The sequence below is a fragment of the Lactuca virosa genome, chromosome 2 (genome assembly GCF_052849685.1).
Source record: "Lactuca virosa cultivar CGN04683 chromosome 2, Lactuca_virosa_CGN04683_v6, whole genome shotgun sequence".
In the NCBI taxonomy this organism is placed as follows: Eukaryota; Viridiplantae; Streptophyta; class Magnoliopsida; order Asterales; family Asteraceae; genus Lactuca; species Lactuca virosa.
In genome coordinates, this window is record NC_136427.1 from 247,218,630 (window position 1) to 247,290,718 (window position 72,089).

At 38.8% G+C, this 72,089-nt stretch overlaps 1 protein-coding gene across 1 annotated transcript; it reads right to left on the reverse strand.

The window, feature by feature from the left end:
• Positions 1-2,400: 2,400 nt before the first annotated feature.
• Positions 2,401-29,108, reverse strand: LOC145156913 (zinc finger protein ZAT5-like). Its single transcript, XM_079076126.1, has 2 exons — positions 28,097-29,108; positions 2,401-2,750 (listed from the first exon to the last, which is right to left on the reverse strand). The coding sequence occupies exon 1, from the start codon at positions 29,046-29,048 to the stop codon at positions 28,140-28,142; it is 909 nt and encodes a 302-aa protein (XP_078932252.1). The 5' UTR covers positions 29,049-29,108; the 3' UTR covers positions 2,401-2,750; positions 28,097-28,139.
• Between the last annotated feature and the right edge of the window lie 42,981 nt (positions 29,109-72,089).

The following is a 72,089-nucleotide window of genomic DNA, read 5'->3' on the forward strand; positions in this document are numbered from 1 at the left end:
CCTGAATCACTAGCTCTCCCCCACTAGGAGTGGGAACCCTCACTAGCTGCTGCTCACAATCTATCACCGCCCCATTGGGGCTCAATCAATCCATACCTACTATAACCTTATTCCCTCGTAGGGGAATAGGAACCAAATCCATTGAGATCCGTTCATCGAATAACCGCAGTTTACATCCTTTATGAACTCTCGCAACCCTGACGGTCCTATCATCTACTATCTCAAAGTCAAGTGGGCAATCCAGCTCCCCCGGAGCTCTGCTAAATCGCTTGGTAAGAGCGAGCGACACAAATGATCGGGTAGCCCCCGAATCAAACAATACCATAGCTGAAATGTCGTTCACTAAGAACGACCCCGTCACCACGTCAGGAGCTGCTCGTGCCTCCTCTGCAGTAAGCTGAAAAGCCCTGCTCCACGCCGTAGGCGCCTCAGCCCGGCCCTGGCGGCCATCTGTAATCCTTAAGGTGGCAGGAGAAGGTGCTGCCACATTCCCTGCTGTTGTTAACTCAGGCACTGGGACCGCTTGTGTCCCCTCTGATTGCACTGAAAGCAAATCCGGTCTGATGCTGGTGTGGTGGTGGTAGTAGCTATACAATCTCGGCTCAAGTGACCCGCTCGGCCGCACTTGTAGCAGCCCGAACTCCCTGCCTTGAACGCCCCCTCGTGCATCCTGCCGCATTTGCCACAACGACCGTAGCTCTACTGGCTCCGAGATCTGTGATCTGATACCTTGGGCTTCTTGCCCGAACCTCCTGACTAAACTCCCTCTGGCTTCCTCTTCCTCTCCATCTCTAAATCCAACTCTCTCTCTCTCTCTCTCTCTCTCTCTCTCTCTCGCCCTCGCTATCATATCCTCCAGCGTCTTGTAGTTGGATCGGCTCACAAACTGGCGGATATCACTCTGCAACATCTCATGGTATCGGGCCTTTTTCATCTCCTCGTCCGCCACATACTGCGGAATGAGGAGGGCCCTCTCCCTAAACTTGGCGGTAATCTCCGCCACATTCTCTGTCGTCTGCTGGTGGTCCTGAAACTCCCTAGCAAGCTGTTGCACCTCAATAACAGGTGCGAACTCGGCTCTGAACCTGGTCGTAAAATCACTCCAGGTCATAGCATCCAACACAGTGTCATCTCCAATGGCTCTCCCGACCTCCTCCCACCAATCTCGTGCCTTGTCCTTCAGAAGACAGGATGCTAATCTGACCTTGTCCCCCTCGGGACATTTGGTAGTACAGAACGCGTTGGCGACATCTGCCAACCATCTGGTACTCGCAATGGGGTCCCTATCCCCATGGTATTCGGGAGCTCCACAAGCTCTGAACTCCCTGAAAGTCAATGTGCGCGATCCCATCATGGCTGCTATCTCAGTACGGAACGCGCTCAGCTTCTCATCCAGAAGCTCTAAGATACCCTCCTTGACTAATCCAAAGATCACGAGAGTCTAGTCTAGTATGCTGCATGTGACCTCCGAGGAGATGAACTCCCTGGTCTGCTCATCTAACTGCCCGGCTCCAGAGCCTGAGCCCGATCCCTCTCCTGCGCCTGAACTACCATCTGCTGGTCTAGGGCGTAAAACCACCATTCTGAAAACACATCATATCAAACGTCAGAATACTAATATAACTGGAGGGATCACATACACTACAAGTTCCCTGGTCTTATCTCAGCCTTCCTTGATTCGAGTACGGATCCTCTGATTTCAGTAGTACGGGCCCATACTACCTTCCACATCTATCCGTAATTTCCTTAAGTACTGCCTCGACTCCACCAAGTCCCTTCTACTACTACTGCTGATCTCATGCTAATCTCATCCTAAGCTTGCCCTAGGGTAATCACCAACCCACTCTCTGCCATCAGCTGCATAAGAAGTCCCTGCATTCTTCCCCTAACTAGCTCACGAATACTATTACATATTACTCAGACTAGATAATTCTTGGAATGAGAGATCCTACCCTACAACGGTTGGACTCAAACAAGAGCTGCGAAATAGAGCTAGACCTCACCTTCTGAAATTATTTAGTCCTTGCAATATGTAACTTAACATATTCGTTTACTAGTTAGTGAAAGACAACTAGAACTCCCAAAAGCACAAAGCAAGCAGCATTCGGGCATTGAGTACACATAATCAAGCATCCACTACTCTGGCTACCATACTGACTAATCTGTACTAGCATGCAGTTCTCATCAAGCTGAAACACATATAACATGCACATAAGGCATCCTTCCTAGATCCTTAGTCCTAATCTAGCATGCTGCTCTAATAAAGCTGATAACATAGCATAAACTTGTATGGGTAATTTGGGAGTACTTACTTGAGCTTGGCTGATTGCATGCACCACACCCTTTTCTCTTTTCGAAGTTCTTTTCTATTTTCAAAAATTCTTTTCTTTCCTCAAAATCTTTCTTACAAAAATTGATTTTCCTTTTGAAAATTTCTATATCAATTCCTTAGTTTGAGTTCAGACACACCCGAAAGCATGCCTGAATCCCTCAAACCAAGGCTCTGATACCAACTTGAAACATCCTAAAAATACAACCCAAAAATTTCGTTTTTAAAACGTTATTAAGACCATAATCTCATCACCAAAATATAAAATCATAAACCATGTGTTTCAGAATCTTATAATATCTCACATATCAAATCTCATGTCAAATATCATATCAAAATATCAGAGTAAAACTCCCAGGCTGAAGAAGGTGGTGTGTGCCATGTGATCATCCTGAGCTCTTCCCTTTGCTACCGGAAGTACCTGAAACCAAAACTGAAACTGTAAGCACGAAGCTTAGTGAGCTCCCCCAAACTACCGCATACCATACGAAGCACATATAACAAATAACATAACTCGGGGACTACCCCCAACTGCATCGGGACGAATCCCGACATCGGCTTACCCGACATCGGACTCCTGCCCGGCATCGGGCTCACCCCGGCATCCGTTCGCATCGGGCATCGGGCTCACCCCGGCATCGGGCTTACCCCGACACATACACAGCATAACTTATATCATAAACATATAACATAATCACATAATCTGCATCAGGCTTGCCCCAACATCAGACCGAACCCCGGAACAATTAACATATAACACATAAACTAGCTTACATCGGGCTTGCCCCGAAATGCATAATACATGGCATAATAACTGACATACATCGGGCTTTCCCGGCATCGGGCTTACCCCGAAACATATAACACATAAACATGCATGAATCACAAAGACATCAGGCATACATAACTACTTCTCCGGACCGCCCTGGCATCAGACCGAGGTTCAGAATTATATAAGTTGCATCGGGCTAACCCCGACATCGGGCTCACCCCGGTATACTCTACAACTTAACGGGCCGGCATTATGGCCGTAGACCCGTTCCTACAGGAAGGAAACTCACCTCGTGTGACTGACTGCTGCAACCCTGGGTGGGGAATCTCTGTCTGCTGCTCCGGCGACTCTCCGGCTATAAAATTCCATAAAGTTAGTTAGTCAAAAAAACTGATAACTACTCTTAGGGTAAAATGACCATTTTACCCCTGGCTAAAGTCAACATCCTGGTCAACATCAACACCTAGTTGACCTGACTCGCCGAGTTGGTTCGTCAACTCGTCGAGTCCCTATTCTTTCATCTGTTCCCAACCCCGACTCTACTCGTCGAGTCTAGCAAGAACTCGACGAGTTCCCCTTCAAACATAACATCAGGACTATCTTCATATGGCTCGCCGAGCTCGTCCTTGAACTCGTCGTGTCCATCTTCATCGTATGAGTGTGACAAGTCTGTGACTCGCCGAGTTGTATGAACAACTCGTCGAGTTCGTCTTCATAGGTTGGGAGATTGCCTTGGACTCGCCGAGTATGTTCATACACTCGTCGAGTCCCATAGTTTCCAGGTCCATGACTACGTCTATTTTCGTTGGGTCCTTCTTCTGGACTCAACTAGATCCCTTCTAAACTCAACTGGGTTCCTGTGAAACGCAACAGGTTGCGGAACCAAACCACCGACTCGCCGAGTCCCAAGAACGACTCACCGAGTCGACTAACGTCCATGACCATAACTCAATTTCTGATGTACAACTCTCATCCAAAAGGTAGATCTGGGCTCCGTAAGTAGATATAACACGTAAAGTCATGAACTTTACGTACATGCATGGGACTTTTATGCTCAAAGGACCAAAAATGGGGTTTATTTCATATATGGGGATCATGGCCATAATGATGGCACCTTTATGCCATGAGGACCCTCCAAGGTTCCAGATCTGAAGTTATATTAACTTGGGACGTCCAATACCCAAGGATCAAGCTTCTTGGACCCAAAACTCCATAAAAATGACCACAAGGAGATCTAAGAAACTACAAGTCAAGTATGAAGCTTGATTACCAGAAAGTGAGGAGAAAATGTTGTTGTTCTTGGATCTACAATCTTCTCTTGAAGTCCTCCTTCTTCCTCTTCTTCACACAAACTTCAAACCACACAAGGTTACTCAAAAATGGCACTCAAACACTCACAAGGCTCAAGGTGGCGAGTTAGGGTTTTCTGGACGTTGAGGGAGTGATAAGGGAGGCCACATGGGTGTTATGTTTCTTTAAATAGGGGGACAAACCCTAAAATTAGGGTTTCCATCAGACAGTTCCTACTCGCCGAGTCGGACTTCCGACTCGTCGAGTAGGTCACTTAATCCCCCGACCCGGAGTCGATCCTACTTGACGAGTTGAGCCTCCAACTCGTCGAGTCCAAGGGTAAAATATGAGGTTTGACTTGAATTAAATGCGTACCTGAGGCCGAGTGTTACAAAGTTAAATGGTTTCGACATCGTGCTGGGAATGGATTGGCTTAGCGCCAATGATGCCGAAATACTGTGCAAGAAGAAGGTTTTAAAACTAAACCCGCCAGGGAAAGAGTCATTTATGGTGTATGGGGACAAACGCAGAGTGAATTCTGGGATTATTTCTCTAATGAAAGCCAGAAAGTAGGGGTGAGCATAATAACCGGGTACCCGCTTTCGGAACCGAAACCGCCTTATGTGGTTCCGGTTCCGGTTCTTAAAGTTTAGGAACCGCCTTATGCGGTTCCGGTTCCGGTTCTTAAAGTTTAGGAACCGCCTTAAGCGATTCCGGTTCCGGTTCTTATTGTTTTGGAACCGTTACCCAATGGGTACCCGTCGGAACCGGTTTGTGTGTGTGTATATATGTATATATAATTCAAGTACTCAATAATAGTTTATATGTTGACCTATGCATGAATCATATTTTAGGTTGTTTTATATTTAACAAAGGATTGTATTTATTTTTTGTTAATACCTTCATTTCTGAACATTGTTTAGTGAAAAAATATAACATTAGCCTTTATCGTAACATTTCTTTATCATTTTTGTGATACCTACTTTGAATGATAATGACGCTCACATTTTTTAAAACTTAGATATGAAGTTGTTTTACTTTTAATTCTTTATAGTGGAAATGGAAGAATGCAATAGAAATCGTGAATAAGACTTGAAAATATGAGATAACACAAATATAGGAAAGTAAAAGGGGTAGCTGAGAACTGAAAGTGTAGGATATAATATCCCATATCGCTTGACGCAACAATGCTTGAATATTGTTTAACTTATAAAAGGAGAAGGCGGCTTATTTATTTCCCACTACAACAATAGGCTTGAACTGAAAACTTTACATGGGTTGGAGTATTTAAGTCTGTTGTTAACATAAACGAGTTTTAAAATTTTCAAAACAATGAGTGTGAGGTCTCAAAATGAGGTCATAAGTTAAGAATCTCACTGCCTTTAGCTTAAAATAGTTTAAAAGTTTTTAGCAAGTGGGTACCCGGAACCGGAACCGGTTCCAGCGGTTTTGGGAGCGGTTCTAAAATTTTAGGAACTGATGTAACCGGTTCCGGTTTCGATTCCAACATCCAAGGAACCGGCAGTTCCGGTTCCAATAAATTTGTCCGGGTACCCGCCTATGCTCACCCCTAGTTTTGGTCACGGTGTGGTGGTCTCGAGATTTGACTTAAACCCGATCGTTGACTTTTTGACCAGTTTTACTTTTTGGTTAAACTTTGATACAATTGAGTGTTTAGCTAAGGACTAGTTCTAGTTTGGCTTTAGGTAGCTTGATTTAGTTGTTTTCTGTTGCTGAGGTTGCTGTTGAGCATATGATATTTAGTTCAGGTGAGTTTTCTCACTATGTTACCTATATCATATGTTATATGTAAGCTGTTGATAGCTCAGGGTTGCTGATAACCCAATTTGATATATGTGAGTTGCTAATAGCTTGAGGTTGTTGATAACCCAATTTGATGTATGTGAGTTGTTGACAGTTGGTGTAATGCCCCGATTCTCAGGTATTGATTTTGTTATAAGATTTTATTGATTTCAAGGTCTACTCGACGAGTTGGTTGCCCTGACTCGTCGAGTAGCAGCGGGTTGGTCTACGTGTTTAAGTGACCTACTCGCCGAGTCCAAGGAGGGACTCGGCGAGTAGGAGCTGGAGGATGAAACCTTAATTTTCGGGGTTTTTCACATTATTTAAAGGATCATTGGCCTCCTCAGCCTCCCCTTACAGCCTATTGATTTTCCATAAACCCTAATTTGTGTGAGTGTGCTCCATTTGTGTGTTTTAAGCCTTGGAAGAGGATTTTGGTGAGAGAAGCTTGGAGAACAAGTGAATAGAAGCAAGGAACATGTGGGAAGCATAGATCTACCTCAGTTGGCATCCCTTGGAAGGTATTAAGCCGTTATCTTAACCTCATTTCATTCTAGATCTCTTTTGGGTGGATTTTATGGCTTTTCTAGCATATTAAGAAGCCTTTCTTGTGTTTGAGCTAAGATCTGAAGTTGCAACTTCAGATCTGGACTCTCTTGGGTCTCCAAGTCCATAAAGCTTCCAGCTTTTGCAAGAATGAGACTCTCCTAAGGTGTAAAACTCCATTGCAAGCTTGGATTTGTCATTTAGAGTCTCTAGAGCCTTGCATGCACGTAAAGTTTGCAACTTTACGTGATAAACATGCCTTGGGGATTTGGATCTGCAATATGGAACCTTAGCATGGCTTAAAAAGCATTTGTTTGGATGAAGGGCTGAAGGGACATGACGAGTTGCATGGTCCACTCGGCGAGTCCGATGAAGATTGTCGTAGACTCGGCGAGTCAGTAGAGTGACTCGGCGAGTCAGCTAGGGTTTTCCCAACCTTTGGACACGCGTGGACTTGGCAAGTTGCAAGGGTAAATCGACGAGTTGGCCAAGGAGTTCATGGCCACCAACATTAGGAACTCGACGAGTCGAAGAGTTATGAAAGGAACTCGGCGAGTGGCTGGTTGTACTCGACGAGTTCAGATCAACATGGACTGTTGACTTTGACAGTTGACTTTGACTTTGACCAAGGGTTGACTATTAGACTTCTGGGGCATTTGGGGAATTTATGAACATGGTTTTATGTTAACTATAGGTGGTGGAGTTCGTGTCGATGATCCGAGAGGTTGAGCTTATCTTTCGAGTCGAGAGTTGCGAGGTGAGTTATCCTCACTATATCAATAGGGTCTAAGGCACCAAGGCCGGCCCTTTGTGGATTCGTATCCGGATTATGGCATGATATGTTTATTGATTACATCCTGGTAGTTAGGATGGTGATATGCTTATGCTTAGTGACCTGATTAGCACAGTGTCCTGATTATAGGATGATGCTATGCTAGTGACCGGTTAGGTCTGTACCCCGATTATTAGGATGTTGCAATGATTAGTGATCCGCTAGATCGGTTTGACTGTTATATGATATGAGCTAGCGTATGATATTTATGTGCACATGTTTGTCGATTGGGGGTTGGGTTGAGGCGGTCCTGCTTTATGTTGTAGGCCAACATACCCGGTGAGCGGTCCGGATAGGCTGTAGGCCCTGCAAGGCGGTCCAGTCATGCCGTAGGCTCGGGAGTGGTCCAGATAGGCTGTAGGTCCTGCGAGGTGGTCCAGTCGGGCTGAAGACTCGTTATGAGGTTGGTATTTTGGGGGTAACTCACTAAGCTTTCGGGCTTACAGTTTCAGTTTATTGTTTCAGGTACATCAGGGGATCGCGGCAAGGCAAAGGCATGATTGTACAGCTCCTCATGTTTTGTTTATGTTTCTAGGAAAAACTCTGATATTATACATTTTGAAAACAAGTTTGTAATGACTTAATGGTTTTGAAATGTTTTCAAAAGTTGAAATTTTGCATGATTTTATGGGTGTTACAAGTTGGTATCAGAGCCTTGGTTTGAGTGAATTGGATGAAAACTTGTGTGAGTCCAGTCTCAAACCAAGGAAGGATTTTCAAAATAATTTTAAAATGGTTTTCAAAATGAGAAAAAGGAGGATGCAAGGTGTACGATCAGCCGGAGCCAGTAAGTAGACCCCAAAATACCGTAGGGTTATTTGATATTGTGATATGTTAGAACAACATGCTAGTACTAGGCTAGGGATCTTCAGGAATCGCATGATAGAATTGCCTGATTACATGATGCCTGCTAGCCTAGGGTTTTCCATCATTACTGTGGTTGTTTAGTGTATGCATCACGGTTCTACATAATTAAGATCTTATAGCCTGAGAATGTTTGATTTAGCCTTATGTTCTGTTCTTGTTGATTGGTGGCTTAGGGTAGGATTGGATATTCGAAAGTCTATAGGGTCCAGCATTATGAATGACTAGCATACACTAGTGCTGCAGGGTTGGTGAAAGTTCCATGGATGGGTGGGTCGTGTGAGGCCGGGAGTCCAGTTATGAGATATTTAACATTCCTTTAGGAGTGAGGATTGAGTGCTCGCTATGTTTATGTGTATATATATATATATATATATATATATATATATATATATATATATATATATATATATATATATATGTATATATATATATATATATATATATATATATATATATGTATATATATTGTTAGGGTGTTGTGGTGATACTTGAGACAAATATAAGTAGGTGTGGAAGGTAGTATGGGCCCGTACTACTGAAAGCACATGACCCATACGCGTAGCAAGGAAGTCACAACCCCTAGGGTTTTGTCGGGAGTTGGTTCCCAGTTATTTATGCGGATTGTCTGATATCTTCCTGTTATACTTTTAGTATGGCGGTTACGAGACGCTTTGTGACTGGATCCGGGTCAGGATCAGGAGACGGAGACGGAGCCCAGGAGGGGCCAACACCACCTGAGCCTGTGGTGCAGATGGTACAGAGGAGCTGGATGCCAGGATTTGAGAGATCCTGCATGATGAGGTTGCTGCTATGTTCCGTGCACAGCTACCAGAAATGTTTGGGTCTATTAAGACCGTTATGGTTGAGTACTTCGACGAGCATTACGCAGCCCTTGCAGAGACGGCTACCACTGCAGCTGCATTGACTGTAACAGCGGCAGGAGGAGGTGGAGCCAGTCGGGGCTTCCAGTACCAAGACTTCGATAACACGAAGCCCCCGACATTCAATGGTACCCAGGATCCGATTAGAGCCATGAGGTGGTTATTTGACGTGGAGGGCTGTTTCTTCACGTGTTCATGTCCTACTGACCAGAAGGTCAGGTGTGCCCTGAACATGATGAGGCTCGGGGCCAAGGACTGGTGGAGGTTGACTACAGGGTCGTACACTGATGAGCAGAGAGTTGCTGTTACTTGGGAGCAGTTCAGGGATATGTTCCGCGCCCGATACATTCCACGGGTCGAGCAGGAACATTTGGCTCAGAAGTTTTTGAGTTTGAGACAGGATGGGGAGTCGGTGACAGAGATCACCCGCATGTTCACAGAGAGAGCGATGTTTTGCCTGGAGTTTGCTTCCGAGCAGGCTCAGATGACTCGTTATCTGAGCATGCTCAAGACGGACATCCTTCAGTTTGTTGCCACACATCGATGTGATACTCTACTGGACCTACAGGAGGCTACTAGGCGGCGTGAGTTGGAGATTGAGCAGCAGTTGAGGGAGTAGCGTCAGGCCCCGGTACAGTCTCAGCCGGTGCTGAAGCGGTCTAAGACTGCTGATTCTAGGATCGAGAGTCAGCAGAGCCGCACTTGTGGAAAGTGCGGCAAGGGTCATTCTGGAGTTTGTCGAGCAGGTAGTGTGTGCCATAAGTGTCGCAAGGAGGGGCACTATGTTAGGGACTGTTGCCAGCCCGCCCCTGCATCGGATATGATGATATGCTACCATTGTCATCAGGTTGGTCATGTGAAGACCAACTGTCCACAGCTTGTAGCCAGGCCGGCGCAGGTTCCAGCGCCAGCTACATTCAGGATTGCGGATGAGAGGCCAGTTAAGGCAGACCCTCCGAAGGCTCAGGGGCGTGCCTTCCATTTTACAGCCGAGGAGGCCAGGGCAGCACCGGATGTGGTTGCTGGTATGTTTCTATCCTTTATCTCATTTATTATATTTGTTTTATGCTTATCCGTTGTACCTATGATTAGGTACGTTTTTAGTGAACTCCTTGCCTGCATTGGTTTTATTTGACTCGGGGGCGAGTTGGTCATTCGTATCTCAAACATTTAGCAGGGAGTTCGATGTGCCAGTAGGCGAGCTAGAGTGTCCGTTGCGAGTCTCTATCGCCAACGAACACGAAGTTTCTGCTTCTTCTGTCTATCGAGGATGCGAGTTGGAGATCTTCGGAGTGTCCTTTCCAATAGATTTGATACCGATTCCCATGGGGGAGGTGTGCGTGATCGTGGGGATAGATTGGCTTAGTCGATTTGGTGCCATGATAGATTGCGAGGGCCAGTGGGTGGTAGTTCGAACCCCAAGTGGGGGAGAACTGATTGTATATGGTGAGGACACCAGAGTGGGATCAGGGTTTTGTTCAGCTGCCAGGGCTCGACAGTATATTCAGCACGGGTGTGCGGGTTATCTAGCGTATGTGGTGGATATGCGGGTCAGAGATCAGGCTTCAGTCTCAGAGGTTCCAGTGGTTACGGAGTTTGCCGACGTGTTCCCTGAGGAGTTTCCAGGGATACCTCCGGAGAGGCAGATCGAGTTCCGGATCGACCAGGTGTCGGGTGCGGCTCCTATCGCCAAGGCGCCGTATCGGTTGGCGCCACCCGAGATGCAGGAGCTGTCTTCACAGCTGCAGGAACTGTTGGGCAAGCAGTTCATTCGACCTAGCAGTTCTCCATGGGGAGCACCGATCCTCTTCGTCAGGAAGAAGGACGGTTCACACCGGATGTGCATTGATTATAGGGAGTTGAACAAGTTGACAGTGAAGAACCGTTATCCACTCCCGAGGATAGATGATCTCTTTGATCAGTTGCAGGGTGCATCTTGGTTCTCCAAGATTGACTTGAGGTCGGGGTATCATCAGGTCCGGGTCAGATAGGAGGACATGGAGAAGACCGCGCTTCGGACTCGTTATGGTCATTACGAGATCGTGGTGATGCCTTTTGGGCTCACCAACACGCCAGCAGTATTCATGGACTTGATGAATCGGATCTGCAGACCGATGCTTGATCACTCGGTCATCGTGTTCATAGATGATATCTTGGTGTATTCCAAGACCCGAGAGCAGCACGAGGAGCACCTCAGGGAGTTGTTGGGGGTTCTGAGACGAGAACGGTTGTATGCCAAGTTCTCGAAGTGTGAGTTTTGGTTGCGAGAGGTTCAGTTTCTCGGACATCTCGTTAACCAGGAGGGGATTTTGGTCGACCCAGCCAAAATCAAGGCAGTCATGCAGTGGGAGGTGCCGAGGTATCCTTCGGACATCAGGAGTTTTCTGGGATTAGCAGGGTACTACCGGACATTCAATCGGGATTTCTCTAAGATTACAGTACCCCTCACTCGTCCGACGAGGAAGGGGATGGATTTTCGGTGGGGCCCTGAGCAGCAGAGGGCGTTTGAGACCCTCCGTCAGCGATTATGCGAGGCTCCAGTCTTGACACTCCCGGAGGGAGTTGAGGATTTTGTGGTGTTATGTGATGCATCCATCACAAGTTTGGGGGCAGTCCTCATGCAGAGAGGACGAGTGATAGCCAACGCATCGCGGCAGCTGAAGCCGCATGAGACGAGATATCCTACTCATGATTTAGAGCTGGGAGCGGTGGTGTTTGCTCTCAAGATATGGAGACATTACCTATATGGGGTCCGTTGTACCATATACATGGATCACAAGAGCTTGAGACACATCATGGATCAGCCGAACCTGAACATGAGGCAGCGCATGTGGCTGGATGTAGTCAAGGACTATGATTGCGAGATCCTTTACCACCCCGGTAAAGCGAATGTGGTGGCGGACGCTTTGAGCCGCAAGTTCGTTGGGTCTTCTACCCCAGCGATATGTATGAGGATAGCGGTGGATTCTCTGCTTGTGAGTTTGATCATAGATGCTCAGGTCGAGGGCATGCGACCAGAGAACTGGAAATTGGAGAGGATCAAGGGTGAGAACACCCGGTTTGTGCAGGATAGTCGGGGATTATTAACCCGATGCGGTCGGGTATGGGTTCCGATGTCTTGTGGGGTCAGACAGACAGTCATGGAGGAGGCTCATAAGTCTCACTTCTCTGTTCAACCGGGGGCCACCAAGATGTACCGAGACCTGAGTTTGAGTTACTGGTGGCCATGTATGAAGCGAGAAATTGCTTGCTATGTCGAGAGGTGCTTGACCTGTAGGATGGTCAAGGCCGAGCATCAGAGGCGGCATGGTATGCTGCAGCCCCTAGAGATTCCCATGTAGAAATGGGAACATATCACGATGGACTTCATTACCAAGTTGTCGAGGAAGGCGAAGGGATTTGATGCTATATGGGTCATCGAAGATGGATTGACCAAGAGTGCCCATTTCTTGGCTATACGGGAGAGTTCATCGGTCGAGAAGTTGGCCGACGTGTATGTTCGCGAGATTGTAGCTCGCCATGGGGTTCCGGTCTCCATTGTTTCCGACCGAGATGTTAGATTTACCTCCCGTTTCTGGCAGAAGTTCCACGAAGAACTGGGCATGCGGCTGCATTTTAGCACAACATTTCATCCGCAGACCGACGGTCAGAGCGAGCGGACCATTCAGACCCTCGAGGATATGTTGAGGGCGTGTGTCATAGACTTCGGTGGGAGCTGGGATTCCCACCTACCCCTTGCAGAGTTCGCCTACAACAACAGCTATCATTCCAGCATTGGCGCCCCGCCTTTCAAGCTGTTGTATGGGCGGAAATGTCGCACCCCGGTTTGTTGGGGTGAAGTCGGACATAGGGTGATGGGGCGGACGGAGGTAGTCTTGCAGACTACCGAGAAGATTCAGCAGATTAGGCAGCGACTGCAGACCGTTCAAAGTCGGCAGAAGAGTTACGCCGACAGATGCCAAACTGAGTTAGAATTCCAGGTTGGGGACATGGTACTCCTGAAGGTTTTTGATATTCCATAAACCCTAATTCGTATGAGTGTGCTCCATTTGTGTGTTTTAAGCCTTGGAAGAGGATTTTGGTGAGAGAAGCTTGGAGAACAAGTGAATAGAAGCAAGGAACATGTGGGAAACATAGATCTACCTCAGTTGGCATCCCTTGGAAGGTATTAAGCCATTATCTTAACCTCATTTCATTCTAGATCTCTTTTGGGTGGATTTTAGGGCTTTTCTAGCATATTAAGAAGCCTTTCTTGTGTTTGAGATAAGATCTGAAGTTGCAACTTCATATCTGGACTCTCTTGGGTCTCCAAGTCCACAAAGCTTCCAGCTTTTGCAAGAATGAGACTCTCCTAAGGTGTAAAACTCCATTGCAAGCTTGGATTTGTCATTTAGAGTCTCTATAGCCTTGCATGCACGTAAAGTTTGAAAATTTACGTGATAAACATGCCTTGGGGATTTGGATCTGCAATATGGAACCTTAGCATGGCTTAAAAAGCATTGGTTTGGATGAAGGACTGAAGGGGCTCGGCGAGTTGCATGGTCCACTCGGCGAGTCCGATGAAGATTGTCATAGACTCAGCGAGTCAGTAGAGTGACTCGGCGAGTCAGCTAGGGTTTTCCTAACCTTTGGACACGCGTGGACTTGGCGAGTTGCAAGGGTAACTCGACGAGTTGGCCAAGGAGTTCACGGCCACCAACATTAGGAACTCGACGAGTCACTCAAGTAACTCGGCGAGTCGACGAGTTAAGGAACTCAGCGAGTGGCTAGTTGTACTCGACGAGTTCAGGTCAACATGGATTGTTGACTTTGACAGTTGACTTTGACTTTTACCAAGGGTTGACTATTGGACTTCTGAGGCATTTTGGGAATTTATGAACATGGTTTTATGGTAACTATAGGTGGTGGAGTTCGTGTCGGTGATCCGAGAGGTTGAGCTTATCTTTCGAGTTGACAGTTACGAGGTGAGTTATCCGCACTATATCAATAGGGTCTAAGGCCCCAAGGCCGGCCCTTTGTGGATTTGTATCCGGATTATGGCATGATATGTTTATTGATTACATCCTGGTAGTTAGGATGGTGATATGCTTATGCTTAGTGACCTGGTTAAGTCAGTGTCCTGATTATAGGACGATGCTACGCTAGTGGCCGGTTAGGTATGTACCTCGATTACTGGGATGTTGCTATGATTAGTGATCTGCTAGATCGGTTTGACTGTTATATGATATGAGCTAGCGTATGATATTTATGTGCACATGTTTTTCGATTGGGGGTTCGGTTGAGGCGGTCCTACTTTGTGTTGTACGCCAACTTACCCGGTGAGCGGTCCGGATAGGCTGTAGGCCCTGCGAGGCGGTCCAGTCATGTCGTAGGCTCGGGAGCGGTCCAGATAGGTTGTAGGCCCTGCGAGGCGGTCCAGTCAGGCTGAAGGCTCGTTATGAATGTTGTTCTGTAATTATTGATACAATATGATTATAGTTATATGAGGTTGGTATTTTGGGGGTAACTCACTAAGCTTTCGGGCTTACAGTTTCAGTTTATTGTTTCAGGTACATCAGGGGATCGCGGCAAGGCAAATGCGTGATCGTATAGCTCCTCATGTTTTGTTGATGTTTCTGGGAAAAACTCTGATATTATACATTTTGAAAACAAGTTTGTAATGACTTAATGGTTTTGAAATGTTTTCAAAAGTTCAAATTTGGCATACTTTTATGGGTGTTACAGTTGGGGTTGCTGATAACCCAAAATGTTGTATTTTTTAGTTACTGATAACTCAGGGCTGCTGATAGTCCATATGGTTGCTGATAACCCATAGTTGTTATATATGTTTTGTTGTGATTTGTTGTATGTGATACTTTGGGGAACTCACTAAGCTTTGTGATTACAATTATGGATTAAATGTTTTTCAGGTACTTTTTCAGTTTGTGGGGATGCGAAGGTGTGACTGTACACACACATCGATAATTTTTTTCATTGGAGATTCTACGATACTTTCTTATAACTCTGATTTATGGATTTCAATTTATGAAAAAATTGTTTTTCTTTGAATGTGATGTTATGAAAATGAGTGTTTATTCCAGTTTTAAAAACTAAAAATTTATTCTAAAAAGTAGGACGTTAAAATTATAAGGCTTACTTATTGGCCTAAGGCTTATCTTAGTGACATGTCTTACAATCTAATGATATATTTTATCCCATACTTAAGCGTGCAATCCTTCATATCTTTCTTATCATTATGGTCTCTTAGTACCAGCTTACACATTAGCTTAATGTCAAAATGCTTTTCTAAATAGAGATCTTACGGAAGATGTCTTCATGAAGATACAACCGAATTATGGGCATACCTTTTATTTGGATCACATTTGGTGGCTTTAAAAGGTTGTCTATAGATTTAAACAAGCCCATTGTGTTTGGTATTAACATTTTGTTTTCTACTTCTCTTCTCTTGTAGCACCTGGTTCCTGGTATGTATTTTATTTCAGTGATTTTGCATTTTTGGCCTGGGACTCGGCGAGTTGAAGGCTCAACTCGCCGAGTAGAAGCGGGATGAGACGTGGGATTTAAGTGATGGACTCGTCGAGTCGGGTCCCGGACTCGACGAGTAGGCTCTGACTGGACAAAATCCTAATCTGAGGGTTTGCACCCTATTTAAACAACCTTATACAGCCTCCATCGCCCCTTTATGCTCCCAGAAACCCTCCATAGCAAATCCTAAGTGTTTTGGTGCAAGATCTAAGGATTTTGAGTGATTTTTGTGGGTTTTGACCACAAGGAAGAAGGAGGAGCATAGAAGGATCAAGAGGAGACTGAAGGATTCGAGTGTGGTTCATCATTTGCAGTCTTTAAAAGGTATAAAGTTTGTACCTTGCTTGCTTGTTTGTTAGATCCCTTTTTGGGGAAGATTTAGGGCTTTTTAAGCCATATGAGGTAGCCAACCATGATTGCAAACATGGTTGGGGGTCAAGACTTCGGATCTAGCACTTGGGGAGAGTCACAAGGCATATTTGGGTTGCTTTTGCACCCAAGGAAGGCCCCATGCAACAAAAGAGCCATTTTAGAGCCTTTTTGGCTCAAAAGTCCCATGCATGCACGTAAAGTTCGTAACTTTACGTGCTAGATCGAGCTTAAGGGCTTGGATCTATTTTTGGTCAAGCGTTGTACATCAGAAATCGAGGATTTAGGGTGTGGACGTTATCGACTCGGCGAGTCCGTTCTTGGGACTCGACGAGTCCAAGGCTTTGAGTCCCATATCTGTTGAGGGTCAAAGAACTCAGTTGGGTGTTAGAAGGGTTGTAGCAGGACAGAAAGAGTAACCCAACGCATTGGACTTAGTTTTAGACCTGGAGTTCATGGGACTTGATGAGTGCTAGAACAGACTCGGCGAGTCCAAGGAAATCTTCTTATGTTTGAAGATGAACTCGACGAGTTGTTCATAGAACTCGGCGAGTCCAGGTCAGGACTTGTTCATCAGTTGAAGGTTAACTCGACGAGTTGTTCATACAACTCGGTGAGTCGGATGAAGGTTCATTGATGTTCGTAAAGAAGAGGAACTCGTCGAGTCGTTGCCAAACTCGACGAGTCGAGTCGTGGATAAGGACGAGTAAAGGGAAGGGACTCGACGAGTTGACGGCCCAACTCGGCGAGTCGGGTCAACTGGAAGTTGACTTTGACTTGGACTTTATTGGGGGTAAAATAGTCATTTTACCCTAAGAGTAGATATCAGATTCTGACTGAGTGTTTTGTGGGGATTGTAGCCGGAGGATTTCCGGAGCAGCAGTGGACAGAGGTTTCCCGCACAGATTATCAGCAGCTACTTGTACGAGGTGATTTACCTTCCAGTAGGGGTGGGTCTAAGGCCACAATGTCGGCCCACCAAAGAGGAGTATTTAGAAGATGATTGTCTTTGTGATAATTATCTTGGTCTGGTTACATGCTTTGGTCATGAGTTTTATCTGTATGATATGTTATGTGTATAACAGGGATTAGTTTCCCTGACAGCGGTCCTTAGGACCGAAGGGTAGGTCAGTACCCGGATATGCCTGACTGTATGTTTATATCTTGTTGTTGTATGCTACTGGTAGGGGTGGAATAGTCCCCAGTTACCGGTTGAAAGATACCGATGACGGTTACCGGTTGAAAGATACCGACGATGAATACCGGTTGAAAGATACCGATGATGATTACCGGTTGAAAGATACCGATGATGATTAACGGTTGAAAGATATTGACGATGATTACCGGTTGAAAGATACCGACGATATTGTATGATATGTGGTATGATGGGGGGAACTCACTAAGCCTTGTGCTTACAGTTTTAGTTTTGGTTTCAGGTACCTCTTCGTCTAAGGGGAAGGAGCCGGCAGTGTAGCAGCGCATCACACACACACACGATTTCCGCATGGACTTTTCTGGGATTGTACTCTGATATGTTATTATTTTATGACTTGGGTTTTCAGACATGATACATTGTTTTATGAGATGATGTGTTTTCACAGTATTTTCTTATGAATGTTTTTATGAGTCAATTAATTAAAAAGAAATTTTTGGACTTGAAAATTGGGTCGTTACAAGTTGGTATCAGAGCCCTGGTTTGAGGGATTCGGACACACCCTCGGGAGTGTCTGGACTCAAACCGAGGGATTTAAAAGATTTTTACAAAGAAAATGGTTTTTCTAAAATCTGAGTCAAAGGGTTTTGAGAAAGAACAAGGTGTGTGATGCGTGCGACCAGCCAAGCTCAAGTAAGTTTTCCCCAAGATACCCATACTTGTTATAATAAGTTATATGATATATGATTATGAGAACTGCATGCTAGATTAGGGCTAAGGATCTAGGAGGATGCCTTGTATGCCTGATATATGATTCTGAGAATTGCATGCTAGTTAGGGCTAAGGGTCTAGGGAGGATGCCTTATATGCCTGTTGTATGAGCTGTATGCTAGGACTGGTTAGCTAGCAGTAGGATGACCTGTGTAAGTTATGCCTGATTTGGTTACCCAATGCACGAATGTTGCTTGCTTTAAGCTATGGGGGTTCTGGCCATCTTGAACTAGCTAAGGAACGGATATGTAACAGTATCTGCAAGTTAGTTAGGGGGAAATGGTGGGGACCCCTAGTGCAGCTGATGGCGGAGGGTAGGTTAGAGAGTGCCCCAGGAAAGCCTGGGATGAGACTAGATGGAAAGGGGATAATGGTTAAGGGACCTGGTGAAGTCGAGACAGTACTTGAGGAAAGTACGGATAGATGTGGAAGGTAGTATGGGCCCGTACTACTGGAAGCAGAGGATCGTACTCGAATCAAGGAAGGTTGAGACAGAACCGGGAACCTTGGGGAGTGTGTTAGACCTCTCGAGAGTATGTATGATTCTGACATTTACGCGTGTATTTTTCAGCATGGTGACCACGCGACATGGAACAGGAGGTTCCGGATCAATATCAGGATCAGGCTCGGGTGTAGGATCCGAGCAAGTTGATGACGGGCTGCGCGAGTTCATCGCGTCTGAGATTACGAGAGGCATTCTTGAGTCGACCCCGGTCATTTTCGGGTCGATCAAGGAAGGGATTATTGAGTTGATGGAGGATCGCCTCAGAGCGTTCAGGAGTGACATGGCGGCCAGACAGTCAGGATCACGCACACTGTCCTTTAAGGACTTCAGAGGGAGTGGTACGCCGGATTTCCACCGGGTGAAAGACCCCATCACTGCCAGGAGATGGATCGCAGACATCGAGTCTGCGCAGTTGACGAGCTTCTGCCCGGAAGGGTCGAAGGTCCACTTTGCTGCGGGATGTTTGAGGGATAGAGCTAGAGACTGGTGGGAGTCGATTGGTGACTCATTGGGAGCCCCAGCCGTCGAGGCTATGACGTGGTCAAATTTTGTGACCAGATTCAGGGCCGAGTTTGCACCAGCTGTGGAGCTCCAGCAGCTGGCCAGGGAGTTCTTGGATATGAGACAAACTACGGAGACTGTGGCAGAGATCACCGCCAAGTTCCGGGAGAGGGCATTGTTGGTGCCCCAGTATGTGGGTGATGAGGATATGAAGAGCACCCGCTACCATGACATGCTACGAGCTGACATCCGGGAGCATGTCAGTTTCTCAGCTTGCCCTACCCTGGATTCCATGATTGCCAGGGCTAGGGAAAGGGAGATTGATCTGGATCACATCCGAAAGAGGAAGGCAGCGGAGGGGCTGACGACGGGGGCTTCGGGGAAGAAGCCCAAGGGATCCGATGGTAGGCCGAAAGGCCAGTCAGGGTGGGACCGCTGTGGGAAATGTGGTCGGTCACACGAGGGAGCTTGTCGTACTAGGCCGGGTTCAGGTTGCTATAAGTGTGGCAAGGTTGGGCATTTTGGCAGAGATTGTACTGCCCTACTCCTGCGATTCAGATATCAGACCTGATTTGCTTTCATTGCAATCAGAAGGGCCATAAAAAGGCCAATTGCCCTAGATTGACAGCAGCAGCCACACCGGCAGTGGCGCCGACTCCAGCGACAGCACGGGTTGTGGATGGCTGGAAGGCCAAGATGGAGGCTCCAGTGGTTCGGAGCCGAGCATTTCAGCTGACAGCCGAGGAGGCACGCACTGCACCTGATGTGGTGACGGGTATGATTTCTTATTTATGTCACTATGATTTTGATATATTATGTGCCTTGCTTAGGATCGTTCCATGTGAACGGTATCCCATTTCAGGTGTTGTTTGATTCGGGTGCCACTCGATAGTTTGTCTCTCTTGCGCTTAGCAAGAAGTTTCCGGAGTCTTCGGGCATGTTGGATTGCCTCTAGAGGTCGAGATTGCGGACGACCGGTCGGTACGAGCGTCAGAGGTCTACCGGGATTGTGTTTTGAGGCTGTTCGAGGAACGTTACCTGGTGGACTTGGTTCCCATACCTTTGCGGGGGAACAAGGTTATTATTGGAATGGATTGGTTGAGCCCCAATGGGGCAGTGATTGACTGCGCGCAGCAGTCAGTACGGATTAGGACCCCTAGTGGGGGAGAGCTGGTGGTTCAGGGCGAAAGGCCACAGCGAGGACTAGCTTTATGTTCGGCAGCGAGGGCTAGGCGCTACCTCCAGCAGGGTTGTGCAGGTTATGTCGCCTATGTTATGGATACTCGGGAGGCGGGTAGGGTGACGGTGGGCGATGTGCCCGTGGTACGAGAGTTTGCGGACGTATTCCCCAAGGAGTTGCCTGGGATACCTCCGGAGCGACAGGTGGAGTTCAGGATCGACCTAGTCCCTGGTGCGGCTCCGATAGCCAAGGCGCCGTATCGGTTGGCTCCTCCTGAGATGCAGGAGTTGTCTACACAGCTGCAGGAGCTGTTGGACAAGGGATTCATTAGACCGAGTAGTTCTCCCTGGGGAGCCCCGATTATGTTTGTGAAGAAGAAGGACGGGTCGCATCGGATGTGTATAGATTATCGGGAGTTGAATAAGGTAACGATGAAGAACCGTTACCCACTCCCGAGGATTGATGACCTCTTTGACCAGCTACAGGGATCATCTTGGTTCTCCAAGATTGATTTGCGTTCAGGGTATCATCAGATGAGGGTCAGAGAGGAGGACGTGCAGAAGACTGCGTTTCGGACGCGCTATGGCCACTATGAGTTTGTGGTGATGCCTTTCGGGCTCACCAATGCTCCTGCCGTGTTCATGGACCTCATGAACCACGTGTGTAGACCGATGCTGGATCGGTCTGTGATAGTTTTCATCGATGACATTTTGGTCTATTCCAAGACGCGGGAGGAGCACGAGGAGCATCTGCGTGAGGTTTTGGAGACTTTGAGAAGGGAGAACTTGTATGCTAAGTTCTCCAAGTGTGAGTTCTGGTTGCGCGAGGTGCAGTTTCTTGGGCACCTTGTCAACCATAATGGGATTTCGGTAGATCCGGCCAAAGTGGAGGCCGTGATGAGATGGGAGGTTCCGAGGTCTCCATCTGAGATTCGGAGCTTTCTGGGATTGGCAGGCTACTATCGGAGATTCATTCAGGACTTCTCCAAGATAGTCGTGCCCCTGACCAGGCTGACGAGGAAAGCCGTGGTCTTTTGCTGGGGGCCTAAGCAACAGGCCGCATTCGAGACATTGAGGCAGATATTGTGCGAGGCGCCAATCTTAGCCCTGCCAGAGGGCATGGAGGATTTTGTTGTATAGTGTGATGCGTCCATCTCAGGTTGGGCGCAGTATTGATGCAGAGAGGGCATGTCATTGCTTATGCTTCGAGGCAGCTGAAGCCTCACGAGGCGAACTACCCGACGCATGATTTAGAGCTGGGGGCTGTTGTGTTTGCCCTCAAGATTTGGCATCATTACCTCTATGGGGTCCGTTGTACCATCTACACGGACCATAAGAGTTTGAGGTACCTCATAGATCAGCCGAATCTAAACATGAGGCAGCGTTGGTGGTTGGACGTGGTGAAGGATTACGATTGCGAGATCCTTTACCACCCGGGAAAGGCCAATGTGGTGGCCGACGTGCTTAGCCGCAAGGCAGCGCCGATCAGGGATATCTGTCTGAGGATGACAATGGTGACTCCGCTTTTGGAGCGGATTCGGGAGGCCCAGCAGGAGGCCATGAAGGAGGAACACCGGAAGAGCGAGCAGATTGTGGGACAGGTTTCCTCCTTCGACTATGACAGTAGAGGATTACTGACACTACACCGTAGGGTGTGGGTGCCGTACCACGGGGGTGTGCGTCAGGTTCTGATGGAGGAGGCGCACAAATCTCGATTCTCCATTCATCCCGGGGCGACGAAGATGTATTGGGATCTTCGTCCGGACTATTGGTGGCCCTGCATGAAGCGGGATGTAGCATGGTACGTGGAGCGGTGTTTGACCTGCAGGAAGGTCAAGGCCGAGCACCAGAGGCCACACGGCAAGATGCAGCCGTTGGATATCCCGGTGTGGAAATGGGAACACATTACGATGGATTTCATTACCAAGCTTCCCAAGACTGCACGGGAAGTGGATTCGATTTGGGTAATCGTGGATCGGTTGACCAAGAGTGCCCATTTCATACCGATCCAGGAGAACATTTCGGCCGAAAAGTTGGCCGACATCTATATCCGAGAGGTGGTAGCTCGGCACGGAGTGCCAGTTTCAGTGATTTCCGACAGGGATGTGCGGTTCACTTCCCGGTTTTGGAAGAAGTTTCATGACGAGCTGGGTACTCGTCTGCATTTTAGCACCGCCTTTCACCCGCAGACGGATGGTCAGAGCGAGCGGACCATCCAGACATTAGAGGATATGCTGTGGGCATGTGTTTTAGACTTCGGAGGTAGCTGGGATACCTACCTTCCGTTGGCCGAGTTCTCGTATAATAATAGCTATCATGCGAGTATTGACCGTCCTCCCTTCGAGATGTTATACGGGAGGAAGTGCAGAACCCCGATATGTTGGGGTGAGGTTGGCTAGAGGGTCATGGGGAGCACCGAAGTGGTGCTCAAGACGACAGAGAGGATTCAGCAAGTTCGGAGCAGACTTCAGACTACTCAGATTCGGCAGAAAAGTTATGCCGACAAGCGCCGATCGGACCTGGAGTTTCAGGTCGGGGATATGGTTCTCCTGAAGGTGTCGCCATGGAAGGGCGTCATCCGATTCAGGAAGCGGGGCAAGTTGGGTCCCAGGTATATTGGACCCTTCAGGGTTACAGCCCGGGTGGGCAAGGTGGTATATAGGTTGGATCTGCCAGCCGAACTCAGTCAGATTCATAGCACTTTTCACGTCTCCCAGTTACGGAAATGTTTGGTGGACGACTCGGCAGTGGTACCATTAGAGGATATTCAGTTCGATGACAGTCTGGATTACATTGAGCGGCCTGTAGCGATTCTCGACCGGAAGTCGAAGGATCTGAGGAACAAGAGGGTGGAGCTCGTGAAGGTGCAATGGCAGCATCGGAAGGGCTCGGAATGGACCTGGGAGCCGGTAGATGAGATGATGGAGCATTACCCAGAGCTATTCCAGGATCGAGCAGCAGACTTCGAGGACGAAGTCTAAAATAAGTGGGGGAGATTTGTAGCACCTGGTTCCTGGTATGTATTTTATTTCAGTGATTTTGCATTTTTGGCCTGGGACTCGGTGAGTTGAAGGCCCAACTCGCCGAGTAGAAGCGGGATGAGACGCGGGATTTAAGTGATGGACTCGTCGAGTCGGGTCCCGGACTCGACGAGTAGGCTCTGACTGGACAAAACCCTAATCTGAGGGTTTGCACCATATTTAAACAACCTTATACAGCCTCCATCGCCCCTTTATGCTCCCAAAAACCCTCCATAGCAAATCCTAAGTGTTTTGGTGCAAGATCTAAGGCTTTTGAGTGATTTTTGTGGGTTTTGACCACAAGGAAGAAGGAGGAGCATAGAAGGATCAAGAGGAGACTGAAGGATTCAAGTTTGGTTCATCATTTGCAGTCTTTGAAAGGTATAACGTATGTACCTTGCTTGCTTGTTTGTTAGATCCCTTTTTGGGGAAGATTTAGGGCTTTTTAAGCCATATGAGGTAGCCAACCATGATTGCAAACATGGTTAGGGGTCCAGACTTCGGATCTAGCACTTGAGGAGAGTCACAAGGCAGATTTGGGTTGCTTTTGCACCCAAGGAAGGCCCCATGCAACAAAAGAGCCATTTTAGAGCCTTTTTGGCTCAAAAGTCCCATGCATGCACGTAAAGTTCGTAACTTTACGTGCTAGATCGAGCTTAAGGGCTTGGATCTATCTTTTGGTCAAGCGTTGTACATCAGAAATCGAGAATTTAGGGTGTGGACGTTATCGACTCGGCGAGTCCGTTCTTGGGACTCGACAAGTCCAGGGCTTTGAGTCTCATATCTGTTGAGGGTCAAAGAACTCAGTTGGTGTTAGAAGGGTTGTAGCAGGACAGAAAGAGTGACCCAACGCATTGGACTTAGTTTCAGACCTGGATTTCATGAGACTCGACGAGTGCTAGAACAGACTCGGCGTGTCCAAGGCAATCTTCTTATGTTTGAAGATGAACTCGACGAGTTGTTCATAGAACTCGGCGAGTCCAGGTCAGGACTTGTTCATCAGTTGAAGGTTAACTCGACGAGTTGTTCATACGACTCGGCGAGTCGGATGAAGGTTCATTGATGTTCGTAAAGAAGGGGAACTCGTCGAGTCGTTGCCAAACTCGACGAGTCGAGTCGTGGATAAGGACGAGTAAAGGGAAGGGACTCGACGAGTTGACGGCCCAACTCGGCGAGTCGGGTCAACTGGAAGTTGACTTTGACTTGGACTTTATTGGGGGTAAAATAGTCATTTTACCCTAAGAGTAGATATCAGATTCTGACTGAGTGTTTTGTGGGGATTGTAGTCGGAGGATTTCAGGAGCAGCAGCGGACAGAGGTTTCCCGCACAGATTATCAGCAGCTACTTGTACGAGATGAGTTACCTTCCAGTAGGGGTGGGTCTAAGGCCACAATGTCGGCCCACCAAAGAGGAGTATTTAGAAGATGATTGTCTTTATGATAATTATCTTGGTCTGGTTACGTGCTTTGGTCATGAGTTTTATCTGTATAATATGTTACGTGTATAACAGGGATTAGTTTCCCTGACAGCGGTCCTTAGGACCGAAGGGTAGGTCAGTAACCGGATATACCTGACTGTATGTTTATATCTTGTTGTTGTATGCTAGTGGTAGGGGGTGGAATAGTCCCCAGTTACCGGTTGAAAGATACCGATGACGGTTACCGGTTGAAAGATACCGACGATGAATACCGGTTGAAAGATACGGATGATGATTACAGGTTGAAAGATACCGATGATGATTACCGGTTGAAAGATACCGACGATGATTACCGGTTGAAAGATACCGACGATATTGTATGATATATGGTATGATGGGGGAACTCGCTAAGCTTTGTGCTTACAGTTTTAGTTTTGGTTTCAGGTACCTCTTCGTCTAAGGGGAAGGAGCCGACAGTGTAGCAGCGCATCACACACACACACACGATTTCCGCATGGAGTTTTCTGGGATTGTACTCTGATATGTTATTATTTTATGAGTTGGGTTTTCAGACATGATACATTGTTTTATGAGATGATGTGTTTTCACAGTATTTTCTTATGAATGTTTTTATGAGTCAATTAATTAAAAAGAAATTTTTGGACTTGAAAATTGGGTCGTTACATCTCTAGGATTTGTTAGCAGCAAATATGATACCTCCCTCGTCACTTACATCTAGGCCTAAATACTAAATGTATACTCCTTTAAGTCAATGATTATATTTATTGTCTCCTCTTTAACTCTCTCGTTGTTTGTCATCGCTAGGTTATCCATTGAATTTTCCATGATTAATCTTAGTTTTCTTTCTTTTTTGGACATTCTCTATCATTTTCAAATAACATTTTCTTGTGACATTCTCACGCGTGCTAATATGTTCATGTGTAATCCATGTAGCACTCATGCCGACACTAAATGAAAACTATCACTTAAACTTGTTCTTGATCTGACTCTTTATCGTAGCTTCGTTGGGGCTCTCTAGTACCTTACTTTTATCCATCTTTATATAGCTTGTGCCTTCCATCAAGCCTACCTTTATATGTACGGCCCATAATAATCCTTATGCATGCGTTAAAACATATCATTATCTATCTTCAAAATTCCCTCTCCCATAGCCTTTAACTTTTTTCGTGTATAGTGAACAGATTAGTCTTGTACACTAACACAGACTTAGCGAGATATCCATAAACTTATCATTCCATTTCAGGTTAATTTTTATTTCTAAGTGATAATCTTGTCTCTTTTTCAGCTAAACGATAACATGTTGTGTTTCATTCGAGTGTCGAAGTTGATTACTACATAATGGCTAATGTCATTGAGGCCGCTTGGCTTCACAACCTTCTTCTTGAACTCTAGTGTCCCTTATCTCATGTTATTGTTGTCTTTTATGATAATGTATCATTTACCTTGATTCAAAATTATGTAAAAATATCGAAGCACAAAACATGTTGAAATAAATATACACTTTGTAAGGAGCATGTTGCTCTCGGTTATATCTATGTGCTACATGTTCCATCTTCCCACAAGTTTGATGACATCTTTACGAAGTTTTTACCCTCACATTTATATTTTGTGCATCTTTAGTCATTATTTAAACTAGGGAAAATGACACAAATGCCCTACGAACTTTCTAAGGTTTACCCGTTGAGTCCCTAAAGTTTTTTTCGGGCTTTATGGGTCCCTAAACTAAGATATGACCTACTCTTTTGGTCCCTGTCAACCTGTAATAACCGGTTCAGTGACCTTTTAGACCAAAAAAACTCACATTGTGCCCATATAAAGCCAAAAAAATAAGTTTGGGGATCAATTTGTACCAAAAAAACTCTCATTTTCTTCCAAAACCGATTCACACTCAATTCGTACCCTCCCAAGAAATCGATCGTTGCTCTTCTTTCCGTCTTCACGCTCGATCGTCACACACACTCACCGAAGATCACAACCCTCTTCCCCTTCTAATCGATTCTCGATCACAACCCCCTTCCATTATTTGCTTTGATCCGATTTCAGCTCTTCAAGGAATTGACCCCCTTCTTCCTTCTTCTCTGTTCAAAATCGCACAAACTACCTCTCCTTCTCTCTCCGAGTTGATGGTTTGAAGGATGTGATGTTGAGAAGGATGTGTGGGTTTGATGAGGTTCACAGAGAAAACGAGAGTTAATCTTTTTTTTCTTCAATTGAGTGTGAATCGGCTTTCGAAGAAAAAGAGTTTTTTGGTACGAATTGATCTCCAAACTTATTTTTTTAGTTTTATAGGGGCATAATGTGAGTTTTTGGTTTAAAAGGTCACTGAACCGGCTATTACAGGTTGACAGGGACTAAAAGAGCAGGTCATATCCTAGTTTAGGGACCCATAAAACCCAACAAAAACTTTAGGGATTCAACGGGTAAACCCTAGAAAGTCTGTATGGCATTTGTGTTATTTTCCTTTTAAACTAATGCAACACACCACAAATCCTTGTGGGGGTTATCATTTTTTCTCTACAAAGCTCCATTGTTTACTATCTAATAAAGTTGTATTTCAATGAATATATGATATTTTAAAATCAAAATGAAGCTTGATTAAGTTTTTTTTATGTTAAATTAGGCCCAAACCATGCCAAAGTTTGCTTGTATTTGTGTGGTGCAAAACCAAAAATAGACGAACCTAATCCACCACTTTTGGATGTGGCGCTCCTTGTGCTAAACCCTACTCATTCACATCTTGTCTTTCTCAACACACTTGCTCGACTCCATGCTTCACACAACTTGGACAGTTAATCGTGCTAAATCAAGAAAGTTAGTCTATATGCTTTTTAGTTTAGCCTAATAAAACAAGTAAATTAGGCTTTTGGACACTAAAATAGCAACTCATCCATGTGTCCACGCCATTTCAAGACTTTAGAATCGTGTAAAGTATAGATACTTGTCAACTATATATAAAAGTTTGGTTAAAATTGGTTTTGAAACCGACTTTTGTCTTTATTTTTAAATATTGTAAGAAATGAAAAGATGCCGATTTTATGTATGACTCGCTTTTTGGTGAATGAAATAGAAAGACAAGGCATGACATGCATTACATTATGGGTTCAACACTGTACCACTTACTCAAAGTATTCTACACTCACTACACCATTTCAAGTTTTCAACGACAAAAATATTATAGGTATATTTGATAAGTAAATGAGTTCTTTAATTAAATAAAATTGTATGTTTAATTCTTCACATTAATCAATTTTTAACAAACTATAATTATATCTGTAAAAATAAAATTGTAACTGTAAAAATGTTTTTGGATTAACCTCAATATGGAAGTATAGAGCTCTTCGATCGTTTGCTTCTTGTTCAGTAATGGCAATCTACCAGAGCTGTGACGGAGAAGACAAGAGGTTGTTTTGGAGAATTTGCAGTGTACTGAAAGTTTGAATGGACGTCGTCAACGACCTCCGGTGCGGGAAGGTTTAGATCTAAGGATAGCACCGGCGCCGCCGGCGACCTCTTAGGGGAATGATTAACCCTCGTAGTCGTATCGTCCATATTCGATGATACAGCGATTTGACTGTTTGAAACCGGAGGTGGCCGGTGTCTTCTCATGTGACCGCCGAGAGCTTGTCCTGATAAGAACTCCGATCCACATATGGAGCATTCATGAACTTTTCCCTTACTGTTCTTGTATCCTGTTAATGACCGAGGAGATTTGTTGTGGTTTGTAATAATTTTGCTTTCAACTTCTGGTTGATCTTCTGCGGTTGATTCCGTTTTAACGGAAACGGATTTCCGATCTTCAACGCTAAGTTTAGGTTTCTTGTGGCTGGCTCTGTGTCCACCTAGGGCTTGGAACGATGGAAAAGTACGGTTACAGGTTTTACACTCGTAGTAATTTTGGAAATCGGATTTTGCTCCGGCGGTGGTAGTTGCGGCCATCTCCGTTAACTTCCGATTCTTCAATTTCTCGTTCTTCTGACAATGGAGATCTGATTTATTTTCCTTGGCCGGAGAAACACTGTGAGCCAACATAATCAAGCAATTCGCCATATCCTCTTCTTCTTCTTCGTCTGATGACATCGTCGGTGAACTACCAGTTGTGTAGTAACTGAACATACAACCATCACCGCCGTTATAGGAGCTAGAAGTTGTCTCAGGCGCCATACCAAGAGAGGAACAAGGCCTCTGGTGCTCCGTGCGCTTTCCTGTGATGATTTGGTGGGCTCGATCACGACTTGTCTTCGCCGTGGATTTTTGCATAAAGTTCATTCGCCTGGTGACTGGTGTGGTGTCTGAAGGTTTTAGAGAGAGAAGGTTGGTAGTGGTTATGAAAAGAGTGAATTGAATGAGTGAGGGCATTAGTTCTGTATATGTAACTTGCTGAAAAGTTTAACGTGAAAGGTGGTGATTTTTGGTAAAAATAATTTGACATATATTATGAGTCTATCATTAATTATAGGCAAACTGTAAGGAAAGAAGGTTGTTTTCTTTTCAGTAAATAAAAATTGCAGCAAATTTTTATTATAGAGATTTATGTTATAAAATGAGGTCACTTCAAGATTCAAACTTATATAATTATAACCGATATTTTTAAATTTTGTTTCTACATAAAAATAAATTATATATATATATATATATATATATATATATATATATATATATATATATATATATATATATATATATATATATATATATATATATATATATATAGAATCAGCAATTTACTCGTTATTTCAATCTTTTTGTGACAAGAAGTTTTGATCGATGCCTACAAATAACTGTTTGTGTATATTAGTTTTGTCAAATTAAATATAAATAAATGTTATGTAATCTATAGTTTAATATTCTAATCCTATCAAAATGAGTATTTTATACCTACTTTTATATTTATGGTTGATTATAATGTTTGTCCACATTTCACCTTTTATGGGATCCTTCCCCCGACCCTTGTTGCACACGGATGCTTTGTGCATCAAACTGCTATTACTGAATTTCAAATTAGTACTCCCAAACACCTCTTCAATTATAACAATCTTTTTTTTTCTATGATTGGTACATAATAATATAAAATAATTTCAAGTATTTTAAAATTTATTTTATATTTTTCTTAAACTATTTTTAATTTATAATAAATTACAATTTTCGTCCATATGGTTTGTCCCAATCTGTAGTGTTAGTCCAAATTTTGTTTTTTGTTTTTTTTTTTGTGTTATTATTATTAATATTTATTTTGGCATGGCTTATCTATGTGGTTTCAAAAAAATTGTGTTGATCATTAAGGTTGTTACAGTCTAACATACACTTTTAAATGCCTATAAAAAGACTTTGTTCCCTCGAAATAAATTTGATAAAAAATTATGTACTTCAGGGACCATTACAACCACCGTAACGCTACCACATTGCAGCCACCACAATGCTGCTACCACATTACAACCACCCTTTCTTCATTTTTATGATAGACACACATCTTTCCAAGCTTCTTCTCATTCAATTCTGAATCCAACAGACATGTGCTATATCCGCCATCTCATCTCCGGTGACGACCTCTTTCAAGTTTTAATCTTCTAAGTTCTGATTTCAAGTTTTAGTTTCTTAGTTTTGATTTCGAGTTTTAATTCCTGATTTCAAGTATTTTAACTTCATGACATCATGGTGGTTGAGCTCCAACCAAGATGAAATAAGAGGAGAATATGTTGATTATATTTCTATCAAAACCTATCCATCTGAGAATGGAATGCCAGAGACATATCACATCTCTGAAACCAACCATAAGCAGTGGTGTGGTATTGCATTTGTTGGGATTGATTTTGTTAACATTCAAATCCATAAAATATATGAAAAAGTACCACCTTGCAAACCATTAAAGCTTGAGTTTAGTAGCAATCTTGAAACATTAGCAGACGACGTTTTTCTTATTCCTTCGGATACCATGGACAAAGGTAGTATTCCCTTCGAATGAATGTTATATGGCCATTTTGTGGAAAAAAAGACTACCCTTTGGGCTTAAATCCATTCAAATATTGTTTTGTCCCTAAGTTACCTAAACTATAAATAGGACCATTTGGGCTAGGATTTTTGTGATTATTCTTTCCTATAAGTATATGAACGGATTTTCCTTCTCCTCCTCTCTCCTCAATTGTCTTCTAGTTCTAGGGTTTGGGTGTAAGTCATTAAAGGCATCATCATTTTGGTGCTAGCTTTCCAAGCTCTTCAAAGGAATGATTGAAGTAATTTGTTTACTACAACAAATCAAATGTATGTGTCACACCCCGACCACTGGCGGAAACGTGGGGGTTGCGACATTTACACTTGGATCATAGTTAACAAACATACATTGATCAGTACAAGACTTGAATAACATTACATGCATTCATTGATTTGAATGCAATGATTACATTGATTCAAACTTTGGGAATCTGAGTTTATAGAACAAGTTCAACAAGGTGCAATTTAAAAAAAAAAACAAAAACAAAAAGGCTTGAACAAGTTAGCTAACAATGACAAGATAGGTTATTCCAACTCACGAGGCTTGAAATCCATAAACGCAAAAATATGTCGGTGAGCCCTACAGGTTTTGACTCTCTGTCTTGTTAAAAGAGGATTTTTGTATAAAAGTGAACCGTTATCAGATTATAAAAATGTTACTTTTATAATTCATAGTGGTAAAACAATCAATGAGGAGCGCCACCTTGACTTAAGTGTAAATGTACTTGTAATCCCATACAAGTATAGATGCTGATTCACTTATGAAGTATAAGTTAAAGTCAACATAAGTTTTGTGTTGTGTATTTTAAGTGTTTATTTTATTTAAATAAAACATTACACTTAATCCTGATCTAAGAGTAAATCCTTATACTACATACAATTCCATTCTAACTTGTATTAACATTTTTGAAAAGAAATTCAGGATTTGTGGAGTTTATAACTGAGCTATGGTTTTACCTATCAGAAGCATAATAGCCTCTTTAGTGCTTATTGTCCTAACGGAGCTTCGACTTTGTGATAAAAAGAGCAAGATAAAAACAAGAAATTGTCCCAACGACGCATTCATCGACGTTGTGATAAAAAGATAAAAACAATATGGTGCCGTCTGTTCCGTCTGACGAAGGCTGTAGCTAGCAACCAATAGACGGGGGTGTCAGCCCGTATAGATCTATACACACACATTCTTCGCCCACACAGGATTAACGGTTATTACAGAGGACTTTTCACTAAGTTGGTGATTCTTAGTGTTGATGAATGAGAAAATTCCACAATAATACCTAGTTTCAGTAACAATTCTCAACAGTTTTATGTTTGGAAAAACTTTTGGTTGAAAGTTTAAAAAACGTGTAAATATACAAAAAAATTTATATCCAAATTTTAACTACAATTCCCAATTGTTTATGTTCGGAAACTTTTGGTTGTAAAGCTTAATAAACAGGCAAAGCTGAAAAAGTTTTCATATAAAAAATTTGGCAACACGACTGCGTTTTGATTAAAACTAGATTTCAGCCTAAGTAAAACCAACCAAAATCTTAACAATCTAAATATGTGCAACTATTATAGTAAACATACATGCGAAAAGAACATGCAATCATATTTGTAAATCTCGTTTGACACATGTGTATAAAATGTGTTTATATATAAACTATAATAATTTTATGTAACAAAGTGACATAAAACTATACAAGTATATATATGTATAATTTGATTAAAAATGGTAACCGTAAAATGTTTGTGAATCGTAACATAAACTTAAACTCAAGGTTTGCGTGTACTCCCCCCCCCCCCCGGGAAGATTTGAAAGATAAAAGGGGCCATAAAACTCACTTTCGTCACATGAAGTTATTTGGTTCGAGGAAGATTCGTGAAGTTTCTAGTACCACCGAATCTTGAGATTTGATTGCCTTTTGGGAGGTCTTAACACATAAATATATAGATTAACAATAAGTTAGATTTTTGTTAAGTTTTGATTTACTAAGAATAAGTAAATTTTATGACAAAAAGAAAGGTAGAAAACAAAAGTTTACCTTGTTTATTTCTTGGGTCTAAAAGTGGGTGACCAAAAGAGTTGAAACACAAGACTTTTGGTGAATAAAAGGTATCTTTTTCTTGGGTCTTATGGTGCTCTAATTCACTAGCTAATTAGGGTGTTTTGGGGTGAATTTACCAAGAAAAAAGGAAGTGTAAAGGGCTGAGAAGGTGGCTGAAAACCGAGGGGCTGAAGCCCTCTTTCTAGCTTCGGTCTTGGTGGTTCACAAGGAGAGGAAGAGTGTAGAATTTGGGCTACAAAGAAAAAGCGGAAAAGGAAGAGGGAGACATCGATATTTATAGGGGAGGATGAGGAGGTGGAAGTAAGGATAATATATAATATTTGCAAGTAACAAGTCTAGTTTCATGGGGATGAGATCTAGTTACTTGGAGATAGTTTAGTTACTTAGAGATAGAAGTTGGTTAAAATATATTTTAAGAAAGAGTAGGGAGCAAGTAATATTTGTAAATAAGGTTGCAAAAAGGTCTCAATACAGTAGTAGTTGCGACCGGTTGTAACTGGATGTGAACGGTCGCAATGAGTTGCATTGTTTTGGATGTGCAAGTGATGCTGAATGCAAAAGTGATGCTGAGTGCAAATGTAATGACGAATGCGAAGAGAAACTTGGATGCGAAAGGAACTTTCCAGTCCTGGGATTTAGGATGCGAATGTGAGTTCTCGAAAGTTTAAGAGTCGCCTTGGAAGGATAGCGCCTCAGAATGGGATGATCAGTGCGAATGGATGTGAACAAATGTGAACGGTCGCAATGGATCACACTCTGTTGATTATTGATGTGAACAGGCTGATGAGTGTGAATGGCCCATCGGATGCGAAAGTGATACTGACTGCAAAAAGGGTGTTGGTTGCGATCGGATGCGACTGACTGCGAACGATCGCAATCCTTCACAGTCACTAGTGGATTCGATGCGAATGTGAACCACTTTCGAACGATAGTTGGATGCGAACGATAGATGGATGAAAAAGGAGATCAAAGTGCAAATCAAATGCGACTGGATGCGAATCTCGGGCTTGGATGTGATTCTCGCAATGGGTTGAAATTGCAATGCAAACCATAGAACCCATTGGACTCTCATTGGTTGAAAATACTCATATTGTTTAGACTCAATATATGGCGTAGTAAGATCGTTCCTATTTTTTCCAATTGTTACAGTATGTAACCCTAATTCTTAGATTATTTTTAGATTATATTAGGGTTAATCTAGTTTTGTTGTTCATAGTATGTTTCATTCAAAGTGTACGACATAGATCCTTTAGGTTGCATGTGCCCTTAAGTTTTAAGTGAAATTACGCAAGCACATTAGTTCTGTAACCTATAAAACCCATCAAAATCTTCCATCATTATGTTTGAGGCTCTCTCGCACCAAAGAAAGAAAAACATTGGTGATGATGAACTTGAGTTGATCCCTCCTAATGTTCATTCCAGTGACCTTATACCTGACCGACCCAAGAAAGCGGACTTGCTCCTTACAAAGCATTTATGACATCGACTTGGTAGACCAGGGGATGAGTGGTGTTGCGCCTCTACTTGGATCTACTTTACATTGCATATCTTGTATTTTCTTTGTTTCTCTATATCTTTGGGCTCTATCCCTTAGCTTTAGTTTGTTTCCTCAAGTATGTTTCCTCACTTGTTGGGCGATTGTATTTTCTTAGTTTCCTATTAATAATATTTTCCGATGAGTTCTTTTGATATTTCTCTTATCCACAAACATGAAATGATATGTTATTAAACGAAATAAGCTAACATAGTTGAAACCGTAATAACTCCCTTCCACAACCCTAAAATTGATGCATATATATATATATATATATATATATATATATATATATATATATATATATATATATATATATATATATATTGTCCCTTTAGTAGTCGACAATTTTGAGCCAAGAATTCAACTTTGATATGTTGGATAGTCTAACATATTTTGTTCCGAGCTCTGTATTGATAGTTGTAGAGGAAATCTATTTATTTTTAATATTAATCAATATCAAAGGTTCCTTCAATCAAGGCAATTGTCCAAACACTTATTGTTGTATTTATTTATCTATTATAATTCTAATTGGATTTGTTCTCAGGGACTAAAAATAATTAAAACTGTTTTTTCTTGTATTATGGTTCATTTAATAACTGTTTGTTGAATCAATCAATCCCAAATAAACCAAAATAACATTTAACTAGATGGTTTTATGTAGTTCAATTAGTAAATGGATATATAAGAATGGACAAGTAAGTTTAGGGAAGAACATTATATGTCATGTACCTTAACTTACGATCATAATAAATAAGGTTTTGAATTAAACTCATATAAGTGACATGTACTAAATATGTTAGGTGGAAGACCTTTGGATAATTTTTAACACATATCATTTGTGCTAACATATATGATACAAATATTCCGCCACTTTTTGGCGCCCCTGAGGGGCTTGTTGCTAGAGGCATCCCAAAGGGGCTTGTTGCTAGAGGCATCCCTTCAAATGAGATTTCTAAACTCTACAACCGCTCCGGTCGTTTTCCTCCATTCTTTCTTGTATGGGCAAATATTTTGTCTCGAGAGACAATCCCGTTGCACTTAAACTATTAGTATTCAAAAGATTTACTACTGAATTATCACAATTTTTAGTGGTATCGAGATGGAATTTATGATTTTAAGCCCTTTGGTACAACTTTTTAACAATATTTCATGACATGTTGATGTAGAATAAACACGGATCGGAAATGATCAGACTCAAATGAAACAAATAACAACAAGAACAATCTATAATCTTTAAAATTTTCACATATTCCTTCATAAACTTTATAAAATCTTAAAAAATGTCTCAAACTCTCAGACGGCTAGCCACTTTATAATAATCTATAAATTCTAAAATAACTCATAATTAAGATATAAATCATTTAATGTAAGAAACAATATAAAACTTAAAGATTTAACCCAATTAGGAGATAATTCATAATAAAATTAATAAGTCTTCAAATTATCTTTGAAATTTCCTGCATCATTCTCCCACGCTTGAAAATGACTTGTCCTCAAGTCTTTGTCTCGAATGCCTCTCATCGAAGGTTTCCAAAAGGAAAATAACTTCTACATTTCAAAACAAACACAATTGTAGATAATAGAAAAGAACTCATGATCAGAGGTATATATATATATATATATATATATATATATATATATATATATATATATCCCATATAAAATAATTTGAGTGTAGACACATTTTGTTTCATACTTTTAGTTCTAAGCATTAAAAAAGTATACTGCCACAATGCAAGATAATAGATTCCGCAAGGGAGATCGCCACTATGCAAGACAAAGGATTCACACAGGTGATCACCATTATGTGAGATAGAATTGTGGGATCCTCGTGACAATGAACGATAGAGTGTACCGTATGAGGCAAAAACATCGGTACACAAATGGTGCCAATGAACAAAACTGGGATCTGCAATGTAATATGAGACTGTAACGTAGCTCTGACCTTGGCTACGACATCACCTACAAAAATCGGTTAGCCATATTCTCGAGTCAGAACCTGAGAATACACTCTGATGATAAAGTTAGTGTTGTAGGAATGAATAATCAGGAACCAAAGAAAAAGAGTTTATGTGTTATGGGTGTCTAAAATGTAACATGTTTGGTGTCTTCCTCACTATATTTACAAGTGATGAATACCTATTAGATCAAGATAAGGATTCTTTAGAATCTTCTACAGATTCCTTAGAATTTGGGACAAACCTTGTTTAAGTTATATATATATATATATATATATATATATATATATATATATATATATATATATATATATATATATATATATATATATAATGTATATATTTAATACACATATATATGGATAAATATGTAATATACTTATTTTTATATACATGTGTGTATATATATATATATATATATATATATATATATATATATATATATATATATATATATATATATATATATTATAAAACATATTAGTCATATCTTGAATTTTAAGAGGTATAAGTTACAAAGATTTTTATGCAAATCAATTATGTGTAAATAATTCATTAACACTTGTCAAAACTTTGAAGATTTGAATTAAAGAAAGTAATTAAGAAATTCAATTTGGATCAAAAATGAAAATTTTAAAATATTAAGTTCATGTATATAAATTAATTTACATTTGTTAAACTAAATACCAATCTTAATTAATTTACATCAATAATATAAATAGAGAATATAAACATAAGGTATAAACATAAATATTTTATTTAAAAGTGATAAGATTTATTACATAATAGCTAATAATAAAATCTAATATATATATATATATATATATATATATATATATATATATATATATATATATACTTTGTATAAAATATATGATTTTCAACACCAACTTCTTCAACGGTTTAGCCTTCATCCATGATCCCGTAGACGGGTTACGTATTATAAACGGAATTAATGCTACAAAATGGGCTGCTCTCATCTTCAAACTCATTGTCCCAAAAGATTCATTCATATTCAGATAAACTCGACAGATATACCTCAAATCCTATGCATTTGGGATTCTCAACCATCAAATTAACGCTCCTGAATTGATTATCGGTGTATCCTCTTTCACGATGATCTTGCCTTGGTCTAGAAAAATGATTAAGCTTCTTGTAGCCGTCCTCCCAGACTCTCGGTTTTAATTTCGTCTCTTCTCCCGTTATCTTGATTCAACATCTCAAGTTCTTGCGCTCGTCGATGCAAGTATTTGATCATATTTTTTTTCGATCTATCTACTTATCTTGTGGGTCTCTACGTCAGTCGCTCCATCGTCACGCCCGACATTGCGATGGTTTCTAGCTATTCAAGATCTTCATCGACCAACAATATCGGGTGAGCTCTGATACCAAATGATGCAAAATAAATATGGATCAAAAATAAGGAGACTTAACGGTAACAAAGAACAACAAGAACACTCTATGTTCTTTAGAATTTTCATAAATTCATTGTAAACTTTATTAAATCTCAACCCTAAAATAACTTCTAATTAGAATAGGAATCGTCTAATTTAAAAACAATATAAATTCTAAAGATTTTATCCAATTATAATATAATTATTAATCTAGATAAATTTTAACAAAATCAAATTTTAAAATAAAATAAAATAAATAAATAAAAATCTTTAAGTTATATCTTTTAAATCATGTAATAAAAAATAAAAATAAAAATCATGCATGTTGCACTCTACACTTCAAAATATTTAACCATCGATGTTTGGTAGTATAGAGTATTGACTTTTGGCAAAGTCGGAATTCAAATATCCAACAACTAATCCGCTAATACAGGAAAATAATTACCTCAACAAAAGGTATGTTAAATACAAGGAAATAAATTATCCAAAGAATTTGTTTATTTTGGGGAAATAATTTGTTTATTTTAAAACGTAACATATTGAAATTTGAAGATTTTAAAGTTTAAACAAAGACATAAAGATAATTATGACCCGCTACAAATATGAAATAGAAGAATCAACAGTGTTTTAAGTTCTATTGAATCATTGAAATGCAATAGAAAATTATAGAAGGAAAAAAAATTAAACACAACAACAAAATTCTTGTTTTGAAAGAGAAAAAGATATTAATTCCTTTCAAACCTTTTAAAATGCGAAAATGTCTCTTTAAATAACAATCTAAGTACTGTCAACCAGTGTGCTCACTCCGGGGAGCCGACGTTTGAAACAATTAACAAAACTTAATCAAACTGCATAAATATCAATCTATTCCTGTTAAATTCTAATTTTAGACAATTTAGTTTCTCTGAACATAACAACTTTACTTTGCATTTCGTTGCTACAAAAATTAAGACAACTTACCCAAAATGGAAGAAATCAAAAGCAGAATGTTATTTTCTATTTGAAAATAAAATACTAAGAATTACAAAAAAAAAAAAAAAAAAAAAAAAAATGTTGCTAAGTTATACAATGTTTCCCGAAAATTATCGTATGCTTATTCAACTAGCTTAGAAATGCCTGTGAATGATGTTAGCTAGTGCACTTAAGGAGGTGTAATTTATTTAGGTCAAAGGAGTAGTAGTGGAGCAAGTGTTTGAAGAATTCTTTTAGTAGGCAAACCAAGAGTGTGATGTGTAGGAGAACCACTCACTTATGGAAGCAAGTAGCTAATTCTAACAAATGCCCATCAAACATTAAATGACATAAACCCTACCGCTTTAAACACACCCAATTAACTCCCTATTTGCAATAGCAACACCCTCTATGAGGTTGAAAGGAATTCATAGTCATATTCAAACCTGGCAATTAGATCATGATCAAATTGGAGTCAAACTAGCCACACATATACATAACAAGATTGAGAAAGGATTGGTCCATAATCAAAGATGATTCAAAAGGCAGATCATGAAAGATTATCTGAACATGCTTAAATGGATTTATGCAAAATGACACATACTAGCATATTCTACCATTGCAAAACAAGTGGTCAAAAGGTTTTAAAGTTATAGTTCCATAACACCATATATATAATTTTCTTACCAAATCTAGAAAGCAACATTTCACTTATAAAGTATGCCTTAAGATGTCTACTTGGATCCATCTAACATTAAAAGCATGTATTTGGGAATCACTTAGAATGGATACACCAATAAACAAGTGTGGAATATATCATCTTCAAGATAGCTATTCTAGAAGACCAAAAGGTATGAAAGTTCTAGCTTCACTTAATTTAGTGCAAGGTTTTAATGTTTCAGAACAAAACATAGAGAGCTAGAAGGAAAGGTGCTACTTTCTGACCAGTGATAGTGTTTGCGTTTACCTTCTGGACATTTTGAATGGTGTCCACTTTGAATCTTACTCTTTTACATATTGCTAGGTTCGCAAGTGGTGGTCCAACCATTAAGCATCTTTAGTGGAAAAAGAATTAAAAATGTAGTTAAAGATATTTTTTCTGTGTACTGAGAAGTGTTTCCCATTTACGTGTTTTTTTTAACAGCAATTGTATATAAAAAGAAATTCAGCACAAGGCTGACAAAAGAGTTACAAATACAGACCAATAGACTTTCTGTATATAATATATATACGTGCTTATTTTAATCCTCAAGATTGCTCTTTTTTGTCATTATGGAAAGGCATTTTAACACATTTGACTAAAAAGTCAAGCACTTGTATATTACTATGTATATATTGCTCATGGAATTACTAGACGTGTGTCAATGGCTGGGTGGATAAAGCTTCACCACTCGATATAGTTTTCTGGGGCTTCTAAAATTAAATCTCTCTAAGTTGTCTTTTATAAGGAATTATTCATATTTCCTTAGTTAGGCTTCACGAGTCATATAGTGATCTCATGCTTTCCATTTTGCTCTTTCTTTTCTACTCCATAAGGTATGGTAAATAGTAATCATGATCTTAAGTTCTACATGTGATTTGTGATCAAGGTTATTTTGTTTTTACTAATTATTGTGTGCCAGAATGCACAGATCTGGACCAACGGATGAAATTAATCAATAAACATGATTTGATAGTGTATGATATTACAATGGGATAGCATATACCATATAATCACACAAATTTTAGGAAAATGGTATTTTGGACAATTAACTACAATTATAAAAGGAAATTTTCGGATTTTTAGGGATAATTAATTCTCCCAATTTTAAAAATCTGAATTTTTTTAACTAATTGAATTTCAATTCTAACGTAATTTGTAAACATAACCAATTTTATTCTGTCAGAATATTTTTTTTGTTAGAATGATGCTCTTTCAGAATTTTATTCTATTAGAATATTGATGAAGAATAACAAAATTCTTGAATCCAAGGTTGAAAAATAACATTCAAATATATTCTTATACATCCGAACTTAAATACAAATTCATATATATTCTTACAGACTAAAAGTCTTATACATTTTAATATAATTATACATATTTTAAAAGAATATCAACAAAAATAAATAAAATTATTAAAAAATAACAACATTATTAAAATGTGAGTATGATCAAACTTTATTCATTCTTCAAGTTATTCCTATTAGGTCTTCAATACATTCTTCCAGTCATTTCTATCACAAATACAACAAAAACTAATAATGGTTAAAAATATGTTACTTGCAATTAATTATCACTTTATATATTCTGGTAGAATACATAGAATATGAGAAAATACATAGAATATATTCTGACAGAATACATAGATTTTATTTCGGCGGAATATATTCTGACAGAATACATAGAATACATACAAAAGTATCGTATTTACTGCTAATATAATTTTAGATTCCAAATACACAATAACGAGGGACAATAGAAATCGGAATTCAAAATCACAAATTGAACCAAAATAATACCTAATCAAGAATGTTGACATTAGAACCCCAGGCCCAGCAAGAATTATCATCTGTGCCATGCATTTCTGCAAAGATATGAAAATAGCATTTTTTTTTATGACATAACATGATAACAACTATGTTATATAGTATGAAATGAAGTATAAAAGATTAAAATCAACCTTTATTAGGTGCACATCCATTGAAATGAACTTTCAAAAAGTAGAGCAGAGAGAAAAACAGCTAACAAAAGATTAGGATCAATATTTACCCCTGCATGTAAACCATATATGTGTGCAATATTTCAAAAGAAGTTGATTCAACTTACACATCCTGATTCCATCACCAACCTTTCCTAACCCATGGTTTGTTCCATATTCTGCAAAATATAAATTTTCTGACTTAGGAAAGAACACAATGCTAGACTACTCAAAGGAAATTAAATCAATCGAAAGGTCATGCTAAGGAGAAAGCAATCACATATGAGTACTACCAAGTACCATGCTTTTTCTTATCAAATGGTACTCTTTCAATCTCACAGAAGTTGCAAATATTTCTAATTTTGGATGTCTGGTATTGGTTGGAGTATCTTCTTTCTCATTTAGGTTTAATGAAATGGATTGCCATTGTTACAGAATGGTGAAAGTACATGGTTCACATTCATGCTTGTTTCCTAACACTAAACTCAATAAATTGTTTGATACACACTTCTTTTTTGTACTCTGTCATTAAACAAATTATCTTTTTTTTCTAAAAGTCTACAACGAAGGGAACATGTTATCTGCGATGAATTCAATTTGATTTTATCACTAAATATATTAGGCGGAAATTGGTAATAACACCGAATACCAATTAATTTCTTCCACAGAATGTAATCAAACAAACATTAGGATCACGTAACTTACAAAATTACACAAACCTAGTGATCCCATGGCGATGCCAAAAACAAGCAGTGCAGCTGTATAAGGAACTCTAGTTCCTCTAAGTAGATGCCTCAATGCGATTCCGAACACCAATGAAATACCCGCGAACAACACCGAGTCTATCGGATTCGAAGACCACTCGGAATCACCCTACTCCGCCACAATAATGACGTTTGACCAAGGGCTTTCATCCACTGATACCATTGCCAACACCAATTGAGACCTTCCTACACCACCACCAAAAAGAAAACAAGATTATACATACGCATACACAAATAGGCAGATACACCAGCAAAGTGACTAAGTGAGGATGAAAAAACCTTTGGATTAGGCCATAAATTGAAGGTGCGAAAGCAGAGTGCTTTAGAGTTACACTTTAACTTACTTACTGCGATCGAAGAAAACAAAATCGAGTGAAAATGAAGTTCAGGAAAGCAATCTATTTTTACTTCTCAGTCGATATCTATTGGTCATGGCCAAGGGAACAGTAGGTGATGCTTATGATCAGAGAATACCGATGAGGGGGTGGGGTTGTTAAGGTGCTGATGGAGGCGGCTGGAGGAAGACCGGTGATGAAGAGAGTCGATTGTTTTTTATTACGATTGAAGGGTTTAGTGGGGTAGGGTTTTAATAGGTAAATTAAAACCATCAATTGTTAATTTTGGATATTAATTAATGCACATGTGTAATATTACTAATGTACCCTTATTAATTTAATTAATGATTAAATTATTCCTAAATTCTCATTGGTCCATACATGCATATAATAATTGCTAGAAACATTTAAACCTAGCTCTCTCTCTCTCTCTCTCTATATATATATATATATATATATATATATATATATATATATATATATATATATATATATATATATATATATATCGTACATATATATATATATATATATATATATATATATATATATATATATATATATATACGGAAAAGTGAATATACTTTACAGCCCTACCTAAGCTTAGCTACTAAACCTCATGAAACTATGTCGTTTTATTAAATAAAGATTGCAATTAAGAGATTCATGATTAACACTTTATGTTGCAGATTCAATATTGAAGCAATAATTTTGATAGGAAAGCAAACAATGTTAATTATCTTTGACCTTCATGATGGTGGAAAACAGTAATGTTCACTGACATGAAGAAATAAACGATAATTGAGGAAAGAAAAATGGATGGTTAAACGATTATATAGGAAAGAAATGTAATGGGAAATTGTATATTTACCAAGTGAAAACTGAATCGGTTATATTTACTAAGATAAAAGTGCTTAATTTAGATGTTTAGTACCTAAGCTTAGGTGGAGATGTAATGTACATTCCATATCCCCATATATATATATATATATATATATATATATATATATATATATATATATAGAGAGAGAGAGAGAGAGAGTTAGGTTCACGTGAGACGGTCTAATTTTGTGAGACCGTGAGACACAATTCTAGCCACTCATTTTGTAGATAAAAAACATTTTTAAAATGCAAAATAATTGAAAATTTTCGGAAAAAAAAATTCAAATATTGTTTTAATCATTTATATTTTCCAAAAAAAAATTAAAAAAAATACCAAAAAAATATAAAAAATACTTTTTTTTATATATTCTACTAAAATATTATAATAATTTACATATCAAACAAATCTAATAGAATATTCTAACATTCTAAAAATCACATTAAAATATTTACATTGTAATATTCTATTAGAATATTTCACGTATTTTTCAAAAAAAAAGTAATATTTTTTATTTTATTTTTATTTATTTTTATTTTTTTAGGTAATTAAAGTGACGAAAATAATAATTAGAAAAAGAATTTTTGGAATTTTACTTTTATTTTGCATTTTAAAATTATTTTTAGATTTCGTCTCACGGTCTCACAAAATTAGTATTGTCTTAAATGAACCTGAACACACACACACACACACACACACACACACACACACACACATATATATATATATATATATATATATATATATATATATATATATATATATATATATATATATATATAGGTTCAGGTTTATTTGAGACCACACTAATTTTGTGAGAACGTTAGACGCAATCTAAAAATAATTTTAAAATGCAAAATAAAAGAAAAAATCAGAAAATTCTTTTTATAATTATTATTTTAGTCACTTTTTTACATAAAAAAATTAAAATAAAATAAAAATAAAAAAATTACCGTTTTTTTTTTTGAAAAATTAGTGAAATATTCTAATAGAATATTACACTTTAAATATTATAATGTGATTTTTATAATTTAAAATATTGTACAAGATTTGTCGGATATGTAAAATATTATAATATTCTACTAGAATATGTAAAAAACAGTATTTTTTTATTTTTTTTGGTATTTTTTTTTTTAATTTTTTTAAATATAAATGACGAAAAAAAATTTGAATTTTTTTTTCAAAAATTTTCATTTATTTTGCATTTTAAAAATGTTTTTTTTATCTACAAAATGAGTGGCTAGTATTGCGTCTCACGGTCTCACAAAATAAGACCGTCTCAAATATATATATATATATATATATATATATATATATATATATATATATATATATATATATATATATATATATATATAGGTTCTATGGAAAACAAAAAAGCCCTAAAAAAACCCTAAAAATCATAAAAATGCATAAAAAAATACTTAGAGATCACAAAACTTTTTTTTGAATTTTTTTATCAAAAAATCGCAGCTTTTAACATAAAATCGCTGAAAAAAATTTTAAAAAAAAAATTTGATTTTTTTTTCAACGAAATTGTCAAAAAGGCTGCGAATTTTTGATAAAAAATTCAAAAAAAAGTTTTGTAATGTCTAGGTATTTTTTTTATGCATTTTTATGATTTTTAGGGTTTTTTTGTTTTCAAAATAACCCCTCCCTATATATATATATATATATATATATATATATATATATATATATATATATATATATGGTTGGGTTCAACAAAGAACCGTTTTAAACCTTAGAACTAAGGAACCAATCTTTTATCAACTTGTAGAGCAAATTTTTCATAAAAAAAAAACTAAAAATATAGATATACATTACTTTTTATCTTCCATCCATTGATATCAAATTTGATTAAAAAAATTGATCTGTTCAGATTCACACTGTGAATTTGTTCAGATTCACATTGTAAATCTGTACAGATTCACCCTGTGAAATCTGTGCAGATTCACACTATGAATTTGTGCAGATTCACACTGTGAATTTTTGCAGATTCATACAGTGAATTTATACAAAATTAATGATTTATAGTGCATATTCACATTGTGAATCTATACAGATAAAAAAAGTAAAAAAAAAATTATCAAATTTGATATCAATAGCAAGAAGATAAAAAAATTATGAATTTCTATATTTTTAGAATTTTTTTTCGATAAATAATAAGCTCTAAAACTTGAAAAAATAATGGTTCTGGTTCTATTGTTTAAAATGGTTCCTTGTTAAACTTTTGCCTATATATATATATATATATATATATATATATATATATATATATATATATATATATATATATATATATAGGGAAGGGTTATTTGGAAAACAAAAAAACCCTAAAAAACCCTAAAAATCATAAAAATGCATAAAAAAAATACTTAGACATTACAAAACTTTTTTTGAATTTTTTTTATCAAAAAATCGCTGCCTTTTTGACAATTTCGCTGAAAAAAAAATAAAAAATTATATATTTTTTTTTTTGTAAAAAAATCAGCGATTTTATGTTAAAAGCTGCGATTTTTGGATAAAAGAATTCAAAAAAAAGTTTTGTGATCTCTAAGTATTTTTTTTATGCATTTTTATGATTTTTAGGGTTTTTTTGTTTTCCATAGGACCTAAACCTATATATATATATATATATATATATATATATATATATATATATATATATATATATACACGCACACACAGAGAGAGAGATAGGTTCAAGTATTCTAAGTAATTATTGTACATCTATCGTATGCTATGAGAATGATAAAGAAAATATGTTGTTTGATAATATAAATACGTTCAATCTTACATAACTATTGTCATTAACACACATTCTCACTAATTAAATCGTCTATAAGGTTATTATACACTTATTATTATTATTCTCATTTCTGTCAGAATGTTGTCAGAATGTTTTATTGGGTCGTATTCTGTCTGAATGAAAATGAATGAAAAACAATGTGTGAGAACAAAAAAAAAATAATTAACGAGAATGCATGAAAATGACGATATTTTTGTAAGGTTGAATGTATTCGCATTGTTAAACAACTTATTCTCTTCGTAATTCTCATAGCGTACGACAGATATACAATAATTAGTTTGAATAGAATAACCAAACCTATATATATATATATATATATATATATATATATATATATATATATATATATATATATATATATATATATATATATATATATATATTAAGTTCAAATAAAAACAGTAAATAGTGTAATAACGTAAAAATACTATGTTTATATTATTATTGTGTAATGAATGTTGTATATATGTATTGTTGAAGTAATTCTAATATAAATATTAACATTTGATTATTCATATATTCATTAGAATGTTATTATTTTATTATAAATTTTTGTATGTATATTTTTGTAGTAAATTCTAATTTTAGTTTTAGCATGTGAATAATGACATAAAGTTGTGGATACAAAATTTGTGGCTGACTTTAGTGATGATCTACAAAACGAAGTGGACATGGAAGCCAAGCATTAGCAAACTTTGTGGCTGACTTTAGTGATGATCTACAAAACGAAGTGGACATGAAAGTCAAGCAACTCCTAGAAGATGAACATCTAGGAAAATGGACGTTGTTCACAGATGGAGCTTCAAATCAGAAAGGAACAGGCCTAGGGATCGTACTAAAGTCGCCACAGGGGGACATCAAACCCAGGCAGTTAGTTGTGAATTCAGCACTACCAACAAAGAAGCAGAATACGAAGCACTCATCATGGGACTACAATTGGCTAAGGATCTTCAAATCAGGGATCTTTAGGTATTTGTTGATTCTTTATTACTAACCAATCACTACAATGGATCTTATGTAGTGAAAGGTGAAAATTTAGCATTATATCTAGAGATCCTCAAAAAATTAGCTTATGACTTCGAAAACTTTATCCTAACCCAAGTTCCCAGAGAAGAAAACACAGAAGCAGATGCATTAGCCAATTTAGGATCCTCCCTTAGGATCCCACCAGAGACGAAGATTCCTATAACGCATACAATAACCCCAGCCATAGAAACCCTCTCCGACAAATTAGAAGATCCTAAACATCCGACAAGCATAGCAGTTATTGAAGATCCTAACTCTAGGATCCTTCCTCAAAGAGATCTTGACGGATAGGATCCTCGAAGAAGTCCGCGATCGTGGACCCAACCCATTGTGGAGTATCTCCAAAATGGCACAATCCCGATAGAAGAAAAAAGTGAAAGAGCATTCAGGACGAGAGTCTCGAGACTCGTGTTAATCCAAGATAAACTTTACAAAAAATCTATGGCAGGTCCATACCTTAGATGCTTGGAAGATCCTGAAGCTGCAGAAGTCTTAAAGGATATACACGAAGGAGATTGTGGAAATCGCACCGGGGGCAGATCCTTATGCTCCAAACTACTCGAAGGAGACGTTCTGCCAAGATCCTGGAACGCTATACACCTCATAGCATACTACATGTAAATAGGGTGGAATGATCTGCAACAAAACCAAGGTACACATGTTCTTTACCTTAAAAATTTTATTATCACTAATTTTATCCTCGAATACGTTACTAACTTAAGCATCGGAGGGGCGTTAGCTAGACTAACGCCCACCTCTAGCTAAAGTTTGCTATGCAGAACATCGTGCGGTTAAGGATCCTCAAGATTGAAGATCCTAAAGCATCAGGATCCTCATAATCGAAGATCCTGAACACCCTGAAGCACAAGGATCTTGACACATGAAGATCTCAATAGTTGGTAAACTCCATTATATTTAACAATGTAACCTCTAAATTATCATGTACACAAGCTAGAGATCGATCATCTCTCCCACACTTAAGGGTACTTAATCCCTTCTAAGGTTTAAAGAGCTAATTACCTCTTTCACATGAACTAAGATTTACACACCTCACCTGTACCCATGATATCTAACTGTGGGATACAGGTAAGGGGATCATTTCACGATTTAGTGGCTTGGCAACCCTCTTATTTTTTAACACAAGTTGAGATCCTTAAGGTTTATAACATTTTCATGTTATCCAGAAATCGGGATCCTACCCCAGTGATTACTTAAGGTGTATAACATTTTCGTGTTATCCAGAAATCGGGATCCCACCCCAGTGATTACTTAAGGTTTATAACATTTTCATGTTATCAAAGATTGGGATATTACACCAGAAATTACATAAGATCTTCATCACACGTTGGGAAATTTCCCCAGACAATACAATCAAATTGTAACATTTTAATGTTATTTTAAATAAGGATCTCTCCCAAGAATTGTATCACAGGTTGGGATCCTCCCTAGAATATAACATTAACATGTTATCTATTTTGTCAAAGTCTATAATCTAAACAGGTTATCCTAAGGGGAAATTTCCCATATGAGATCTAAGATCCTTATTTTTAAGGATCTCTAACAGTAAGGATCCTTGCCCTTAAGGATCCTCATCGACCTTTGTTGGTAAGGAACCTCATTCTCAATAGTGAACCAAAGTTCTCTCCTAAGTTGGAATTTATCCTCAGTAAATTCTATAATTCAAAGACTCATGAAGCTTAAAGAGAAACTGGAAGACAATCAGCCATGCAGAAATCCATGAGAGATATGTAAAAGGAAAATGCTACCATGTCATTCAAAAAAAGATAGGGTTGCATATCAACCTAGCCAAAAGGTTAATTGTCTTACATCACTAACAAAAACAAAAACTACTTAAACCAATTTTTTGCAGACCTAGACCTTAGTTTGGTCATCATTGGCCGTGTCCTTCTTCTCCCCTCGTCCGGTCAACATCAACACAGGATCCTGATTGGCGACAACAGGCTTATCGATCAGCTTGGCCAATACCTCACGCCATCCATCTACGTCCCAAGAACTCACGTTTTCCATATCCTCAGCCAGCTTGATCTTAGCCTGCAGAATAGTTTTCGCAACACTTGTCTTGGCATCAGCAATGACCTCCTCGAGATCCGCAAGATGCTCTTCTTCCTTTTTGACTTTCTGTTTGCTCAACAACTCCACCCTTTGGAGAAGATCCTCATTGGTGACCCTCCATGTCTTCTCCTGCTCTTTTAGAACAAACTCGGCTTTATCGACACGGACCTTGAGGTCGTTGGTAACATGGGAAACGTGAGCGAAGACCTGGAAGAAACATAAACATCAGCATGAAAAATGACAGGTATGATAGATTAATATGAATAATGCCTATGCAGAATTCTTTTAGTTTGGGAAAATGAAGACAACTTCCCAAGAGCATCCTCGATGTTGAGGTTCTCTAAGCTGAAATCTACAGCCTCAGAAGTCTTTCGTTTTCGGGATCCTGAAGCCTTAATCGTAAGATCTATATCAGATCTCTTGGGAAAAGGAAGAATGACACCTTTTTCCTGTTTAGCTTTGATTGAACCACTGGTCATATCATCTTCAAGATCTTCCAAACCAAAGTGGGCCTTGGACCGGGTAGTATTAGAACCTGCCAGAGATCCCTATCAAGTCAGGATCCTCTAAAAAGACATATCCAAGAAAAATAATGTTACCAATAGCCATAGAAGCAGTAATGGAGGAACCCTCTTCAAGACTGGAATATTCAATCCTAAACGACCTCTCAACTGCAGGAAGTGTGAGGAATTTGGAAATCTTGTCCTCAAATTCACCGGCGACAGGAATAAGCTCCTCAAACCTAAACGCTGCATCACAACAAACAAAATAAGGGAAGTAAATTTTAAGATCCTTGATATCTAAACTTTTTTCCTACCCTTTTTAATCCATGATCTTAGCAGGGAATCCCCCTCAGAAATCGAGTCACGTCTCACGAATAAATATTTTTCTTTCCAAGCGCCATCATTTTGTTTAGATTTCAGAATGAGGTGGGGTTTGTTTGTCTTAACTCTTAACAGGAAACGAGAAGAACCGAAAGTACAAAGATCAAAGATGAAGGCCAATTCAGGTAATCCAATGTCCATATTTTTGGACTGATTCAAGCGATCAATCCAAAAGAGGATCCTCCAAACCACAAGCTTAGTTTGGATATAGGAGATTTGGATACACAAAAAGAAATCACGAATAATACCAGTAAAAGGATAAGTTAAACCTAGAGTAAATGGGTATTCATGAAAACAAACCCATGTTGGAGACACAAAATTAGGTTGAACGGTAGCCTCAAAAGGACGAAAAACCACATCAAAAGGGAAATCCCCGATGGATTTCAACGATTCCATGTCTTCATTATCGAAATAACATACCTCGTCATAGGTTAAGATTCCTTGATCATTAAAATAGTTCTTGGAAGGAATAACAATGCCAGCTCGAGAAAGACTAGTTTTCTTAGCCATGACAAGGAAAATCAAAACAACGGAAGAACAAATAAAAGGAAAAAGGATTACCTTCACAACGAGATGATGGCGACTTGGAAGAATAAAAAGATGAGTTACCGAAAGCCCTCATTTATAGATAGAAAAAGATAACAAAGATGATTTGACAATTTCTCGATTATCTCGATAAAGATAAGACTTGTCCATTAAAGACTAATTTCAAATTCCTCTTTTAAATTTAATTAAAGTTATTCCTTTAATATTTACGAAACTAATCCCTATATTTTCAGGAATAACTTGGGGGCAATTGTTAGGGCCAGGATCCTTACAATATTCAGGATCCTCAAATATCCAGGATCCTCAGCTACCTCAAGATCCCGATTAATTACCATTATTATTTTTATTAATATTTATAATGGTCATATTTTGTCTATAACTAACATATGTGCAGAAGTAGTGAAGGAAAGACCAATTCTCAACGAAGAATCATCTCAACTATGCTAAAGACCCGGAATACTTTGTCAAATAATGTTCATGAAGATGGCCATAGAGGATCCCGGAAATATCGGACATCTTGTTGGCTAGTTTAGACTATAAATTGACACTTGTAATCTGCACACGACACACTGTTTTTTAGTATAAGCTTACTCTACGAAATTCTTTACTCATTCTTACTAAGAACTTACTATAATCTTCATTTTATATCAATAAAATCATCAAGGCAGGTGATCATTATCACCTCCCAAGGTTTTATGTTGGAGATCCCAGCAAGGATCAAGGGCTTTCCTTGTAAACCATTGTGTCACTTTCTTTTACCATTTTCTATTACACAATCTGAACATTACAGCCTCTCATTCAATTTGGTTGGTTAGTACTTGTGGATTTCTAGACTTAAACTTAGAATGCTATTACCGCTTTAAGTGAACTAGGAATATTTGAGGATTTTTAGACTTAAACTTAGAATGTTAAGTGATGACTGTAAGATGAGTGTCTGCTATATTTTAGGAATGATACCTAAATTGCTTTATGTGCTAAATGATTTATGTTAAAGCATGATATAGCAATAAGATGCATTAAGAGTTAAGATGCTTTAGGTTGCCTACCAAGGATGCTATTATTTGAATAAACTGATGGTCTGTTGCCAGCCTAGATTTAGAAATTTTATGTATTTAGATTTCTAAACGTTTACTTGCGACATTATTTGACATGTAACTTTTTCGGAGTGACAAGGAGGATTGTGCGTCTATCATAAATAAAACCTTCCTTATCTTAATATTCTCGTCTCGAACGTCTACTTTGGTGTATAGATCGAAATGGTGAGAACTTGAAGCGGTTTAGGAAACGATAATCAGCATCCTGAGCCTTGTACAGTCGAGCATGCACCAGGGGTAATGCATGCATATGAACTAATCACAATGGCAGGAGTCCAAGAAATGATTCAGACTATAATGGCCGAACAAAGGGAGGAGATGAGTCAAATGCTACATAATAATAGGGATGAACCCACAACACCTGTTGTGCAACCTGATCTGAATGAAGGACAATCTAAGGAAGGAAACTGTAGCCGGACTGTTAGCCAAGCTGAGCCACATGTGGTTTGAAGGAACCAACCAAATTAAGGAGACGATGGACGTGGATGCAAGTACAAGGATTTCATGGAATCCAAGCCACAGATCCTTTCTGGAAGCCCAACGCCGGTGGAAGTCATGAATTGGATCTCCAAGATGGAGATGGTGTTTGAGAGTTGTGATTGTAGCAACAAGCAGAAGAGCATTCTCGCGGTCACACAGTTGATGACTGGGGTATTAAGTTGGTGGATGTTACTGGCCGATACCATGCCCAATGGAGAAGCTAATAAGATGTCTTGGGAAGACTTTCTAGTGCAATTGAAAATGCAATATTGCTCTGCGCAAGATCTTCTGGAGATTAACAATGAGTTCCAGAACCAAAAGAAGGGAAACATGAGCATCAGCGAGTATGCTACAAGTTTTAGGGAGAAAATGAAGCTTGTTACTTACTTGTTTCCAACTGAACTCTCCAAGATCAAAATGTTTGCTAGTGGGCTACTAGCGGATTTCGGTCCAACAGTGAAGCTAGCAACCACCTTGAAGGCAGCCATCTTAGCAGCTAAGAATGTTGAGACCCAAATAAGAGAGAAGGGTCTAGAAATAGCAGAGTCAAGAGAGAAGAGAAAGTTAGAGGGATCTTCAAGATCCAACAAGAAGAGTCGATTTCCGAATGGTGGCCCCAACAACAAGAAGTTTGGCGGAAGTGGTGTGAGAAGTGCAAGAAGAAGCACTCTGGAAGATGCAGTGATGAGGTGACTTGTTTCAAGTGTGGGAGAACTGGTCACTACTCCAATCAATGCACATTTAACAAGAGAGTGTTCTACAACAGTGGAGAGGATGGACACATTTAGAAGGATTGCCCAAGAAAGAAGGAGGTTGCAAAGCCAAATGTGCCGCCAAAGCCAAAGGCGAGAGCATTCCAGATGACTCTAGAAGCAACAAAGGAGGAAGCAGATGTCGCTTCAGGTACTTTCCTAGTAAATGATTTACCTAAAAATGTATTGTTTGATTCTGGAGCTAATTACCCCATTATTTCGCACACCTTTAGTAGAAGACTAGCATTTCCTGTATATAAATTAGGTAGTGTTCTAGTAGTAGAAGTTGCTAGTAGCAAGTTTGTACATGTTAGTGAATGCGTGAAAAATATCATCATTGACTTGAATGGGAATAAGTTTCATGAGGAATTATTGCCCATTGATTTAAACGGTTTTGACATAGTATTAGGAATGAATTGTCTTAGTTCGAACGATGTCGAGATACTATGTAGAAAGAAGATGGTGACAGTAAACCCTCCTGGAAGAGAATCATTTATGGTGTACAGGGATAAATGTCGAGTAAATTCTGGAATCATCTCCTTGGTGAAATCTAGAAAGTGTTTGGCCAAAGGATGTACATCATATCTAGCGTTCATGATCGATACGAAGAAGGAGATGAAAACAATACTAGTGGTGTGTGACTTTCTGGAAGTCTTTCCTGAAGATCTTCCTGGATTGACCCCTGATAGAAAAGTAGAGTTTCGAATAGACTTGTTACCAGGAACCACACTGATAGTGAAAGCACCATATCGATTTGCGCCGATAGAGATGAAGGAGATTATGATACAACTTCAGGAGTTGTTGGACAAAGGTTTCATAAGACCTAGTTCTCACCCTGGGGAGCTCTGGTGTTATTCGTAAAGAAGAAGGATAGGAGAATGAGGATGTTCATAGATTATAGAGAGCTTAATAAAGTGACATTGAAGAATGAATACCCATTGCCTAGGATTGATGACCTGTTTGATCACCTGCAAGGCGCAAGCTACTCTTCGAAGATTGATCTCATGTCAAGGTATCATCAGCTGAAGGTGCGTGATCAAGACAGCTTTCAGAACAAGATATGGACACTATGAGTTTTTGGTTATGTCGTTCGGAATGACCAATGCTCTAACATTATTCATGAATTTTATGAATAGGGTTTGTAAACATTTCCTCAATAGATCTGTAATAGTGTTCATCGATGACATTCTAATTTACTCAAAGGGCCAGCAAGAGTATGACAAGCACTTACGAGAAGTATTGGAAGTTCTAAAGAGAGAGAAGTTATATGCCAAGTTCTCCAAATGCGATTTTTGGATCTGAGAGGTGTAATTCTTGGGTCATGTGGTTAAACAAGAAGGAATAATGGTTGATCCAGAAAACATCGAAGTAGTGATGAAGTGGGAATGACCAAAAAGTCCCACTGAGATTCGTAGTTTTCGGGGATTAGCTAGAAATTACAAAAGATTTATCCAGGGCTTTTCTTCAATAGCTACTCCATTGACAGCTTTGACCCATAAAGGGGCTACGTATACATGGAGTGATAAGCACGAAGAAGCTTTTGAGAGATAGGAGGAATGAGAGAACTTCTCATGGAAGAAGCTCACAATACCATGTACTCGATTCATCCTGGTAGTACTAACATGTATAAGGATATAAAGCCTTACTAGTCGTGTCTAATGATGCAACTTGATGTTGCAAAGTATGTGGTTGAATGTGTGACATGCATGAGAGTTAAGGTGCAACATCAGAAACCATATGGGAGTTTGGAGCCTTTACATGTACCCATGGGTAAATGGGAAGACATTACCATGGATTTTGTGACCAAATTACCCAGGACAAAGAGTGATCACGACATGATTTGGGTAATCGTGGATCGATTCACAAAGAGTGCACACTTCATAGCGGCCCATGAGAGATGGTATATGGATAAGTTGATGGGTTTTTGTATACTACAACATCCTATGGTGCACATACAACCCTAAATACCTTTTATCTATGTTTTCACTAATTATACATGCAAAGGTGTTTCCAAGGTATTAAGCCTATAACTAGCATGCAATTTGACATAGACAATACAAGATACTAGTTAGAGTAACATACCTTTTATGTGGCTTGAAGTCTTGATGTATTTGGTGTTGCTAGAAAGACTTTGGCCTTTAAGAACTTAGTGCCCCAAGTGTTGCACCTCAAATGGAATCACAACTCACCTAGAACAAAGGTGACTCTTAAGAGAGAAACTCTATTCACCAAAAACCACCATGAACTCCAAGAACATGTCAAGTGTATGTAGGGTGGCATTTTTAGGTCATGATGCATGTATTTATATGTGTGGATTCCAAGGGTCATGGGTATAACCCAAATCCATACCCATGGGTTTTATGATCCATGGTTCATGTGGCCCAACTCTTTATGTATCCATACATAAACTTGGTCCAACATGGATCATAAGTCCAACACATATAAATATAACTAATTACCATAATTAGTCCCCATAGATTTAATTAGTCTCTTTTGATCACTAAATTAATTCCAAATTGATTCTTAATCAATACTAATTAAAACATATGATTTCATATTAATATATTATAACTTATAATATATTAACAAATCATATATAACCTCCTCTCAAGAGTCCATCCTAACAAATTGTCATGGTGTTATGCAGCCCAAATGGACCATGCTACTTTCGGATCGAGCACATACCAATAATAGTTATGGGCTTAGACATCTAATCTAACATTCTCCCACTTGGATAAGTCTAAAACTATTATTGCAAGTACGACTTCAAAATCCCGACTAGCAATCGTAGCTCTTAAAAGCCATTGTCGAACTCTGACCTAGTCAATGACGTGTCCATTAGATAAGGGATCATATATTCCTCCATTCTAGATAGCATATGGACTGAGACATGGATTATAATCATACTGTTTGTCCATCTGTTGTTTCTCGATTTATGATTTGTGACGACTGACTAATTGAACAAATCAAATCAGTCCAGGCCCGGCTGAGCACTTTCGTTTGTCATCACTAAATCATCGAGGGGCCCACAGATATCGCTTTTATCCCTCTAAGGGTAAAAGTAATGGATAAACTTTGACTCATATGCTTGCTCTATTTACGCACCAAATCACACACAACAATGCGTTTTATAACACCAAGTTACTAGTACGTTTTCACATTATCAATGTGTAACCGAATTGTAGACTGCAACTCATATCTCTCCGTTTGAAGAATATAAGATATTATCGTCTCATGATCACTCGTGATAAAATCCATGAAGTGAGTCAAATGAGTGTGAGTTTAATCCAATACTCGAATCTTATTCCAGGAGCACTCATGAATACTGCAGCTATGTCTAGGCCACCTAAACAAACTACAGACCCATTCATGACAGTCTTGCCTCAATACCTACTTCCAAAGTATGATTAACTGTAGATGGTTTGAATAACTTAGTTATTCGGGAAGTCAAAACATGCAAAGTGAAACACAAGAATAATACTAATCCTATATGGCCCCAATACTTGTGAGAGTAAATAAAACACCTTTTATTTAATCACCATATTGATTACTCATTATTCATTGTATAATGTTTCGGATAATCAAATTAATACTTGAATTAAAACAATAGTTGTCCCATGCTCCAAGCACGCACACTATGTTTGCCTATAGTCCTTTCTTTGTGGAATAGATCAATTGAAAACATTTCAATGATGCTCATTTCACAATTCCAAATCCTTATGATAAATGTAAGCATACCAAATTCTTACCATTTACCGAAATCTGTTAGATTCTAAACTTATATGCATTGATCCTCTAGTAATGACTATGCACAAAAGTCACAAAGACTCGGCAACAGACATTACAAAGTAATGTGGAGAGCAATTCCACGGAAACGAAGTCTCACATTCAAAGTACATTCCTTTGAACATCCTTCTTGCATTAAGTTTTCTAATCTTACACAGATTTAATGAATAACTTCCGTGCACCTATGGAAACATTTCCATATTCCCATTTTGACTGTCACTTCTAAACAAGAGTTGCCTCTTTTCAGAATATGTCAATATGGTCCTTCCAAAATTTACACTATACTTCCAACTGTGCATGAGCAACCAATCTTTGGTAAACCTCAGATTGTCCTCGACAATTGCTTAATCATTTTAGTCATATCCAGTTCTAGTACTTTTTCCCTCTTAATTCCCTATGCATTTGGAAAAATTTAGAACAGATGAATATTACATCACATATAATCGATCCTATATCTGAAGCATATGGGACACGATTCATGATGTCTCACATAAAGACATGATACTAGACCAGTCTTTTGCTATAATATTTCTATTTCTATTTGCCATGTTCTCATAATTCAGATTATGAAAAGGGATGCCGTAATCATAATTGAATTTTAGAACGCAAATAATGTAATTATGACTAAATTAAAAACTCACAATCTAAGCTTTTAGAATTGGAATGAAGTATAATTTTCTTTCCCTTAATTATAGCAAAACAACTTTTCAAACCCTACATCTTTGCAAATTTGAAACTTTGTTTTCTATAATTAACATTGCTAACTTGCAATACTTAACATAATAATCATGCTCCCACTAACATGATAATTATTAGCATAACACTTATGCTCCCACTAGCTTTGACATGTATTCAGAAATCAACTGGACTTCTAGAAATCAATACTTTATTGACTTTCTTACCAAAGTTCAGATTTCTGATACGAGATACTTTGATAAGACTTTATCAAAATCATACACCTTTCCTTAGATATATCACATGTGTGTCTAAACAATTACGAAGAGGGATGTCGTAAGCATAATGTTTAGACCTTTTGCCATTCTCACTAGTCCATGTTAGTGTGCCGGTTAACCACACACACTCCACTAACGACTATGAGAATGCAAATATCACAATTGCTATCTACTTAAAATCTACTTAGTGAAAGCGTTTCCTCACCATCATTTTCATGAATCGGAGAGAAACCTTATGAAACTTAGATTTTTATGGTGTATGTGTTCATATCCATGTAAATTTGTCATAACCATAATCACAAGACAATGTTAGTGACAAATTCATACTATATGGACTGAACTTGTTTAATCTTAACTTCTTTCCACCTGGTAGCACAAGGCCTACCATTTCTACCAGGTAGTTATGCAAACAATTGAGAACTCATAGAACCCACATGCATAGACAACTTCAATTGGAATGGGCATAGAAAAAAGAATATGTCAACACGATAGGTTACAAACCTCAAGTCGTGTGCTAGTAATAAACCACAGGTTTTATTCTTGATTAGTTCTTGAAACTTGTTCAATATCTTTAAGACTCCCACTGACCTCTTGACATATAAGATTCTCTTGTCAAAAACCATTACTTTACAAACAAATATTCAAGAGTTAGTGCGGATTCTTTATCAAGACAAACACTTCACACAATTGGTCACAGTTGGTCTTTGTCTTATCCAAGACATCACAACTTGCCAATTTCAAATGTACAAGAGTAGAAAACATTTTAGTCTACATTTGACAAGTGTTTTAAGCCTTTCTTTATGTCACTCAAGGTTACAATCTTGGAGCATCACTCTAAGAATTGTTCTGGAACGAAGTATGATTCATCTTCTTGATTTAACCATTTCAACAATTCACGATTCCTCTTCTTAGCCAAACAAATGCACTAAGATGTCCTTAGAGAATCAATTGTGATATGGTTTCATAATCACTAAGATAATCATAAAACAAGATACTCAAGTACTCTCCCATATTTTCATATTGGAGAAACTTTTATCTTTCTGCCTAATTTGATTCTTCTCATCCGTTCTGCCTTACATTGAAACTTTTCCAATGTTTCAGAATTACACTTAAACTTGTAAGCATAACCATATTTACTAAACTTTAGTAAATCATGACGAATAGTCTCATCCATCTTTGTGGTGGACCTGACCAGTGCACAACCAAGTGTACCCAATCTCCTAGTCCTTCACTTGACTCACATATACATGTGAACAATGAATTAGTCTTAATTTCCCAAAGATGAAAAATTCTAATTCATCAATTAATACCAGTTGCATGATTCCAAGTTTCTATAAAACTGGAACTAGGGTGATGAAAATCTTTCCGTATTTGGTAAATTATGACACTACCACAACCGAAAGAATCAAATCCATTTTCCAATATTGCTATTAATGGAATCATATAAACAACAATTTTTCACAAATGCCATTGTAAGGATATTTAAAATAAATAAAATTAAAACTTTTTATTTTATTTTAAAACTGTGGAAAAAACTTATCCTTACAATGCAAATGCATATGAAAACAATGTTGTTATTTATTCCTATGCAATCTATCACAACTCTTAAGCAACAGCTCAAAATTCTGATCACCGAACCATGCGATCAAAATCCATCTTCGCGGTCAGAATCAACATATTCTTCCTTTAAGCTTCCTCTCTTTTCTTTGATTCTTAAAACATCAAAATGTGACCTAGTCACATCATGTAATAAGAATCTCAAAATAGGAACTTAATAGAGTTAGATAGTGGACTTTACCCGAAGTAGAGTCAAACTTTTTGACTTTACCATCCTTATGATCTTTCAGGTAAATAGGGCAGCTTCGCAACCAATGCCCCTTCCTTTGGCAACAGAAACATATGGACTCTTTGGGAATGGTACACTGGACTATCTCAGACTTAGCCTTTCTCTTTACCATTTGGTCAACCGAGTTGACTATGGCCGATCCCTTTCCATTGGGAAGAGAAAGCTTTTCTGGATTTCCAATGTTACCATTGTCAATGTCCATGGAAGTTTGGAAAGTCGATCTTCCAATCAAATTTGCTTTACCAGTGCTCTAAATAATTGTTGATTTAGCAGCATCAAGCAAATAGGTATGATCATTAAGGGTCATGTCATGGTCTGTCATATAGTAGTCCTAAAGGAACTCACTATGTGACTTAGGAAGTGATTGAAGAACCTAGTCAACAACCAACTTCCTCAAGACTTTGACACCCAACTCTCCCGACTTGTCAATATGTGACTTCATCTCTAATATGTGAGCACACATAGACTTTGCTTGCCAATAGGGCTTGAGTGACCTTGAACTTGTGGGTTAGGGAGAATTATTGGAGGAGGTAGAGGAAATGAAGTATGATTTCCAGTCTCATTAATGCACAATAAAGGGATTAATCTTTCACCTTGATTGCCATGTGGGATATCATCTTCAATGGGAAGGCCTTTTCCAAAAGGATAAGGAAGACCATAGTTGTCTGAACTAGACATTTATGAGGGAGAAATTCAAGTTTAGTTGATTTAAGTCCTTAATATAACACCCAATATGGAATATTAAGGCTAGGACCCAACACAATATTTTATAACTTGGAAGAGGGATGTCGTAATCCAAGCTACAAAATATTTGAAGGTAGGTAAATGACGATTTACCAATGTCCACCACGAAAAACAAAAAAGAATTTTAGGTCTTAAGTGGATTGAAACTCCTAGATCCTTTGAGATTCATTGAACTTTTCAACGGCATGTTTAAATCTCGATTGTGCCCTTCAAGTTTGTGACTGGGATGTCGAGGATCACAAACAAGGAGTGAATAACCATGCAAATTAACTTGGTATACCCAATGTTAAAACCACCTAATCAATGTGCCGGTTAACCACACACACTCCATTGATCTATGATTAACATCGAGCTACCATTTGCCACGCACTGTCTGTCCCAGATTAGTGTGTCAGTTAACCACACACGCTCCACTAACGACTTAACAGGGTGCAAAGTGCAATTTCATGGGTTAGCACCATATTCACATTTTCCTAAAGTAACTAAGATTGAGAATTTAGTAAAGTTTAGTGACTTTATATTTATCATTATACTTTTAATGAAAGGAGAATTATAGTCATGTCCTACCCGTTCGGCTAACGACCCTCCACCAGTCAAGGAAGCGGTGGGTGAGAGTGGACACCCATTAAATTGCCATTTTATAGGTAGTAACCTTATACCCCCCTTATAGACCGGCTTCGTGAATGAGGCCTACTAACGGTAAGACTGAATTGCTCTTATACATATATATAAATATTAAACCTATAATATTATAATAGTATAAGGGTTGAATTTTAAACTCTTAAAATTCTAAGGGTTTAACTTGGAATTAAAGTATTCATGGGGGGAAACTTTACAAATTCCAAAACTTGAGGGTAAGTTTTTAACAATTCAAAAACTTTTCAATTCCATAACATATGAGTTTAATGTAGGATTTAAAACCTTTAATGAAGAGACTCTTGAACATCCATAACTTGAGGACAAGTTATGGAGTTCATAAAACTATTTATGAGGAAAAAAGACTCTTCAATTGGTAACCTATGGCTTTAATTAAGATTTAACACAAAAACTTTTGGTTTTCCATAACTTGAGGACAAGTTATGGAATCCATTAAAAAAACACCAAGATCATTAATTCAACTAACAAGCATGTCAAGAAAAACTATGATCTAGATTAAACTCATATGAACAAGATAATTCAAATCAAACAATTTTCATGTAATTAACCTAACCATTAAACTAATACAAAACATGAAACTTTTGACAATTATCTTTTGAATTGGATTAGCATGAACATTACCACATCAAAAAACAGGTTTATAAGTTCAAAAACAGCTTAGGGTAATGTTCCTAGTCCAATTCCAGGCTTAAAAGTCAAAAATCTGTACTCTGGGCCTCCTACTCGTCGAGTGTATGAACCTACTCAACGAGTAGGATGAATTTGTTCATGGACTCGGCGAGTCCACAGTCGAGACAGCCAGAAAATCGATTTTTCAGCAATTTGCATCAAGTATAATTGAAAACAAGTCTTGGCTCTAATACCACTGATGGGTTTTTGTATACTACAACATCCTATGGTACAGATACAACCCTAAATACTTTGGATCTATGTTTTCACTAATTATACATGCAAAGGTGTTTCCAAGGTATTAAGCCTATAACTAGCATGCAATTTGACATAAACAATACAAGATACTAGTTAGAGTAACATACCTTTTATGTGGCTTGAAGTCTTGATGTATTTGGTGTTGCTAGAAAGACTTTGGCCTTTAAGAACTTAGTGCCCCAAGTGTTGCACCTCAAATGGAATCACAACTCACCTAGAACAAATGTTACTCTTGAGAGAGAAACTCCATGCACCAAAAACCACCATGAACCCCAAGAACATGTCAAGTGTATATATAGTGGCGTTTTTAGGTCATGATGCATGTATTTATATGTGTGGATTCCAAGGGTCATGGGTATAACCCAAATCCATACCCATGGGTTTTATGATCCATGGTTCATGTGGCCCAACTCTTTATGTATCCATACATAAACTTGGTCCAACATGGATCATAAGCCTAACACATATAAATATAACTAATTACCATAATTAGTCCCCATAGATTTAATTAGTCTCTTTTGATCACTAAATTAATTCTAAATTAATTCTTGATCAATACTAATTAAAACATATGATTTCATATGAATATATTATAACTTATAATATATTAACAAATCATATATAACCTTCTCTCAAGAGTCCATCCTAACAAATTGTCCTGGTGTTATGCAACCCAAATGGACCATGCTACTCTCACATCGAGTACATACCAATAATAGTTATGGGATTAGACATCTAATCCAACATAAGCTTGCAAACGTTTACGTGAAGGAGATAGTAAAACTTCATGGTGTTCCCTTAACGATTGTGTCAAATCGTGACAATCGTTTTACCTCTAGATTTTCAAGAGATTATAGGAAGAGATTGGTATAGAGTAGTGTTTGACTACAACCTACCATCCATAAACTAATGGTCAGAGTGAAAGGACAATCCCGGTAACTAGGATGAGCATCTAACCTTGGTAGAATCTGATGGGTTTAGGTAAAACAAATAAACTAGAAAACAATTCCTAAGTTCACATGCAACCTACTTTGGATCTATGTTTTAACAATTGAACATATAACTTTGAATTGCAAAACAAGAACCCTAGAGGAGAGAGGCTAATTTCGAAATTAACAAACTAGGGTTTAGGGTTTGCATACCTTTCAATTGTTATAGCAAACAATTGATATTCCCTTGATCTTGATCTTGATCTTCTTGGAAGCTTTAGCACCACAAGTGTATTGCCTCTAATGGAATCACACCCAATGACTAGCAAGAATGAAACTTGGAGGAGAGAGGATGGAGAGAGTATGCAATTTCGGCCTTAGGGTTTCTTCCAAAGAAATCAGTGACCTCAAATGTGAGCCAGGAGGCTCCTTAAATAGTTGAGGGAACTAGGGTTTAGGGAAAACCCTAGTTATCCTTTGCTTAGGGCCTAAGCAAGACCCAAGGCCTTATCTTGGACCCCTTGGACGAATTCTCTAGGGTTTCCCCTAGGGTTTTCGTCCACCCCCTTCCAAGGGAGTTCTGGATCCTTCCCTTCAACTATCAGTTAATTGCAAACTAGTCCCTGCACTTTATAATTAATTCTTTTAACCCCAAAATCAATTCTGATTAATTTCTAGCTAACAATTAATTAAACATAATGATTTCTAATTAATATATTAATCCATTAACATATTAATAAATCATTATATATATATATATATATATATATATATATATATATATTAATTTATTAATCTTATAAATTAATATCTCTCCTTTCATAATTTCCTTGTCCAGTTGCTAGGTTGAGGGCAACCCAAAAGGACTGTGCTGCTATCAATTCAAGTACATACCAATTATAGTTATGGGCTTAGACACCTAATCCAACAGTCTCCCACTTGGATAAGTCTGTAACTATAATTGCTAGTATGCCTTCTAAATTTGACCAGCAAATTGTAGCTTCCAAAAGGTTGCTGTCGAACTCTGACCCAGTCAGTTACGTGTCCTAAGATAAGTGATCATATAATCCTTCGTTCTGCTAGATATCCCTAGACATAAGACATGGAATGTAATCAATCTCTTTGTCCAGAATCTATGTTTCCCGATTCCTGATTTGTGATGATGTAGGACTTCTAATCGAACACATCAATTTAGTCCTGGCTGGGCCCAGCACATAAGTCAACACCAAATCATCGAGGGGCCCACAGATATCGCTTTTCCTGTTAGGGCAAAAGGAACGAATAAACGTTGACTCATATGCTTGTATCTTTTACTCATCAAATTATACATGACAATACGTTTTATAACACCAAGTTACTGATGCGTTTTCGTATCACCAATGCATGACCGACTTGTAAATTGCAACTCATATATCTTCGTTTCAAGATTATAAGATATTATCGTCTCAGTATTACTCGTGATGAATTCCATGAAGTGATACTCTGAGCGAGGGTTTATCCAGTACTCAAATCTCAATTTCTGAGTACTCATGAACGTTGCAGCAATTCTATTGCCATGTCTATCCTTAGACAATCTACAATCCAGTTCATGACAGTCTTAATTCACTACTTACTTCCAAAAGTATGAGTGATTGTGGAGTTTGAATAATCTTATTATTCGGGAAGTAAAACATGTAAAATTGAAACACAATAATAAACAATTGACAAAAGGCAGAAACCAAACTTATAAATAATACTTTATTATTTAATCACCAAAAGTCAATTACATTTACTTTGTTACAAGTTTCAGAATAAAACTAATCTAACTACTAAAACTAATATCATCTTTCAGTCCTATGCTCCGAGCATGCTGAATATGCTTAGCCCTACTCAGACCCTTTGTGAGGGGATCTGCTGGGTTATCTTCAGATGACACCCTCTTTACTATAAGATGGCCTTCTTCAACTCTATGTCTGATGAAATGGTACTTTCTGTTGATATGTCTGGTCTTACCATGATCTCTCGGTTCCTTTGTCAAGGCAACCACTCCTTCATTATCGCAGAACAGTTCCATAGGCTCCTGGATGGTTGGAACAACTCCGAGATCCCTGATGAAGTTCCTCAACCAAGCTGCTTCTTTCGACGCTTCACTTGCTGCTATGTACTCTGATTCACAAGTAGAATCAGCCACCGTATTTTGCTTGGAACTCTTCCAAGTAACTGTTCCTCCATTCAGTAAAAACACCCAGCCCGACTGAGAACGGAAGTTATCTCTATCCGTCTGAAAGCTGGCATCACTGTAACCATCTACTCTCAAAGTATCACTGCCACCAAGCACAAGGACCCAGTCCTTTGTCCTTCGCAAATACTTGAGTATATTCTTAACTGCTATCCAATGAGATCTACGTGGGTTTCCCTGATAGCGACTGACCATGCTCAAAGCAAATGCCACATCAGGGCGAGTACATGTCATAGCGTACATGATCGATCCGACAGCGGAAGCATAAGGTACACGACTCATGTCATCTATTTCAACATCTGTACTCGGGCATTGAGTCTTACTCAATTTGGTATTGCTCTGGATAGGCAGCTCTCCCTTCTTGGAATTTTCCATACTAAACCTCTTTAGTACCTTATCCAAGTATGTGCTCTGACTAAGTCCAATTAGTCTCTTCTTTCTATCTCTTAATATTCTAATCCCAAGAATATAGGCAGCTTCTCCAAGGTCTTTCATGGCAAAACACTTTCCAAGCCAAGACTTAACTTCTTTCAAGGTTGGAACGTCGTTACCAATGAGTAATATGTCATCGACATACAACACCAGAAAAGTTACTATACTCCCACTAGCCTTGATATACACACAGAACTCATCTTCACTTCTAGAGAAACCAAACTCTTTGACTTTCTCATGGAAGCAAAGATTCCAACTGCGAGATGCTTGTTTCAATCCATAAATGGATTTCTCAAGCTTGCACACTCTATTGAGGAACTTTGCATCAACAAAACCCTCTGGCTGACTCATGTAAACATCTTCAGCCAACTTCCCATTAAGGAAAGCAGTTTTGACATCCATCTGCCAGATTTCATAATCATGAAAGGCAGCTATGGCGAGCAATATCCTAATAGATTTAATCTTAGCTACTGGTGAGAAGGTCTCATCATAGTCAACCCCTGGGGTTTGAGTGAAACCTTTTGCAACCAGTCGAGCCTTGAATGTGTGCACATTTCCATCCATGTCTGTCTTCTTCTTGAAGATCCATTTGCACCCAACTGTCTTACGACCTGGTGCACTATCAACCAAATTCCAAACTTGGTTGTCATACATGGACTTAATCTCGCTGTTCATTGCCTCTTTCCACTTGGAAGCCTCTGGGCCTGCCATTGCTTCCTTATAAGTGACTGGTTCATCTAAGTTTACCAGTGTTCTGTCACTTATGAATGTGTCACCATCTGAAGTAATATGAAAACCATACAACTCAGATGGCACACTCACCCTAGTGGATCTTCTAAGAGGTAATGAGTTATCGATTGGTTCAACAGGAATTGTTTCCTCTGGTTGAGTGCTAGTGTCATCTAAGGTTCCTTCATTGGCTGACTCTTGAATTTCTTCAAGGTCAATAGTGCTCCCACTGTCCTCTTTGAATATGAGCTCTCTTTCAAGAAAGACTCCTCTTCGTGCTACAAAGACCACGTTCTTACTAGGCCTGTAGAACAAATATCCAAAAGACTGCTTTGGGTAACCAATGAAAACACATTTCTCACTTCTAGCTGCTAGCTTGTCGTGAGTCTCTCGTCTTACGAAAGCTTCACAACCCCAGACTTTAATGTGTGCTAACGAGGGAACTTTCCCTGTCCACATTTCGTGAGGTGTTTTGGCAACCTTCTTTGTAGGGACAAGATTGAGGATGTGGGCGGCTGTCTCTAAGGCATACCCCCAGAAGTGAATAGGAAGCGAAGCCCGACTCATCATAGAATGAACCATGTCTAACAAGGTTCGATTACGCCTCTCAGCTACACCATTTAACTGTGGTGTCCTAGGAGGAGTCAATTGTGAGACTATCCCACATTCTTTCAGATAGTCGTTAAACTCGATACTAAGATACTCCCCGCCTCTATCGGATCTAAGTATCTTTATCTTTCTGCCCAATTGATTTTCGACTTCATGCTTAAACTCTTTGAACTTTTCAAAAGTTTCTGACTTATGCTTGATCAAGTAGATATATCCATATCTGCTATAATCGTCAGTGAAAGTCACATAGAATCGATTAGCATCTCTTGTAGTTGATCTGAAGGGCCCACACACATCCGTGTGTATGAGATCCAACAGACCTTCACCTCTTTCACAAGACCCTGTGAATGGTGATTTTGTCATCTTTCCCAAAAGACAAGATTCACACATATCATCTGACTTTAGGTCAAATGATTCCAACACTCCATCCTTTTGGAGTTGGGCTATGCGTTTCTTGTTAATGTGTCCAAGACGACAATGCCACAAGCATGCCTTGTCTACACTATTAGACAAGTCAATATTAAGTACACTATTTCCTAGGCTATCAACACAAGTCACTGTTTCATACACACCATTACAAGGCAAAGCTTCAAACATAAAAACACCATTCTTATAAACAGAAATTGAACCATTCAAATCATTAAAAGAATATGTAAAACCTTGTCTGAACAATGCATGAAATGAAATAATATTTCTCGTCATCTCAGACGAATAGCAACAATTTATTAAATCTAATCTAACATCATTACTAAGCAGAAGCTGATAAACTCCGATCTTGGTTACTGGTGAAGACTTTCTGTTTCCCATGATCAGGTTTATCCTTCCTCGCTCTATCTCCTCACTTTCCTTTAGACCCTGCAAATCAGAACAGATATGAAAACCACATCCTGTATCAAGGACCCATGAACGAGAAGATAATGAGTTATTAGCAGAAATAGTGTAAATACCTGCCGAAGATGGCTTCACTTTGCCATCCTTGATATCTTGCAGATATTGTGGGCAAGATCTCTTCCAATGCCCCTTTTGGTTGTAGTAAAAGCAAACTGCCTCTTTTGGATCAGAAACATGGGGAGTGGAACCATTGGGCTTAGCCTTTGGGCCATTACTAGATGACCCAGCTTGAGCCTTGCTCTTCCAGTTTTGTTTGGGAGGACCTTTCCTCTTTTTCCCCTTTCCCTGTCCAATAGCCAAAACAGGGGCACTCGTAGGTGTGGAGGGTATACTTTTACCCTTCATCCCTGCCTCAGCTGTCTGCAACAAGTTGTGAAATTGGGCCAAGGTCTGCTCAGTATTGTTCAAATGGTAAGTTAGAATAAACTGACCATAACATTCAGGAAGTGAGTTCAAGACCATGTCAATGGCCAATTCCTCATAAAAGTGAATATTGAGCTTGACCAAAAGCTCTATGTAGCGTTGCATTCTTTGCACATGTGACACAACCGACTCCCCATCTTTCATCTTGCAAGCCATGAGTGACTTGACTACTTCGAACTTTTCTTGACGAGCTCGCTTATGGTACTTTTCTATAAGGTCCTTGTTCATCTCGAAAGGCCAGTAGTCCTCATAGTACCTCTGCAGTTCTGGGGACATAGTTGCCACCATGATGCATGCCACTTTGGTAGCATCATCGTAATGTTTCTTGTAGGCAGCAAGATCTTCAGGAGTTGCTTCATTCTCATCAAGCTCTTTGAGCTCCTTTTCAAGAACATATTCTTTGTTCTCGAAACGAAGAGCCATCTTGATGTTGCGCATCCAATCGTTATAGTTTGAGCCATCCATAACGACTTTGGAGCATATATTGAGCAAAGAGAAATTTTGGTTGGAGGAGGACGAAGCAGAAGTGTTTCCAGGAGTAGACATCTGAAAAGAAAGAAAGTTTTAGTTAGATTTCAAGATACCTTAATAGAATAACCCAAAGATATAATATCAAGGTTAGGATCCAACTATGAAGATTCACAACTTAGAAATGGGATGCCGAGATCCAAGTGCAAATTTCATAAAGGTAGGTGAATGACGATTCACCAATTCCACCATTAAACGAAACAAACGAAGTGAAATTCCTAATTCTTTTGAGATACATTGAAACTATTCAATGGCATGTTTTAATCTCAGATTATGCTCTTCTATTTGTGACTGGGATGCCGAGGATCACAAACAAGATGTGAATAACCATGCAAATGTGCTTGGTAACCTCATTGTCTTTATCATTAACTATTGATGTGCTGGTAAACCACACACGCTCCATCAAAATGACAATTATGAGATACCCATTATTACTCTTTATTAGTGCCTTTTAGTGTGCTGGTTAACCACACACGCTCCACTAACGACCAATAAAGCATAATGTGCAATTTCATGGATTAGCATACTTTTCACATTTTTCCTAAAGTAACTAGAGTTGGGATTTTGAAAATAATGTTCTAGTACTTTCTTTAATATCATTATACTTTTAATGAGAAGTAGTTGTCCTATCAAATCCGTTCTGCTAACGACCCTCCACTAATCAAGGAAGCGGTGGGTGAGAGTGGACACCCATTCAACTACCATTTTATAGGCAGTTTCCTTATACCCCCCTTATAGATTAGCTTCGTGAATGAGGCATACTAGCGATTTGACTGACCATATTCTTATACATATATAATATTAAACTTTTAATTATAATATATATATAAGGTGTGTTTTAAAACATTTTAAAACTTCAAGGGTTTATAAATTTCGAAATTTAAGCTATTAAATTTTAAATTTAAATAAACCAATTAACTAGATTTAATATTTATCTTTTAATTAACTATTAATCAAATTATTAAATCTTGTAAGGATTATCTAATTAAATTAATCCATTAATTTAATCCTAATCCTTATCCCTCTAAATTTCGAAAAATAAGGTAAGGATAATTATCCAATTAATCTAATTAAGTAACAATTATCCAAAACAAGAAACCCTAGTTATCCTCTAGCATATTTCGAAATTCACAAGGGAGTAGGCTAGGGTTTTCAAAACCCTAACCCTAATTTCGATTAGGGTTCTTTGGAGGCTAGGGTTTTCGAAAACCCTTCAATCCAAAACCCTAATTGCGAAAATTTGGCCTTTAGGGTTTAATAGCTATAAACCCTAATTTGCAATTCAACAATTATAGCAATTCAATTTAAAACAAACAATGGCTCTGATACCACTGATGGGTTTAGGTAAAACAAATAAACTAGAAAACAATTCCTAAGTTCACATGCAACCTACTTTGGATCTATGTTTTAACTATTGAACATATAACTTTGAATTGCAAAACAAGAACCCTAGAGGAGAGAGGCTAATTTCGAAATTAACAAACTAGAGTTTAGGGTTTGCATACCTTTCAATTGTTATAGCAAACAATTGATATTCCCTTGATCTTGATCTTGATCTTCTTGGAAGCTTTAGCACCACAAGTGTAATGCCTCTAATGGAATCACACCCAATGACTAGCAAGAAGGAAACTTGGAGGAGAGAGGATGGAGAGAGTATGCAATTTCGGCCTTAGGGTTTCTTCCAAAGAAATCAGTGACCTCAAATGTGAGCCAGTAGGCTCCTTAAATAGTTGAGGGAACTAGGGTTTAGGGAAAACCCTAGTTATCCTTTGCTTAGGGCCTAAGCAAGACCCAAGGCCTTATCTTGGACCCCTTGGACGAATTCTCTAGGGTTTCCCCTAGGGTTTTCGTCCACCCCCTTCCAAGGGAGTTCTGGATCCTTCCCTTCAACTATCAGTTAATTGCAAACTAGTCCCTGCACTTTATAATTAATTCTTTTAACCCCAAAATCAATTCTGATTAATTTCTGGCTAACAATTAATTAAACATAATGATTTCTAATTAATATATTAATCCATTAACATATTAATAAATCATTTATATATATATATATATATATATATATATATATATTAATTTATTAATCTTATAAATTAATATCTCTCCTTTCATAATTTCCTTGTCCAGTTGCTAGGTTGAGGGCAACCCAAAAGGACTGTGCTGCTATCAATTCAAGTACATACCAATTATAGTTATGGGCTTAGACACCTAATCCAACAGAATCTTCCTATAAGAATAATTACCATTCGAGCATTAAGATGACACCTTATCGTGCATTGTACGGTCAGAACTATCGTATGTCGTCTTGTTGGCTTGAAGATGGAGAGAAGCAATTTATGGGTCCTGAGATTGTCCATCAGACCGCTAAGAAATTGAAAGCGACAGGGAAAGGATTTTAGCAGCTCAAAATCATCAGAAGAGTTATGATGACAAAAAGCAACAACCAGTTACGTTTGAAATCGGAGACCAAGTGTTTCTTAAAGTCTCATCATGGAAGGGACTTATTAGATTTGGAAAGCGAGGAAAACTGAGTCCAAGACTCATTGAACCTCTAACGTCCCAAAAATAAGACCCAAAAATTTCATTTTTAAATTAATAAAACCAATATCGAAAGAACATCATAATAAAAATCTAGGTAAAACAAACGTATCAATCAACGATTTACATCAGAGTAAATCAAGAAAATGCGGAACGAGGTGGTGTGTGCCCTACAATCATGCCGAGCTCTTCCCCTTGGGACTGGAAGTCCCTGAAACATAAATTGAAAACTGTAAGCACAAAGCTTAGTGAGTTCTCCAAAATACCACATACCATACATAATAAACACATAATGGGCCCTGTCCGTCATTAGGCCCCACTCGGTATACAGATCGGGCCCCGCTCGACATACATATAAACATATATCATATAAACACATACACATGCAATAATCACATAGATACATAGCATACAAAATGGTCATCGGGCCCGCCCGGTAAGCATACAAGTACATAACACATGTAAGAGTCACGCAGACATCTAGCACCCTAACATAACATAATCATGGGCCGACATTGGTGCCTTCGACCCACTAAACCCAGCGAGGAAACTCACTTCAAACTGCTAAGTCACACGAATAAATCTCTGGTTACTGGCCCGACGGATCCCCGAGCTATCAATACCAAATAACATCCAATTAGTAATTGGATTCCAATCCATAACCATTAGTCAGCCATCTTCCATTTCCAGCTCTTAATCCTTTAAGACATCACTCCACAACTTAGATATGACTTCCTTGGGCTGGTTTATCACATAAGGTTGCTAACTTTACGTGCATGCATGGTTTAATGAAGCTCTTAAAGCTCAAAGTATTTAATAGATGACTTAATGCAGTCATGAGGCCACAAACACCATAAAGTTGCTAACTTTATGCCTAAGAAACTCATAATATGCCCA

Excerpts from the sequence above, each read along its gene's own strand:
- LOC145156913 (XM_079076126.1), bottom strand. The coding sequence starts at position 29,048 with ATGAACTTTATGCAAAAATCCACGGCGAAGACAAGTCGTGATCGAGCC.